This window comes from Coptis chinensis, chromosome 2, assembly GCF_015680905.1.
Source record: "Coptis chinensis isolate HL-2020 chromosome 2, ASM1568090v1, whole genome shotgun sequence".
NCBI lineage: Eukaryota > Viridiplantae > Streptophyta > Magnoliopsida > Ranunculales > Ranunculaceae > Coptis > Coptis chinensis.
In genome coordinates, this window is record NC_141457.1 from 53,987,703 (window position 1) to 54,048,650 (window position 60,948).

The 60,948-nt window shown below is 38.4% G+C and overlaps 18 non-coding genes and 1 pseudogene across 18 annotated transcripts; all 19 read right to left on the bottom strand.

Moving 5' to 3' along the window:
- Positions 1-33,573: 33,573 nt before the first annotated feature.
- Positions 33,574-33,769, bottom strand: LOC147516612 (U2 spliceosomal RNA). Its single transcript, XR_015214514.1, has one exon. It is a non-coding gene; the product is annotated as a U2 spliceosomal RNA (small nuclear RNA).
- Positions 33,770-34,537: 768 nt separating this feature from the next.
- On the bottom strand, positions 34,538-34,733 carry LOC147516613 (U2 spliceosomal RNA). The gene has a single exon (XR_015214511.1). It is a non-coding gene; the product is annotated as a U2 spliceosomal RNA (small nuclear RNA).
- Positions 34,734-35,507: 774 nt separating this feature from the next.
- On the bottom strand, positions 35,508-35,703 carry LOC147516614 (U2 spliceosomal RNA). The gene has a single exon (XR_015214518.1). It is a non-coding gene; the product is annotated as a U2 spliceosomal RNA (small nuclear RNA).
- A 759-nt stretch (positions 35,704-36,462) lies between these two features.
- On the bottom strand, positions 36,463-36,658 carry LOC147516615 (U2 spliceosomal RNA). Its single transcript, XR_015214510.1, has one exon. It is a non-coding gene; the product is annotated as a U2 spliceosomal RNA (small nuclear RNA).
- A 757-nt stretch (positions 36,659-37,415) lies between these two features.
- On the bottom strand, positions 37,416-37,611 carry LOC147516616 (U2 spliceosomal RNA). Its single transcript, XR_015214513.1, has one exon. It is a non-coding gene; the product is annotated as a U2 spliceosomal RNA (small nuclear RNA).
- Positions 37,612-38,382: 771 nt separating this feature from the next.
- On the bottom strand, positions 38,383-38,578 carry LOC147516617 (U2 spliceosomal RNA). The gene has a single exon (XR_015214516.1). It is a non-coding gene; the product is annotated as a U2 spliceosomal RNA (small nuclear RNA).
- A 688-nt stretch (positions 38,579-39,266) lies between these two features.
- LOC147516618 (U2 spliceosomal RNA) lies at positions 39,267-39,462 on the bottom strand. Its single transcript, XR_015214527.1, has one exon. It is a non-coding gene; the product is annotated as a U2 spliceosomal RNA (small nuclear RNA).
- A 663-nt stretch (positions 39,463-40,125) lies between these two features.
- On the bottom strand, positions 40,126-40,234 carry LOC147516619 (U2 spliceosomal RNA; annotated as a pseudogene).
- Positions 40,235-41,000: 766 nt separating this feature from the next.
- On the bottom strand, positions 41,001-41,196 carry LOC147516620 (U2 spliceosomal RNA). The gene has a single exon (XR_015214520.1). It is a non-coding gene; the product is annotated as a U2 spliceosomal RNA (small nuclear RNA).
- A 766-nt stretch (positions 41,197-41,962) lies between these two features.
- On the bottom strand, positions 41,963-42,158 carry LOC147516621 (U2 spliceosomal RNA). Its single transcript, XR_015214526.1, has one exon. It is a non-coding gene; the product is annotated as a U2 spliceosomal RNA (small nuclear RNA).
- A 751-nt stretch (positions 42,159-42,909) lies between these two features.
- LOC147516622 (U2 spliceosomal RNA) lies at positions 42,910-43,105 on the bottom strand. The gene has a single exon (XR_015214533.1). It is a non-coding gene; the product is annotated as a U2 spliceosomal RNA (small nuclear RNA).
- Positions 43,106-43,878: 773 nt separating this feature from the next.
- LOC147516623 (U2 spliceosomal RNA) lies at positions 43,879-44,073 on the bottom strand. Its single transcript, XR_015214534.1, has one exon. It is a non-coding gene; the product is annotated as a U2 spliceosomal RNA (small nuclear RNA).
- Positions 44,074-44,840: 767 nt separating this feature from the next.
- On the bottom strand, positions 44,841-45,036 carry LOC147516624 (U2 spliceosomal RNA). Its single transcript, XR_015214508.1, has one exon. It is a non-coding gene; the product is annotated as a U2 spliceosomal RNA (small nuclear RNA).
- A 763-nt stretch (positions 45,037-45,799) lies between these two features.
- LOC147516625 (U2 spliceosomal RNA) lies at positions 45,800-45,995 on the bottom strand. Its single transcript, XR_015214528.1, has one exon. It is a non-coding gene; the product is annotated as a U2 spliceosomal RNA (small nuclear RNA).
- A 766-nt stretch (positions 45,996-46,761) lies between these two features.
- On the bottom strand, positions 46,762-46,957 carry LOC147516626 (U2 spliceosomal RNA). Its single transcript, XR_015214506.1, has one exon. It is a non-coding gene; the product is annotated as a U2 spliceosomal RNA (small nuclear RNA).
- A 766-nt stretch (positions 46,958-47,723) lies between these two features.
- On the bottom strand, positions 47,724-47,919 carry LOC147516627 (U2 spliceosomal RNA). The gene has a single exon (XR_015214537.1). It is a non-coding gene; the product is annotated as a U2 spliceosomal RNA (small nuclear RNA).
- A 741-nt stretch (positions 47,920-48,660) lies between these two features.
- On the bottom strand, positions 48,661-48,856 carry LOC147516628 (U2 spliceosomal RNA). Its single transcript, XR_015214538.1, has one exon. It is a non-coding gene; the product is annotated as a U2 spliceosomal RNA (small nuclear RNA).
- Positions 48,857-49,626: 770 nt separating this feature from the next.
- Positions 49,627-49,822, bottom strand: LOC147516629 (U2 spliceosomal RNA). The gene has a single exon (XR_015214535.1). It is a non-coding gene; the product is annotated as a U2 spliceosomal RNA (small nuclear RNA).
- Positions 49,823-52,150: 2,328 nt separating this feature from the next.
- On the bottom strand, positions 52,151-52,310 carry LOC147516630 (U1 spliceosomal RNA). The gene has a single exon (XR_015214554.1). It is a non-coding gene; the product is annotated as a U1 spliceosomal RNA (small nuclear RNA).
- Positions 52,311-60,948: the final 8,638 nt, after the last annotated feature.

The following is a 60,948-nucleotide window of genomic DNA, read 5'->3' on the forward strand; positions in this document are numbered from 1 at the left end:
TTCACCGCCACGTTAGTGTTATAATTGAGGCTTTTGATGGCCCATAGAGCCACGGTGCTCAAGTTCAACCGCAGATGATAAGGTTTTCCAAAACGAAGGCGATACGAAGACATCCCTATAGGTGTCTTAAAAGCTGTTCTATATGCCCACAAGGCATCAGATAATCGTAGAGACCAGTCTTTCCTAGATGGATTGACTGTTTTTTCCAAAATGGATTTGATTTTCGATTAGAGACTTCTACTTGACCATCGGGTTTTGAGGATGATACGGAGTTGCCACTTTGTGCGTAACTCCATATTTCTTTACTAATGATTCAAAAATTTTATTGCAAAAAATGTTTTCCCCCGTCACTAATTATAGCTTTTGGAACACCAAATCGAGAGAAAATATTTTCTTTTACTTAACAAAAGCGACCGTTTTATGATCGTTAACCACGACATGCCAATGCCTCAATCCATTTTGACACATAGTCAACTGCTACAAGTATGTATAGGAAGCCATGAGAATTTGGAAATGGACCCATGAAGTCGATGCCCCATACATCAAAGATTTCCACAATTAGAATGGGATTTAAGGACATCATATTGCGTTGAGTAATGCGACCTAACTGCTGGCAGCGATTGCATGCTTTGCAATGCTCATGTGCATCTCTAAACAGTGTTGGCTAATAAAAACCACATTGTAGAACCTTGGCCGTAGTTTTCTTACCACTAAAATGACCATCACAAGATTGTTCATGGCAGAAGGATAACACATCGTTGTGTTCCCAGTCGGGAATGCAACGGCGGATTAGTTGGTCTGAACAATACTTGAAGAGGTAGGGATCATCGAAATAGAATTTCACAGTGGATAAAACTTTTTCCGGTCATTCTGAGACCAAGATAAAGGGACTTCCTCGGTAACTAAGTAATTTACTATGTCTGCGTACCAAGGGGACGAAAAATAGAATACAAGTGTTCATCCGGAAAGGAATCACAGATAGGTTCGGTATCGATATCAACATCATCGACAAGTCTTGATAAAATGGTCGCAACCACATTTTCGCTACCTTTTTATCTCTAATTTCAAGAGTAAACTCTTGCAAAAGGAGAATCCATCGATCAACCTTTGTTTTGCATCTTTTTTCGCTAATAGATAACGAAGCGCGCGATAGTCGGTGTAGACAATAGTTGGAGAACCCACTAGGTAAGGATCCGAAACTTATCCAACGATATACAACGGCGAAACTCTTTCTCGGTGGTGGTATAGTTACGTTGAGCTTCATTAAGGGTTTTACTCGCGATAGTAAATGACAAACCGGCTTATCTTCTGCGTTGCCCTCTAGTACGACTCCTATAGCATAAATTTCGCGTCACACATTAATTCAAAAGGTTTAGACCAATCGGTGGTTGAATTATGGGAGCGGTAGTTAATCGCGGTTTTAATATCTCAAAGGCTTGTTTGCAACCGAAAACTGAAATAAAAATGGCATCTTTAAGCAGGAGATTGGTTAAAGGTCTAGCAACCTTTGAGAAATCTTGAATAAATCTCCTATAGAAACCTACGTGTCCTAAGAATGCGTGAATGTCTCGAACTGTTTTTGGTATAGGAAGTGAAGCAATTTTTTCTATCTTAGCTTTGTCGACTTCGATTCCGTCCTTTGAAACGATGTGTCCTAAAACTATTCTTTTAGTAACCATGAAATGACATTTTTCCCAATTAAGAACAAGGTTTTTCTCTTCACAACGTGTAAAGACCTTTTCAAGATTTGATAGACAGCTATCGAAAGAATCTCCATAAATTGAGAAGTCGTCCATGAATACTTCCATAAACCGTTCAACCATATCGAAAAATATGAAGCATGCGGCGTTGGAAAGTACTGTGCATTGCAAAGGCCGAAAAGGCATTCGCGTCTATATGCAAATGTACCAAATGGGCGGTGTGAGCGTTGTCTTTTCTTGATCACAGGTCTATGACTATCTGAAAATAACCTGAATAACCATCAAGAAAGCAGTAATAGGCATGACCGGCTAAACGTTCGAGCATCTATCTGATCGATGAATGGAAGTGGAAAGTGATCCTTACGAGTGATGGCATTAAGTTTGTGATAGTCAATGCATATTCGCCATTTTACTGGGATACGAGCGGAAATGCATTCATCTTTATCATTTCGCACAACTGTAATACCAGATTTCTTTGGAACCACGTGTACAGGACTCACCCAAACACTATCAGAGATAGGGTAAATAATACCCGCATCTAGTAATTTTAACACTTCCTCTCGGACCACATCTTTCATGGTAGGGTTTAGGCGACGCGTGGTTCACGCTGACGCCTTAGCATTTTCTTTCAGTGTATGCGATGGGTGCACACATTAGGTTCAATGCCTTTAATGTCATCGAGGGACCATCCAATAGCATAACGATGCTGTTGAATGACATTAATTAAACGAGCTTCCTGATCGTCAGTCAATTGTGAAGAAATAATAACTAGGTGACGACCATCTGCATCAAGCTATACGTATTTTAATTTCGAAGGAAGAGGTTTTAAATCAGGGGTGGGCGGAGTGGGTATTAAAGATTCTTGAGGAAGGTCATCATCCATGCAGTAAACAGATTGATGATCATCCAAGTTACTTGACATCACTGTTGTAGGGTCGAATAATGGTACTGACTCTAATAACTCATTTACTTCTTGTGTATAATCATCGTTCTCAAACTCAGATTCGCTAAAGGAAAGAAATTGGTACACTTCATCTTCAGGAAAAGAGTTTGTGAAATACTCTTGCGGAATGCTGTCAACCTTGTTGACCTCACCATCAATGTCGCTCGAAGTTGTTTCATCAACTTGAACACATTCACCTCGACCGAAAGATTTCGAAGGACATGGTCATGGAACCATCTCTACGCTTAATAAGAGCATTAGCGATTGGCGAGGAACGGACGCCCTAAGATGATAGGAATGGAATCACATGCAACTTCTGTATCCAAAATAACAAAGTCTACAGGATAGAAGAAATCTTGGACTTTTACAAGGATGTTTTCCACAATTCCTTTTGGATACTTTATGGAACGATCGGCTAACTGTAGAGTCATGGTGGTAGGTTTGAGCTCATGAAGACCTAGTTGTTTAAATAAATAATATGAAAGTAAGTTCACACTAGCTCCTAGGTTTAGTAGTGCAGTAGCCGTGTATTTGTCACTTAAGGTGCATGGAACCGTTGGTCTACCAGGGGTCCTTGTATTTTACTATACCATTGTGTTAGGTGATGGGAGGAAACCGTTCAAATGAGGAACGCTTTGTTGAGGAACATTAGTTCTCCTTTTGTGGTGCACATATCTTCGTGAAATTTTGCATGTTTTGGTAATAGTTTTAAGGCATCGAGAAAAGGTAAGTTGATTGTTAAATTTTGAAAAGTCTCGAATTTCAAGCAAAATTCTCATCGGTTTATTCTTTGCCTGCGTGTAGGAAACGGTGCCTTTAGTATGAATTTGGCAAAGGGGTCTACTTGCTTGTTTCCTACATCGAGGAGGTGTTAACTTTGTTGGATATGGGGAATCTTCCGTGAGGTTCATTATTAGAAATAGATTCCTTGGAACCTTCTTTTTTTCCTTTGGTTGATCATCCGCATCGTATTTGATTGTCTCAGCTTTTTCCGGATCGTAGAGTAGTGATTGCATGCACCTCACCTTGGTTGGGGGTGCTTGTACCGAGGGCATTGGTGAGTTCAAAGGTCGTGTTTGCTTTGGTTTAGGGTTTGGAACCGCTTGTGCAGAAACACGCTTTTCGACTTTTTCTTGCGCCCAATTCTTTGAAGTGATTGTTGGATAGACGTTAAAATTTGAGACTGTTGGTTCATGTAAGCTAAGAAAGTCTCGTTTGTCCTATCTGAAACGGGTTTGCGCAGCAGTTGTGCAAAGGTAGTAGTTCATTCATTATTATTCTTTGAGAAGTTGTTGATTATAGTTGGGATCCGGATTAAAATTTGGAACAAGGTTGCGGTTGGTTTGATAGTTTGCATTGGAATTATTTTGAAATTGACCTTGTTGGTATTGTTGATTATTTCCTTGGCGGTATGGAATAAAATTGTTAGTAGGCGAGCAGGTGGATTAGCAAAACCCGGAGGAACCCCATTTGTTGGTTATTTTTGGCAAGCGTTTAAATTCGGATGTTGTCTCCACGGTGCATGGGAATGTTGAATGCACATGCCTCCTCCGATTGTTGAGTAGGGGAAGCATATAACAAGGGACAATATGCATCGGGATGGTCGGGACTAAGACAAAGGACACAAGGAGGCGGTGTCAACGTTCATGACCGGTTTTGGTAGTTGATCGTTTACTTGAACCGCAAGGGCATCTACTTTTTAGTTAGGGATTCTATCAAATTTTTATTTAGGGATCGGGTTTTACCTCAAAAATAGATGTGGCTTTTGTAACATTGTCCTTTGATGACCGAGAGGCGACTTCGGTGTTACCCCAAAGTGTACCTTTTTCGCTTGTTTTTCAAGAAAAGTATAAGCTTCGTAGCTCCTTTGTCCATGAAGCAACCGCCGTTCATTATATCAAGAGTTTCTTTTTGATGATCGAAAGACCATTAAAGAATGAACGAACAAGGACGACTTTGTCCAGTTGGTGATGAGGACATTCTAACGTAAGATCAAGAAAACGACTCCATGCTACGTCAAAAGGATTCATGAGGATTTTGACAAAAGAATTAAATTTTTCAAGCATTTCGGTTGTTTTTCTTCGAGTGTAAAATTGAAGCATGAAAGCTTGAACTAGTTTATTCCATGTGTCTATGGATCGTGGTCGTTGTCCCGCTAGCCAAGTTGACGCTTTTTCGCTAAAGTGAATGGAAACAATCAAAGCAAGAGTTGTTCCTTAGAGATCTTTGGATGGTGAAATGTTGTTGCCACTTGTTGAAGCTTACGAAGATGATTGTAAGGTTTTTCGTGCTCCAAACCATGATATATAGGTAACAAACTGAAAACGTTTGGTGGGATAATGAAAATCACCGACAATGTCCTCAAGTTTGATGCGGGAAGAAGGTCCTCCCCTGTAATGCAAGATAGAAGTCCGAGAGGGGCTTCTCTGCTGGTGGAGGATCGTCGGCCATAATGACAGAAGTTGATGGCGACGAAGGATTGTGATGAAGGTAATTAGCAGTAGAAGAACAATTTTTAGGTGAGAACTTACGCAATTGCTTATCATTATTTTTTCGACGATAGGTATGTTCAATTTCTTTAGTGGAACCGGACCTTAATCTCATGCAAGCATAAAATTAGATCTAACTTTACGTAAGGAATTTAGTAGGACTCGAATTTTGTTATTATCTTAAGCATTAGAGTTTAACAACATATGCCTAAGCTGCTGCTAACGTAGCAGTAAAGCTAGGAATACGTGTGCATAAACCAACAGCCAGGTCACAAGAGAGATATGAGGGAGGCTTTCCGTGCAAGCACGGTTCTAATTAAGTAACCTCAATCTTTCAAGTTTCCTAGACACCATTGGAATATGATTAAAATTTATGGAATTAAAATTTATGCAAAGGCGGTATTAGTTTTAATTTAATTTAATTTAATTAATTAATTTTTTTTAAAAAAAAATTTATGCAAGGGTTAAAATACAAACTACTCATACAATACTAGGTGCAGTAGCATGTGAAGATACTCTAATCATACGTATAGCTATACGAATAGGCAAACTTGTGTCATCGATAAATATTTCCATACGTACAGGCAAATATACATCAGTAATACGTATATGTACGCTAATTTGTAAATCGATATTACGTAAACGTATATCAACAGTAACAGGCAAATTTGAATCACTCATATGTATCTAAATACATAAGCATGCGGATATAGTATACATACGCAGATAAATACGACAAAACTAAACATGCAAGGTATTATACATAAACTAAAATACGACTCTTATATTGCATAATAATTCGATTTTGACAATACTCATTGAGATTGCGAATGTCATATAGAGAGCAGCTTTACCCCGTAGGGTTTAGAAACAACTTACCCAACTCAGATTTTAACCCTCGTTGGAATGTTCTCCTCTTTCTTGACAAAATCGACTTATTAGACAATACCGTGTACGTATACGTAGAGAAATATTAAACATGTAACAAGAAACATTTATACGTAGAAAGACATATACCCATGCAAAACAGTACCATTAATAAGTAAATATACATTAATATGCAATTCATGTCCGTGTAATCGTATATAAAATTTACCGATTAACTTAACTTGATTCATGCATAATTCTAGGCTAAAACGTAAATAATAATCCATAAATTTTTCTTAATACTATATACATGGCATACATACAGAAAAAACATAAAAAAATACAATAATACTGAAAATTTGGAATTGTAGCTTCCCGCTATTCCGCCCTTGAAATGAAACAAACGTTTCAATTGGCCGACGCGATTAATCTCAAAGGATTATCGAATTTTTCAGTCTGAGGGCGGATATTTAGGCTGGAAATGGATCAAGGTAGATCGGGGAGATATTGGTGGTTGAGCAGGGGGCAGCAAACAAGCAATTTGACTCATCGCTAACGCTGGTCACACACAAGACGCTGACTACACACGCCACGCGGCGTGTCAAGTAATCCCGGTGAGTTCAATTTTTATGGAAGTCTTATAATCTCCTCAGAGTGTATGCGTTCCCAGTCCTAACTTTTGGTACCTGGAAGTGCAATGAAAAATCCGTGAGCTTACAGGTCTATTGCGAGGCAAAAATCCGAAAATTTAACAAAAACGTAAGAACGAAAGAAAAGGAAAGAAAAGAAGAGAATGGGGGTTCCCCCTTTTTGCAACTTCCGATCTGTAGAACATGTTCTATGGCTTTAGAACAGCAGTGGCGCCATTTGATATATGCTTCTTTACTACTACTTAGAGGTTTGAACTCTCTAAATTGATGCAAAAGCAACTCAAGGTCCTTACTCACGATTTTCGATTTCGTAGAGTTATAATAAGGATTCGAACCAACCTAAAGTCTAGGACAACTACAAATTGGTTGTTACAATAAAGGGAACTAAAGAGTAAAGTTATAATACTAATGCTAGGTTTTCTTTCCTACACAACATTAAGAAAAACATTAAAGTTTGAATCATGCACTTAATACAAAAGACAATTTACTAAAGAAAGAAAAGTGGAGAGCTAATCCTCCTCATGTGATACTAACATTTAGTTGTTGATTTGAAAAGTTTATTTATTCTTCCTAGACCCATAGACAAGCCCCTAATGGAAGAAAACTTGATCCCTAGCATGTATGGCTCACTTAAGAGCTCATACATGCTAGCAAGTGGAACCAAGTAATGACTTATCTCTAAGCTCATTGCTTTGATTCCTAACTAGACTCTACACCAACTATCATTTTGGGATAGGATGTAGAGTTACTTGTTTTTCCTAAAAACCTACCAAACCAACAACAATTGTTTTTCCCTCACATGAGTTGGATTAACTCCCCAAAAGGGAAGTTAGCTCATGATCCTTGAGACAAGGAATTTAAACTAGAGAAACAAAGAAAGAGAGAAAAAGGAAGAAGATAAACAATCAAACTCACTTCTATTTATTTTCTAGAAGAAAACAAGTATTTCCTCCATTAAAACTATTACAAGCTTTCTAATAAAAACTAAAAACTAACTTATGATTTTTTTTTCACTAAGGAACTAAAATAATGCCATGTAAGGAAAATAAGTCAAGGGAGTAAATGGAGTGTCCCCCACCCTTGTCTAATTTCTTCTCCATTTGAGAGAAATCTCATTTCCTCCCACGTGAATCATCAAACCACATTAATTCATTTTTATCCACCACATTAAAACAAAGTGACACCTTGCCTTTTTTTCACTATTAACACCTAATCTAATTTATTACATGCAAGGTGTCAACTTTACACCAATAATTTGTTATTTTTGTCTTGACATGCTCCATGATTGATGACTCATCCAATCTTGTGGCCCCGTATAATGGGTCCATATGCGATCCGATGGCGATCCGGTATTTTGGGCGCTTTTACAACTTCCGCCTATCGCGTAGAGTTCATCGCCCCCGATTTGTCAGGCAGCTCTCTCTTATCGCATTCGGAGTCCTGGTTCGAGAGGTAGGAGCTTTGGAAGTTTGATGCTTCTGTGCGGATTTGGAAGAATTCATATATACGCCGTTCCTTGTGCTTTATCGCAGGTTTAACCAATATTTCCATGTTTACTGCAAATACCTGCAAAAGTATGAAAACATATTTATTTCATGATTATTAAACACATAATTAACTAAATTTATATGTCTCAATGGGGTTTCATAATATACTTTTGGGTGCTTATCACCTGCCTTAAAGCATTTTCGTTCAGAGATAGTAGACGATTTGGGGTTATTCAGCACACGGCAGGTCAAAATATGCAAGCTGAGATGCTATTAAACTATTATGCAGAAAGGGGATGGAATAATTGAATCAAGCATATCAAACATCAATTTTTCATCATGACTACTGGCTTGCTGCATATATAACAGAATAGAATAGTACTTGCAATCATATGTGTTGCATCTCTATGTAATAAAATGACGTTACATAAAAAAAACATATGCAAGCCAAAATATAACAACTTGTTGAAAATATTTAATATTTCATTAGAACGGTACAGAAAGTTAGGAGAAGCCAACCCTTCTATGTATCGTAGTATGGCCAATGATTGGTTGGTTTGCCTCATTTTCATGATCTGGAAGAAGCCTCAAGTCGGTTAAGAAAAGGGTCCGAAGGACCCTCTGGGGAACATCGGCCACCTTACACGGCCAAATATATCGGTATATTCAGTTTTATCTAGTTCAACCAACTTCCTCTTGGATGTTGGATGGGCATAACTTTCCTCGATTCGCGACAAATCTGTAAATAACGGAACAAATTCTAAGGTAAGATCATATCTTTTCTCGCACACCACCGGTTTAAAGACCGCATGTCTATGTTGGAACACGGACATCGGGTCGCGACGATAGCTTCTTAAAAGCAAAAACCGACGTAGTTTAAATGATAAGTGTGTAAATAAAAAAATGAAATCGAACACGGCTATGAAACCTAAGTGGCGTTCTATACATAGTTTTGGAACGAGGACTTTTATCACTCTAACTTTTTACTATAAACATCTCCTTCACGGTTAGAACAACTTTCATTACAAGATTGTTGTTACCTTAGCTTTCGTGAAAAGAACCATTATACCGCTCACCTAGTGACAAGTCCGATGCCCCGAGCCCCAAGGGCCAAAGCAAAGAACATAACCAAGCCCATCCACAATACCACTGCGGCAATGATGGGTATATCTTGACCAAAGAATGAGATCAACTACTTTTGGCAATAGCGACGTCAATCCATCCCGAAAAACAATTAGAATCAATGCTAAAGAGGTGAATAATTTTCCTACATACATCCGTAAATTAAAAACATCAAAAGTTAAACACATTGTGTCACTTAGTATCCATGAATCATGATAATTTTCTGTAACATGGCAAACATATTGTTAAACCTCTTACAAAGGGCAAGTAATAATTTTCTGATATTAATTAACATCATACAAGAGAAAAATAATAACTTGCAACACTTGATAATATAAGTCTCAACTATTATTTCAACCAGGGTTCAAGTAAATGATATACCTCCTTGCATCATGAGGAAGAGCAGTTCGTACATTTTTTGCCATAGGATGTCATAATCCTTCCATCCATAGAAATCCAAAGCTAGTGTGTTGAAGGCCTCAAAGATAAGCTTTGTGTCTTTGTGTGTATTTGTGTTTAGGTTATAAGTTCAATATTATCTTCGTTAGATTGGATAGTACCAAGAAAAGGAAAATGCAAGAAAAACCTATTTGTCAATGAGTAAAGAGAGACGGAGGAGAGAGTTATCGAAAATAGAGACTGGGGAGAGGAGTCTGAGCACGAGTTTCTTGTTATAGAATAATGGGAAACCTAAACAAAATTTCATCCAGTTTTATGCCGGTTTCACCCTTAGTACATTTTCTCATCTTTATACTAGAAGATGACGGATGTGTGGTCTAGATCTGTGCTCATTGGGATGCATTTAAAGGTATGCGCATTGTAGATTTACTATATTTTTATATTGTTTTTTAAAAATGTTAGAAGCACAAATTTAAAGATTTGAAAAAAACGGATGCATAGTACGGTTCGCATTATTGTTACTAGTTTTGAACACGTGGCTACGCCACTCTCTGCCACAATTTGCACCGACCAATGTTTTCAAAAAAATTCTCAATACATTTTAACCCCTAAAACATAACAAATATTAAAATAATATAAAAACAATTATCTTGTAATTGAAGATGCAAAATAGGGACAAAATCGTCCAATAGTTTGTATTGACGTAGACAACTCAATTAAGAAAGTTAGCTTACGCCATCAATAAAGTAAGTTTCTTTTTTACTTTTTAGCCCCTAAATAAAACAACTATTACATTTGTATTTAGCTGACTCTTTTGTATTTTAAAATAGAAACTGGGGGTACAATCGTCTGTATTGGTGCGAACGGAATTTTCCACGGCAAACGGCTCACTTGCATGCGCCTCATTACAGGGTAGAATAGATGAAAATAATGAGGGGAAATTCCCACCATATCTTTCTCTCTCCAACCCATCGGCCTCATTCACTCGAAAATAAATCTCAATCTTGTTCCTCAAAACCCATACGTCAACAGTCAACACTCAAAACTAGCCACAGGAGTTCTCTCATGACCAACACTGCCAATTTCATAAATCTCTTTTTTCTCTTTATCTCCCATTCTGGATCTCTCTCTCCATCTCAAGTTCTCAACCAAAAACACCCAGCTTGTAATAAATTTTTTTTGAGAATAACGGCGCGGCATCACTTTTTTTGGTGGTTGGGGCTGGTTACTAACCTTCTACTTAATAAATATCAATAACGCCATTCTATATACACACAATTTTGAAGCAAAGATAAAGTTCAACAACTTCAATACCCAATTCTTCGTGTTTCTCAAAATCAACCACAACCAAGGCAAGTAAGTGGGTTTTGTCTCGACCCGTTATTTGGCCGAACTTAAGATGAGTAAAATGAAAGATCAACGGTAGGATGTTGTAAGATCACAATAACCAAATCACGGATGGACACGTGGCAAACCAAACACTGAACTTAATTAGTTCTCTTTATTCCTCGAGATTCTAATTGTCAAATATCAAAGGACAGATATTTTATAGGGGTATTCTGGCCATATTTAAAAGGCACACAGATTGACCACAGTCAACTGAGTTGATTGCAGTTGACTGATGGTCAAATAGCATAAATATAATAAAAAACTAATATTTTAATATTTCTGGATCAAAGTCTAATTATCATAATAATAGTAAGTCCAATGTCTTAAAAACTCTAAATTGAAGTGTCTCATTGCATTTCCGATACATTACAGTTATAAGTTTTATCACAAACTTTTTTCTCTCCAAATGATATTATATGGCACTAGAGGCTGATTATACATCGAAAGCATTTATTTATTTTCAAAACACACAAGCTTTGTCGAAACCCTAAACCTTTTCTATGAAAAAAATTTCAGCTCTAAAACTAATGGAAGATTTACATTGAAATGGTTTGGAAGTGTTAAGTTTCGAGCTTGACAGGCATATGCTATCATTCTTAACCTATGAGGTCCTCCTAAAGAACCAAGTGGGACAATTGTTTTTAGCTAAGAATTACAATTAAAATTTCAGGAATCTCTCCTGATAATTGACACAGTTCCTTGTATTTAGGGTTTGCAAAGTGGCACTAGTACTTTTCCCACTTTGGATGTTTTTTTTAGAGTGAATGAACAATGAAAGTATGGCTAACTTTTAAATTCCCTAGTATAGTGATAGTCCCATATTGCTTAAGTAACAAAGCACAAAGTTCAGTATTAGTATATAGTAAGCTACTCTTTCTCTTCAAAACCAAGCAGCTACGCAGTGAGCACAAAGCGAACTATTCTTTCGCCTTTTACTAAAGAATACGTTTTGTAAGTGTTCCTGGTTATTTTCGTTGGGTTTTGAGGCACAACTATCATCTTTTGTTGTTTGACACACCGGCCTCCCTAGACCCTTCGGGATTAAAAACTTCTTTCTGTTAAAATTTTAAAATCCAATTTTAAAGAGAGAGAGTGAGGTCTATCAACTGATCGAGTTGACAAGCAGATTACAATGAATACCGAGAGCATTGCTTTGCTGTGAATTGTCTTACATATTCACCTGATTCACAGCTGCCTACTAGAGCTGATGTCTTGCATTGCATAGTTGCATGTTTGAGCTTGCAATTTAATATGCTATATTGGCTCTATTGATCTAATTTATTTAATTGCATTCAGATGAGGAAGGCAGTCAAGACTCAAGAGAGCGCACATGTTAACCAAAAGTACTACGCATATTACTTACGATTTATCTGTTCTACACAAGCCTAGAAAAGCACCCATTACAGTTTTTAAGAGCCAAACCCCAACTTAACCCAAAAAAAAAATAATAACTCAACCAAAATGACTTCCAACCCCACTTCTTTGCTTTTTAGGCCGCCCCCCTTAAACTCGCAGCATGGCCGAATCAACTAGGGTTGACTGTGATCCTTCCATCCAAATCACATGAAATGTCCTAAGTACCCTTTGGAGCATGAAATTACACAAATACCCCTTGACTCTTTCAAAACCAAAAGAGAGTTAATGACACGTGTCAAGATATCAAACACTTAAATCAACGGCTACGATATAATAAAATAAAATCAAAATGTCTATTAGTATCTGTTTTGCGCCATTCGAGATCAATCCTACGGCTGACTCATCTTCTTCTCTATCTTGCCAAAAAAATTCATCTTTGAAACTTCTTATTTTGATTTCCCAATTCAATTTCATTTTCCATTTTCAATGTGCATCAATAACTTAATCAACAATGAACTAACCAATCACCATTAATATTCTATTTAGTTTTTATGGGATTTGATCCAACTTAGGAAGGTTTTTTTTTTTTTTAATAATCTAGAGGTTATGGCTGACCTCAACCTGTATTAGAAGAAAAACGGGGATACATAGTGCCTATTCTATCTTCCTCTATGATATGGTGTAACTTTTCATCTAAAGGAAGAGAAAATAAAACAACACCTTCTTCTGGCAATCTATACATTTTTTAAAGGTAGTCAGCTGCCCGATTTCCTTCTCGAAAGATATGACTAAAAGAGCATTTAACAAATGTGCGAGTAATACTTCTAATATAGGCAGCCATATTAGAACAATACCATGGGCAGCGCGTTCACTCCCTTTCAAAATGTTTATGGCTCCCGGAGAGAGTCCGAATTGACTTCCAGATTTTCTATACCCATCTCTTGGGCCTGCTTAAGCCCAACTGCGATGGCTTGAATTTCCTAATGTATGACTGAGCTCCTTGTCGAGCAACTAGCATAAGCGCAAACAACATTCCCCAAGCCATCTCGTATAGTCCCTCCATACCCACTTCCATTTTGCTGGACCGAACCATCATTATTGAGCATGTAAGCTCCCCGTTCACTGACTTCCACCTACACCAAAGAACTTCCCCGAGGTTTGAAGTTCATTTGCATCCCAACCTATCGGCAAAGAGCTCGAAGCGCGAAAAGAGTCTTTGACCTCGACAGATTTTTCTGAATGTACAGCTTCATTGTGGCCATAATTCTTGAGGTTAGCTGTTGGGTCGTCAACAAGATGTTCTTCTTCTTCCGTCTGTTTCTTTCGCACCAGAGTTCGTGGACAGTGGCTCTAATAAAAGCTTTAAAGATATCGACACAGGTGGTGTTTTGCCGACATAACCTGAAAATACTATACCATTCAGAAGAGGAGTCTTTGACAAGCTCCCCTAGTCCAAGATTGTTTTTCACAGAGGCTCAAACCTGTTTAGAGTAGTGACAGTCGAAGAATAAATGCTTTGAGTGTTCAAGATATATCCGCAGAGATCGTGATTCAGAGAATTGCAAGGTCTTCTTCTGTATCAAGCGATCTTGAGTGGGAAGACAATTTGAGAGCAATTGCCACAATGTAAACGAGAATTTTGGGATAGAGAGCTTTCCCAAGACCACTCTGTACCATTTTACCTTTGGTCTTTCTTTTCGCAGAACTGCATACGCTGATTTTACTGAGAAATCTCCCGAGCTACTCGGTGACCAAGTAACCTCGTCTTTGTCTAGATAACAATTCACTTCCGTACCCAAGATGAGATTTTTCAAGGAACTGTCCGAGATAGATGTCACCAGAGAGGACCAGTTACCTTGATTCAAAATATCACTCACCTTTGCATCCTTTGGTAGCGCAAATGAGTTTCTCGCAACTGTTGATTCCCAAAGCGGTTGACTTGAGCACCATGGGTCATGCCAGAAGAGGGTGTTAGTCCCGTCTGCTATAACATATCTGACATATTTCCGAAAGCAATGTTCTCGATGCTTGGTATCCCCTCCATACCCAAGAGTAGCTTGCTGGTGTTTTCATAGTCCAAAAGTAGGACTGCTTTATCTGTTGGCTCCATGTCCAGTTTGACCACAGTGATCCATCCTTCTCAGCTAATCTGAAAATCAGGCCGCAGTAAGCCGCCTTGTTCCATGTTTTGGCATCTATCATACCCAGTCCACCTTGCTCCTTAGCATACCTCAATACTTCATGGCTGGCATGATGCATCTTCCTTGTCATATTGGGACCAGACCATAAAAAATGGTTGCAAATCTTAGATACATTGTCCAGAACTTTCTTTGGTAAAAACAGTTCCTTGTCATATTTGTCATATTAGGAAGGTTATTATGCTTTAATTTGAAGATTGGTTTTTTCTAGCAGTACCTACAAAACTTAGTTTTTACTCCAAACCTAATTAGAGGCAGTAGTGATGTTGGAAACTCTTAAAAAATTAGTTCTTGAGAATGGTGTGGAAGTGGAGGGGATATTACTAATTTTTGTAGATACAGGGGGGTGGGGTAATACTAATAACACTTTTCTGTGGTTTTTCGATATCAACTTAGATTAAGTTTGTAAAATAGTGGCACGTGTTCTGTGTTTTGACTTGATTAAATTGTAGCCGTTGATTTAGGTGTTTGAGATCTTGACACGTGTCATTAACTCTATTTTGGTTTTGAGAGAGTAAAGGGGTATTTGTGTAATTTCATGTTCTAAACGGTACTTAGGACATTTCATGTGGTTTGGATAGAAGGATCACGGTCAACAATAGTTAACTCGTTCCTACTGTGAGTTTAGGGGGGAGTCTTAAAACCTGCACCAATTATGGTCGAATGTTATTGGACTACACCATCAAATGACATGACAAATATCAATACTACGGTTCCTCCTTGGGGAACTCGGGACATTCAGGTTAGGGTGGAGTATTCAGAGACAATAGTGAGAAACTGAAACATCATAAGTGTATATTGGTGGCTTGGGTGTTGAGAACAGTTATGTTGCGGAAACACAAGTCATAGTGCAATGTATTGCAAAAGCAGTTGGTTTGGGCATGACTAAGTTAATGATCAACTCTGACTCGGGCAACTATTGTTCAAGCAGTCGGAGGAAGCAAATTTCAGTGCCCCAGAGTGATAAACTATTAAGATGTGTCTCAATGGAGGGAGCAGCAGACCAACCTTTCTTACTAGAATTGAGTATTTTTCTTTTTCCTTTCATCCAATAGGTTAGACGCTTTTGTAAATCATGGCTATTGCGTATGCTGATAAACACGCATTTATTCGAACGTTTATTGGTTTTCTTGATTAATTAAGTCCGAGGTCCACAGTCCGAAGTCCAAAGTCCAAAGACCAAAGTCCAAAGTCCAAAGTCCGTATAGTCGTACATTTTAGTCAAGTTACCTTACTCACGTGGGTTTGGTAGGATAGGTCGAGTAAGGGATTGTCCAAACCTTAGGGCTCGGAAAAGGCTCACAACTGGAATTACAACTTTTGGTGAGTAGGATTTTAGGTTTTTTAGTTGGTTTTAATTAAATTAACAGTAATGCAAATAATGTAAATTACTACGGTGATTTATATGTAGATAAACAAAGATAGGGAACAGGGAGAGAGTTAATCATACTCATGCAAGAATTATTTTTTCAACAGTTTATATTACCACATCACTAAATCTCTAATTCGCCTCGTGTTTGGAGACGACGCCGAAAGTATTGATCCCTAGCGATGCCCACATCTCGAGCCGCGATCGCGACTAGCATAAGGAGTTGAACTAATATTTCATCTTTGGAATATCATTTTCTCTGGCTCGATTCCACATCAGCTAGACAAATTGGAGAGTCATTCGACACCATAAAGTCGCTAGCGAGACATTTTGGTTGCGCCTAAGACTGTTCGGAGCATCAAGATCTCCAAATTTTATGCGCAGTCTCGATCATTTTAGGACCGAATGTCTAATCTATGCCTAATTCCTAAGTAGTGATTCTAGAATATTAAAGAGTCAATCCGATTCTCACACGAAGCAAAGATAACCCTCCCCACGGGGATTAGCTCATGGTCATTGAAGGAATAAGAAAACTTACGGTATACATTAAGTAAATAAATGCAGTCGTCGAATTAAACTAGAAAAGAAATGAAATGTTGTTATTAAGGGTAAAATGACTTACAATATTTTTGCTGAAATAAAAAGGTGGAATGTAAGTCTTTGGATTGAAAACTAACTAAGGCATAAGCTAAAAACATAATTGAAGGAAGGAAAAATAATGAAGGCTACCCCTCATATATATAGGCGGAAGACCCTTCACGTGAAATCCCAACATTTAATCAGTTTGTATGTTAGCTAATTGAACGTTCAAAACTTTTGAGAATCAAAGTTTTGTTTTAATTCGCTTTTAAATTTTGTCATTTAGCTTTATAAGGTTTTGTCTTTATATGTTTTAGTTTCGTCTTTTAGCCCAATTCAATTCAAACATTGAATTGGTACGTGTTTTTCTCATTGCAAGGTGGCACAAATTTGTGACCATTACTTGCCACCTGCCTATGCTGACTCATCATGCCTTTTGGGCCTACAAAGTGGGTCCACTTAGTGTGTCTAGTGGCGGCGCCGATTTTGGCGTTTTTGCAACTTTTTGTCTTTGCGTAGAGTTTGTCGCCCTGGTCGCTCTGGCAGTTCACTAGCCAACGTCGGCAACCCGATTTATCAGATTTGAGCTTCGGAAGTTTGCTGCTTCTTTATATGTGGACCCGCTCGCGACCGGTTTTGTTCTTTTTGGAAACTTTGGCTCTAGTCGCTCATTGGGGCTTCACCGGGGTTGAGTGGGAAACTTCAAATATTCCAAGATTCCCGTGCCGATGCATGTTTTATCATTATATTCATTTTAAATGCGGAAACCTGCAAAAGTACGAAAATATAATTATTACATGATTATTAAACACATAATCGACCAAAATGCTATGTCTCTCGGGGTTTAATATTACAGTTTTGGGTGCTTATCATACCACCCCCAAACAGCATTTTGCTTGTCCTCAAGCAAATAGGAGACATTAAAATGATAAGTGGTCAAAAAATTTGTTGTCCTAAGCTAAATCTCATTTCGCAGAGTGCGGTTGCATTGACCGTATGTAACAAGGCCTTGAACCACTAGGAATTCCCTAGTGGACGAGTTATAGCCTCGTGAGAGTTTTCCAGAGAAAATACTCACAAACTTCATTTATACTACAATGACTCAGTAACAAAGGCTTGTTTCCTTAATTATTCTCAGGTATCTAGACATCTCACTAGCAGGGGAAAACAAGGATTTTATTCTTTCGAAATTCAAGTTAATATACATACAATAATCGAAACATCTACGTATGAGTATACATGCAATGATCTAATAATGAAATGTACGAGCAGGGCCGTTTCTGGATCCTTTGGATAGCGTCCTTAAGTAGGTTCTCACAGGTATGTGTTGAAACACAATTTCTCTCTTATTTTTCCACTCAAGTTCTGCTATCTCCAGTGTGCAGTGGGCACACGTTTCCTTACATACTTAATGACAATCAGGGGAGCCGAGGTCGAGAAGTCACAACTACTACTTATTATCACACTATCCTACTCTTAATTGAGCTAGAGGTCTTTATTAGGTGTTATGGGGCTTAGGTGGTAGTGTAGAAGAAAATGGAATGGAAAATTCAAAAGTGATAAGTATGAGAGAATAAGGTCTTCGAGATATTTATACTAGAGAATCCTTATTTTCTTTCCTGCTTCTAACATGGGTTTCCATACTTGGATTTTTCAAGCTTTTGTATTCCCTTTTGATTTGATTTTTAGGGGAGAATTCTAACCTTGATATTTCTTTTGATTTTTGGAAACATATTTCTATTTTTTTCTTTTTCTTTTCTTCTGAAATAGGTAACTGATTTTTATTTGTGACAATGTTTTTCTCTTCATTTTTCTGCATTTCATCCTATTTCTCATACTCATCATCTAGGTAGGCTTATTTATTTGTGGTTAATAGATGGGTAATGATTTTTTTTGGTAAAGTAGAAAGGATTAATGAAAGGTTCAGTGGAGCGATTAGCGGTAAATTTTTTTTACAGGTGTGAATTTTTGGCTATATCGATCCAAAGAAGGCCTAAATTCTCGCCTAGGATTTGGGTAGTGATCAAGTATATAGACATGTGAACTTCTCTTATTCGGAAGAACTACTCCTCTGTGTCATTACTCATATATCACACATTTTGAGGCTTTTGGATAAATTCTTACAGGATATGGAAACTAAGTTGTCTAATCGTGGGTCCCATAAACTTACTGCTGTGTACATTTAATGGTAGTCAGTGCATGAATGCTCATGAAAATATGTAAAAACTATTGCATACGTATTAAATTAAGTTTCTAAGAACAAGTCCTAATTCTGATGCTAGGGTGAGATTTCTAAATATTTTTCATCATAGAAAGGGAAACGAGAATTTGTCACTAAATACGTTTATTTAGACATTAAGTAAACTATATACAACTATGCATGCCTAATTTTTGCAAAAGGTTCTCACCACCCCCCCAAACAAATGGACACCTTTGGTCCTCAAAGTGTTAAGAGGAAGAAAGAGTATACCCGAGAGGCTTTGAGCAAAAATATAGTGATATCTTCCACGTAAATTTATTGTAACACACTATATATTATACATCATAAAAATAGAAGCACACCGTTAGGGTAGCACATCGTTAGGTTATTTATTTATTTCACATCAAAACGTAAAACAAATATGTACATGCATCAACTCACATTGCCCCAACCTTGGCGGGAGATAGTCCATCCTTGCCTCGTCTCTCAGAGAAATGTCATTCCTTTGCATCCCCCAATCCATCATAGCTTTCGGACTTCGCTCCACTTCCTCTTTTTGCATTGTCTAGGTGAGCTATCATTTTATCATAATTAGGAAAGAACGAACTTTCTTTAGATACCTTTGCAGGCCGCCCGCCATGTCCTAAATCGCAAAGAACGAATTATCTTGTTTGTTGGACACATAGAGTCGACCTTTACCCCGATCGAAAGGTGGCCGCGAAATCTGTGGGAAGTACGTCCTCACTATCCCCGCATCAGAATGGCGGCGGTGGTGGTATAGTCTTTGCCGAAAAGACCGAGCCTTCTTAAGATTCTCAATTACTAGGTCAGAATGTCAAAGGCGGTATGTTCTTCGGGCCAATGCATGGAATGTCTTACATGTCGACTTTGATGTAGTGGAAAAATGCCAATCCCCATGATGTTGAAGAATAAATAACATGGCGGTTCCAACATTCATGGTCATAATCGGCTAGTGGAATAGTGAAGTCTCGCCATCGTCCACCTTCGCACGTTCTCTGACGTGGGCAATGCCATCGCCATACCGGGCAGCAAAATCTTCCCTAGAATAGTCATTAAAGTCATTTTCTATCATGTATTGAATGGGGAGGTCTGGCTGAAGAGGAGGAAGGTCTAGGGCCATAGCAACAGTTGGCTCGTAAAAAGAGTGTCGAGTGTTACCAATACGGAGTGTAAAGCCATTCAAAGGGAAACCCCCGATACCGGTGGTAGATCTTCCATGTGATCATAAAAATAAGTTGCCAAACCTGGGGAGTATGTCTGCTCCGGGTGTAGAATAAGAGAGTTCCAACCAACTTGAGTGATGTAGTCTCTGAAAATATGTCCATATGTCGGAGAATTTAGCAACGAATGGAAAGATTGTTCTGGAATCATCTTTGGAGCTTCCATTGTAGAAGGTGTGAAAAAAATGTGACCTGTTTAGACAAGGATAAACAAATATTAGAGTATGATGAGAATAATTAAGTAAAAACAATTTACCATTGGAAAATTAAAAACTAAAAAGAAAATGACAAATAATATAAAATTGCAAAATTTAAATGGTTTCATGGGTCCAAGTAACGGCGAGGATCCTTTTGTGGGAGGGATCCATTTATAAGATTTTCTATGCCGTCAATCCGTGCAACTGCCCATTGCAACATTTCGCTTTCTGTCTGGTAAATCTCGGCGTGGTTCTCCATTATGAGAGTGTGATTTGCCAAGAACTGGTTGTGGCTGTGCAAGAATTGTGCTTGTTCCTCTTCGTTTATTGTCCGTAGGTCCTGGAATTCAAGAAGACTGGTGATGATAATGTTCTGATGTTTGAATAATTTCATCAGTCCTTGTTGCATTAAACGAAGACCTTCCATGGGATTAAATACGTTGCATAATGCATTTTCAGTGAAGATGTTGTCGGCGGAACAATCTTCGTCGGTTTTTGCACCCACATGGTTCTTTGCAACGTCGGGGTTCGTAATCCATTCCTACATACCGAAAGTGAATGGTAAGAATGTTAGCTGTTCGAAGAGGTGTATGAGGAGAAGTACTAGAAAAACCCCAGCGTATCATGATAAATGTCACAATGGTTGGTAAAGGAGCTGCCTTTTTCCTGGCACGTGCGATTGCGTTCCAGAGAAATTTAATAATGCAAAAATCATTGCAGTTACTCTGTAAGACCCAGAGTAGATGGAGGAGGGGTTTGGTTATTTCAGAAGTCTTAGACATGCCGAGCACATTATGAGCTACCCATTGGATCACAGATAATTGGTTCTTTTGCAAAGATCGCTGATAAACAATACGGTTTTTCCGGTTGTATTCGCCGTGAAGGATAGTTGCAAACATCAGATGCCTGATATTGTCGAAAGGTGAATCCTGAAGGTGTACTCCTTGGTTTGTAATAGGAATTTGAAGTACCTCAGAGATGATTTCCATAGTCAATTCACGCTCGCATCCGTTAGCACGGACAAAGAATTGCCCATTTTGGAAATAACCGCTTTTATAGAACAATAAGACCAATTCTCTGGAATAAAAAGCTTGCTTATGATGTAAAAGAGGGTGTCATCCTTGACGTGATATTTCTACGAAAAAAAAGGGATGAAAAAGACCATTTTGGAAATTTTCCATAAAATTTTGCTCGGGCACGAAACTTCGAGTGAGGGCCATTAAAGATGGAGTGGTGAAGAAAAATATTTTTGGAAAAAGGGAAGTTAGATTTTTAAGGTGTCTATCCTTATTATAAGTAAGCACCAATCCGAAAATGTAAAAGATACGGATCGAGGTGTCACAGGGTAGTTAGACCACGTGTATCTTCTAAGATATGTGCAAAAGTGGATGTAGTGTGGATGAGAAGAATGGGGCATGTGACAAGGCCCTTTTTTTTTTTTTTTAAATAGCGTTAGTAGAAGGACAAGAAAAATGTAGATATACTATCATAATAAGATGTAAGAACGTACACCGGTATGGAAACACAACCTAATGATATGGAAAATGAAATACAAACCTAAATATTAGATAAACTATATGCCACATTAACAACATTACTATAATTAAACAAACAAGCATGAAGACTTGATTAGCATATTCAATTTGCCGCTGCTCAAACTTTTCTAGTGCATCCATGAAGCTTGAAATTTGGAGCGGACTAAAAACGATTTTTTAGAATAAGAAGTGTAGAGGGAAAAATATGAAATGAGTGAATGTGGAGGAAGTGTTGAACTTATTTATAGAAAGAACTTGGCCGTTTTCTGACCGTTTTTTTTTTGGTGCGTTTTCATGACCGATTTGTGACCGTTTTTTGTGCGTTTTCATGACCGTTTTCTGACCGTTTTTTTGTGCGTTTTCATGATCGTTTAATAAAACGTTAGTTTACGGTAAATTTTGCTGTTAAGTGTGACATCTAAAATATATATCTATATATATTTATATATATCTATATAAATTATTATTACTAATATTATTATATATGTTCCTACCTATATAATATAATATTAGACATAAGTAATATATCCAGGTAGAAATGTTTAGGAAATAACCTACTATTAAGCTGGAAATGCAAACACGTAAATCAAATATCTGACATAAATATTATACAAGACTGGAAAAATAAACTAGCTACTGATGATCCTCAGGGGTTGCAGAAGAAGAACCAGGAGTCCTGCGACGTCGTGCAGTACGAGCTCCCGTGGATGCTAACTGCTCCTGGATATCACCAAGAGTATCCATCACCTGAGCCTAAAACTGATGTTGGCTCGCCATGAACATTCGCTGGAACAGGTTCTGGCGAGTAAGCATATGGTCTTGAAATGCAGTCATGGAAGCTCTCATTTCCTGCTGGAATTCGCCCATGCTGTCTGTCATCGACTCGTGGCGAGTGGTCATATCTGTCCTTAACTCTCCCAAGGTACGTCTCATTGATACCTGGCGGGTGTACATGTCTCTCAGACCACTGTTCACAGCCCGTAAGGCCTCTATGGGGTGGGTGATCTTACTCATGGCAGTCTCATCAAAGTAGGGTGGGTGAGAGGAGCCTACGCTAGCATGCTCGGCAGCCCTAGGTGATGTGGGTTCCCAAGGGTCCTGTATGCATTTCTTGAATACAAGCATATTCTCATATTGTGGTATAAGGAGTAGTGGGGTGGTGGACAGAAAACCCAAGGTAATCATAACTTTTGTTACTAGAACAGCAAGAGGGGCTGATCTAAGAGTGGCATGTGTAATAATATCAAAAAGAAAGGTAACGATGCAGAAGTTACCCTTTCGCTCCTGGAGGATCCAGAGAAGGTGAAGGAAGGTCTTGTTGATGTCTGAGGGCTTCAAGGTGCCAATGACGTTCGGCCCCAAACCATTGAGTCACAGCCCACCGGTTCCGTCGCGACCGAAAGCCGATACGCCGCGATTTCCGCCTATGTTGTACTCTCCCTCGATTAAGCGGTCGAGTATTAGGTTGTAAGTCCGGGGGTACGGACGGATCGCTGCTGAAGTCAAGACATTGGTCGACTAGAGGAATGCCCGTGATCCCGAGAGAAAACAGGTGTGACTTCGCGGGCGACACCCTCGACGGTAACTCCAAAATGGTCGCCATTAAAGCTCCCATTGTCGTAGAATTTCATCACCAAATCCTTGGAATAAAGCCCTCCATTAGCATATAACAAGTACTCCCATCCTCTAGAGTGAATTTCATTATCAAAGAATGGAGCAAACATCCCGTTTTCAAATAAATTTCCAAAATTTTTCTCCACACAAATACGTCTATTACCGGCCATTACTGGTCTTAGGGAGAGGCTGAATATGGATTAATGATGAGGGGAAGAAATGGGACTTGCTGACGGAAGGGAATTGTGGTCGGAGTTGTAACAGTCTTGCGCGAGACCTGGATTTAGTGTGGGCCTATCTCGTGCGAGACTTAAACGAGAGGGGGCAAGATCCGGTTTTTTGGGAAGAAGAAGAATGTAAGGGTGACGCGTGTTTTCGGGTTTTTCGTGTTTAAATGGACCGAGAATTTGATATTTTGGTTGGGCCAAAAAAATTTCCCAAGCCCAAATCAAGCCTAAAGCCCGATTTAAGCCTAAAAAAAATTCAAATGCTTACCCACGACTCGTTCGGACTCCGAATTGGACGAATGAGATATCGAAATGATCGGCAGGAAAAATGCTATCCAATTGTATGAGTCATCCTCAAAGGTCATAATAGTTTTTGAAAAGAAGGAGAGTGTTTTATTTATAAACAAAGGTTTTATTTATATACAAGGGAGATATACGTGAAAAACACTGGATGTTCAGAAAAGTCACCATCTTAAATCATAGACAACTGTCATGTCGGCTCTAGAGCGAACCCAATCTAGCCAAACTGTGGCTTTACCTCTATGTATTATGGGGTCCATGCGCGCTACGGTCTAATAAAATTTGCCCTTATTACATACGGCTATCCTCAAACCGCCCCAAGGGAACTCAAAGTAACCAATTCTAGGGTTGGTCTGGTAGAATCCATTGCCCGTTTGTGTTCCAAGTATGCGTCATATGAGGTTGGACACGAATCTCATGTGCAAAACTTAATGCAAAGGGAAAAGGCAACAATATAAACATATCTACAAGGTGAGTCTTTTAACGTCAGATCCTCAAGATGAGTCGAGTCTTTTAACGTCAGATTCTCAAGACGAATCAAGTCTTTTAACGTCAGATTCTCAAGACAAATCCCAACCTGTGGGAGGAACGGCGCGGCGACGAAGATTATCCTGCGTAGCTGGTGTCAGACAAAAGTATATCTTAAACTGGCTAGTATCGGATAGGAAGTCAAGACCTAGACAGAAGGGTGTTTGACAATGCATACACCACGGCCCATCCTTCGCAAGAGACGCCGCTTACGAGCAAAAGTACTACGACCATTCCCTATTCGTGATGAGTGAGACTTACACTAAATGATTAGCTGAAGTTCACGAGGTAGAGAGTAGAAAAGGGAAGAGAAGGAAGGAGGTGAAATTTTAGGTACCCATCGTTTACCAAAAAGCACGTTTGCTCGTGTTGCAGAAGACATTTATACTCAGTTCTTAAATAGAGTTTTGGTGGACTAAGGTTCCGGCGCTTGCAACCACACACTTCAAAGAACTATGGAGATCATAAGATAGAAGATGGCCCGGCTACCAAAATGGCGTACCCTCTATAGAAACAAGATTGAGTACGCCAAACGAAACATCTAGTCTGTGTAGACCGGATCCTGAAGAAGAGTTTGTTCAATATCTGGTGAGCGTAATTCGTGGTAATGTTTTAGGCGTTGTCCATTGACTTGAAATTCGCTGTTATCTTGTGGATTAAGCAAAGAGATTGCCCCATAATGTTTCACAGCTGACACAATGAAAGGACCAGACCATCGTGTTTTCAATTTACGGGTGAAAAATGTGTAACTGGAGTTGACAAAGTAAACCTTTTGGCCAATTTTAAAATCCTTACATAAAATGTGCTTGTCGTGCACTCTTTTTATATTAGCTTTGTAGGATTTCGAGATCATAAGCATCACTCGAATCGCCTCAAGCTCATTTAATTGTAGTTTTCGCTTCTGCTTTTGCCTCGATGATATTGTAATTGTGAGGCTTTTGATGGCCTAAAGCGGCACGATGCTCAAGTTCAACCGCGGATGACAAGGTTTTCAAAAATAATGTGGTAAGGAGACATCCCTATAGGTGTCTTAAATGTCGCTCGGTATGCCCACAAGGCATCCGATAAAGCGGAGAGACCGATTCTTTCTTGATGGGTTGATGGTTTTCTCGTAATAGACTTTATCTCTCATTGGAGACTTCCACTTGGCCACTCGTTTGTGGGTGATATGGAGTAGCAACCTTGTGAGTAACTCCATATTTTTTCATTAAAACCCAAAAATTTTATTACAAAAATGTGTACCCCCCATCATCGATGATAGCTTTGGGGACACCAAAACGAGAAAATGTTTTCTTTAACAAATTTCACGACAGTCTTATGGTCATTTGAGCGACACGCGAAAGTGCCTCAATCCATTTGGACACATAGTCTACAAATGACTAAAATGTATAGAAAACCTTGAGAAATAGGGAAAGGTCCCATAAAATCAATGCCCCAAACATCAAAAATTTCCACAATCAAGATAGGATTTAGGGGCACCATATTTCGATTTGGTAATTGACCTAGGTGCCGACGATTTAATGCAAGCTATGCAATGTTCGTGGTGCATCGCGAAAAAGGGTAGGCCAAGTAAAACCACATTGTAATACCTTGGCCGCAGTTTTCTTTCCACCTAAAATGACCTCCGCAAGATTGTTCATGGCAAAGGATAATACGCCGGTATGCTCCGGTCGGAATGCAAATGACGAATGAGTTGGTCCGAACAATACTTAAAGAGGTAGGGTCATCCCAAAATAATATTTTACAGTGGATAAGAACTTTTTATGATCGGGGACGTGACCAAGAGGATGGAACTTCCTCAAGAACTAGGTAGTTAACGATATCCCGCACCATGGAGATGAGAAAATAGAGTACAAATATTCGTCTGGGAAGGAATCACAGATGGCTTCAGAATCACTATCAATGTCACCAACCAGCCTTGATAAATGGTCGGCCACGACATTTTCGGTTCCTTTATTGTCTTTGATTTCCAGGGTGAATTCTTGCAAGAGAAGGATCCATCGGAACAATCGTTGTTTTGCGTCCTTTTTCGCGAGTAAATACCGAAGTGTGGCATGGTCAGTATATACGATAATGGATGTTCCAACTAGGTAAGGGCGAAACTTATCCAAGGCATAGACAACATCTAGGAACTCTTTCTCAGTTGTTGTGTAATTACGTTGAGCGTCATTAAGAGTTTTACTAGCGTAGTAAATGACAACGGGTTTGTCATCACATCGTTGGCCTAGTACGGCGCTAATAGCAAAGTCGCTAGCGTCACACATTAGTTCGAATGGTTGAGACCAATCAGGGGGTTGAATGATAGGAGCGGTAGTCAGAGTGGTTTTTAGAGTATCAAAAGCTTTTTTGCAATTGAAATTGAAGTCTAATATCGCATCCTTAAGCGGAGGAGATTGGTTAAAGGTCGAGCAACTTTAGAAAATCCTGAATGAATCTCCCTCAAAACCCAAGCCAGTGGCCTAAAAAAGGCACGGATATCACTTAATTAATGCGTGGGAAAGGTAGCGGAAGCAATTTTAACAATTTTAGCTTTATCAACCTCTATGCGTCTTTCAAAACAATATGACTTATAACAAGTCCTTTGGTAACCATGAAATGACACTTCTCCCAATTGAGTACCAGATTTTTCTCTTCGAACGCTGTTAATACTTTAGAAAGGTTGGATAGGCAGTCGTCAAAGGAATTTCCATAGATGGAAAAAATCGTCCATGAAGACTTCCATATAATGTTCCACCATATCATCGAAAAATGAAGCATGCACGGCGTTGGAAAGTGCCGGGGCATTACAAAGACCAAAAGGCATTCGATGCAGATGCAAAGGTTCCAAAGGGACACGCGAAAGTTGTCTTTTCTTGATCGGTGGGATCGATGACAATTTGGAAATATCGGGAATAGCCATCAAGAAAACAAGTAGTAAGCATGACCGCTAAACATTCTAGCATCCGGGTCAATGAATGGGAGGGAAGTGATCTTACGCGTTTCGCATTAAGTTTGCGATAGTCAATGCAAATTCTCCATTTTAATGGAATGCGAGTGGAGATGCACCTCACCATTTTCATTTTGTACAACTTGAATGCCGGACTTTTTGGGAACAACGTGGACAGGACTAACCCAATCACTATCAGAGATAGGGCATATGATGCCCGCATCAAGTAAACGTAAAACTTCCTCTCTCACCACTTCCTTCATGGCGGGATTAAGGAGGCGTTATGGTTCTCACGATGTCTTTGTGCCGTCATCAAGATGTATGCGATGCGTGCATATGCTAGGGTATATTCCCTTGATATCATCTAAGGACCATCCGATAGCGGAGTGGTGTTCACGAATGACATGAATCAAGTGTGCCTCTTCGTCGATAGTCAAGTGAGCAGAAATTATTATAGGGTGACTACCATCGAGATCGAGATCCACGTACTTCAAATCAGAGGGTAGAGGTTTTAAATCCGGAGTTGGAGGATTGGGGATCAAGGATTCGTGAGGGATCATCTCTTCAATGGAAAAGAGTGAATCTGGTTATTCTGAATCAGTTTGCAATGCAGCAGTAGGATCAAATAGTGGTACCAACTCTAATAATGTATGGACATCCTTTATGTACGAGTCATCATCAAACTCAGGATTATCAAAAGAAAGAAATTGGTGTATCTCGTCTGGGGGAAAAGAGTTTGTGAAATAATCATGTTCCAGTCTATCAACCAAACTAATCTCGCCCTCCATTATAGGATTGGAAAATTGTTTCATTAATTTGAATACGTTGAGTTCGACAGAAAGGTTCCCGAAAGACAATGTCATTGAACCGTCCCGATAATTAATGAGAGCGTTAGCAGTTGCAAGAAAAGGATGTCCCAAGATGATAGGTATGGAGTCACAGGCCACTTCAGCATCTAAAATGACAAAATAAACTGGGTAGTAAAAATCTTGGACCTTGACTATGATATTCTCTACTATGCCCTTTGGGTACTTGATGGAGCGATCCGCGAGTTGCAGAGTCATATTGGTAGGTTTTAATTCATGAAGACCTAACTGTTTAAATAAGTAGTAGGGATGTAGGTTAACACTGGAACCTAGGTCTAAAAGTGCAGTAGCGGTATACTTGTCGCCCAACGTGCATGGTACAGTTGGTCGACCTAGGTCCTTGTACTTTACCACACCATTGGTAGTGGTAATCGAGGGAAACTGCTCAGTGAGGAACACTTGTTAAGGAACATTCGTACGTCGTTTGGTGGTGCACATGTCTTTCAAAAACTTGGCATGCTTCGGTAAATGCTTAAGCACATCTAGGAAAGGTAAGTTTATGGTCAAATTTTTGAAGGTTTCACGGATCTCATCGAAATGTTCGTCGCGTTTGTTCTTTACCAAACGGGCAGGGAATGGAGCTTTTGGGACGTGGGTGTAGAATTGGAAGGTACAACTTCGTCCGTTACAGGTTGCAAAGTAGGAGTTAGAAGGACGTCAGCCGTGGTTTCCGTCGATTCCTCGTCTGGCATACGTATTTTATTGTCGATGGTTCGGCCAGAACGAAGAGTGGTAATGGCATTTACCTCACCCTGGCTTGGATTACTAGATCCTGGTGCATTTTTGAGTTCAAAGGCAGTGTTTGTAGGCTTAGGGTTTGGAACTGCTTGGCCAGGGAACACACCCTTTTGACTTTTATCCTGAGCTAACAGCTGAAGAGACTGTTGGATAGAAGCTAGGATTTGATTCTATTGATTCATGTATGTCGAAAAGTTTCAATTTGTTTTATCTACGTGGATTGTACTAGCGAACAAGCGAGAACCAGTTCCACGGTTATTATTTACGGGTTGATTTTGGTAGCCATATCCTTGATTAGCGGGAACAAGGTTGCGGTTGTTTTGGTACCCTATATTTGCGTTGTTGGGAAAATTACTTTGCCCTTGCTGGAATTGCGGAGGATTTCCTTGACGATAGGAATTGTAGTTCGCGGGTGGTGGTACAGGAACGTTGTTGACACCCGGAGGAGCTTGTTGTTGGGCAGGGGGTGCCCAACCTAAATTCGGATGTTGTCGCCAAGGTGCATTAGGGATGTTGAAAGCACAAGCCTCTTCAGATGGTTGGGGAGGGCACTCGTATACCAAAGGACAATAAGAATCGGCGTGCTCCGGACTTAAGCAAAGAGGACATGGGGAAGCGTTGGCAGCCATGACCTGTTTGGTTTTTGATCATTTACTTGTACCGAAAAGAGCATCGACCTTTTGTTTAGGGACTCGATCGAGTTTTTAATTCCGGATCGGGTTTGACCTCGAACATAGACGCGTAACTTTAGTAGGAGTGTCTTTAGAAGATCTAGAAGAATCGTGTTTCCCCAATGGGTGCTTCGCGGAAATCTGTTTCTCAAGAAAAGTGTATGCTTCAAGATGGCGCCTTTGTCCATGAAACAACCGCCGCTCATGATATCTAAGGTTTCCTTTTGATAGTCGAGAGACCATTAAAGAATGAACGGACTAATAAAAGCAGTGTCGAAGTTGATGATGGGGACATTCGAGAAGCAGATCAATAAATCCGCTCCATGCTCCGAAAATGACTCTTGGGTGCCGGGCGAAAAGAATTGAATCTTTTGAAGCATTTCGTGTTTTTCTCGAGTATAGAACTTTATCATGAATGCTTGTACGAAGTTTGGCCCATGTGTCAATGGATTGCGGCGCTCACTGCGGAGCCAAACCGAAGCTTTATCGCCTAAGGTGAAGGGAAACAACCTAAGCAAGACTTGTTCGTTGGTAAAGTTGGATGGCGGAAAGTGGTGACTACTTGTTGTATCCGACGATTTAAGGTGATTATATCGGGTTTTCATGGCCTAGACCATGGTAAACAGGTAACAAACCGAAAATGTTTGGCGGAATTCGAAAAATCACCTACAATAGCATCGAAGTTTAATGTAAGAAAGTGTCCTTCTTGTAAGGCAAGATAGAAATCTGAAAGGGTTTCTCAACCGTGGGATTTTCTGGGCCATAATTACGGGAGATGACAAAGAACAGAGACGTTTGACGAGGTTGGTTTACTTGAGGAGGAACTACGCCTAGGATATAGCATAAGCGCTTGTTTATTGTATTTCGATAATCGATATGTAAGTTCTAATTCCTTATGTTTACCAGACCGTAGTCTCATACAAATATAAATTTTAATTTAAGGTTCATAAGGAACGAGTTATGACTGGAGGTTTTAGAATTAAGGAAAGAGGTAGGTGAAGCACGTCTTCCTGAGCTGTTGCTAACTTGAGCAAGTAAGCTAGGATAACGTGTGAATATTCCAGCAGCCAGGTCACCTGAGAGAATTGAGGGAGGTTGTTCGTGCTAGCACGTTCCTTAATTAGGCAACCTCAATTTTTTTCAAGTTTCCTAGGCACTGATGGAATAGGATGATGATTTATGATGGTGTATTATGCGGTGTGTTATTAAGATGATTTAGATGAAATTTTTAATTACTATGATTTTTTTATTTTTTTTATTTTTTTATTTTATTATTATTATTATTATTATTTTAGTTTACGTAATTAATGTATTATGGAGACGTGATTACGAAATATGCAATTAAAAATGATAGATGCCAAAATAGAAACTAACTAACATATACTAGTTTACGCAGAAAATCTACACATGCAAATCTATATTACTTATACATGCGACTATATGTAAGTTATATGTGAGCTAGGGGAATGTCGAGAACTAACTCATACAAATGAATCTGCGACATTGAATTGATGTAACATACACATACAAAAATATTCTAAGCAGGTGGTTTGAAACTACACATACATCCAAATATATTCGAATCATATTGATCGTGTTAACGTGAATATGTAATGACGAACCACATTTATATGCAAAGAGTTCTTCTGCCACACACAAACATGCAAGATAAAACAGGTTATAGTAACAACCAAATAATATCCTCGACAAAGTTTGAGGAGTTTAAGGATTTGAAACTTGGTGTCCCGCGATTCCTCGTACATGATCGAACTAACTCCCGAGCTTGTGCACTTACTTGCTAAACTGGACAAGAGAGTCCAAAAGAGTACTGAAAAGGAAAGTGGCTCAGACTGAAAACCGGAGTGTTGATACTCCGGGTTAGTCTTTTGCGATTACTAATTTAGTCTCGTCCGGAGACTTTTGTCGGATTCAAGATTTCCAAGTTCCTACGGAATACTTAAACTGTGCTAATAAAAATAAACAAGATCTGGTTCACAGATATCTGTTAGTAGAAAAAGTTGGGGCAAACAGTTACGTAACACGTTAGTATCTTAAAAGAAATGGAAATTAAAAAAATGAAGAGGTAGGGGAGGGGGTTTTACGTGATGTGTTCCAGTTATTACGTTAAGTCCAGAGTCCTTCGGCGTGCAATGTCGCCATTTGATAAACACGCATTTATTCGAATGTTTATTGGTTTTCTTGATTAATTAAGTTCGAGGTCCACAGTCCGAAGTCCGAAGTCCAAAGACCAAAGTCCAAAGTCCAAAGTCCGTATAGTCGTACGTTTTAGTCAAGTTACCTTACTCACGTAGGTTTGGTAGGATAGGTCAAGTAAGGGATCGTCCAAACCTTAGGGCTCGGAAAAGGCTCACAACTGGAATTACAACTTTTGGCGAGTAGGATTTTAGGTTTTTTAGTTGGTTTTAATTAAATTAACAGTAATGCAAATAATGTAAATTACTACGGTGATTTATATGTAGATAAACAAAGATAGGGAACAGGGAGAGAGTTAATCATACTCATGCAAGAATCATTTTTTTCAACAGTTTATATTACCATATCACTACATCTCTAATTCGCCTCGCGGTTTGGAGACGACGCCGAAAGTATTGATCCCCTAAGCGATGCCCACATCTCGAGCCGCGATCGCGACTAGCATAAGGAGTTGAACTAATATTTCATCTCCGGAATATCATTTCAGCTCGGCTCGATTCCACATCATTTGGACAAATTGGAGAGTCAGTTCGACACCATAGAGTCGCCAAGACGACATTTTGGGTCGCACCGAGATCGTTTCTAGAGCATCAAAGATTCCAAATTTGTACTTCTCGTCATTTTGGGACCGGATGTCTAATCTATGCCTAATTCTGGCACCGATTCTAGAATATTAAAGAGTCAATCCGATTCTCACACGAAGCAAAGATAACCCTCCCCGAGGGGATTAGCTCATGGTCATTGAAGGAATAATAAAACTTGTTGTATACATTAAGTAAATAAATGCAGGACAGGAATTAAACTAGAAAAGAAATGACTGTTATTAAGGGTAAAATGACTTACAGTATTTAAGCTGCTAAAATAAAAAGGGCGGAATGTAAGTGCTGGAATGAAAACTAACTAAGGCATAAGCTAAAGCATAATTGCTGAAGGAAAAATAATGAAGGCTACCCCCCTCATATATATAGGCGGAAGACCCTTCACGTGAAATCCCAACATTTAATCAGGTTTGTATGTTAGCTAATTGAAACGTTCAAAACTTTGAGAATCAAAGTTTTGTTTTACCTGTTTTAAATTTTGTCATTTAGCTTTATAAGGTTTTGTCTTTATATGTTTTAGTTTCGTCTTTTAGCCCAATTCAATTCAAACATTGAATTGGTACGTGTCTTTCTCTTTGCAAGGTGGCACAAATTTGTGACCATTACTTGCCACCTGCCTATGCTGACTCATCATGCCTTTTGGGCCCGCAGAGTGGGTCCACTAAGTGTGTCCAGTGGCGGCGCCGATTTTGGCATTTTTGCAACTTTCTGTCTTTGCGTAGAGTTTGTCGCCCTAGTCACTCTGGCAGTTCACTAGCCAACGTCGTCACCCCGATTTATCAGATTTGAGCTTCGGAAGTTTGCTACTTCTTTATATGTGGACCCGTTCTGCACTGGTTTTGTTCTTTTGGAAACTTTGGCTCTAGTCGCTCATTGGCTTCATCGGGGTTGAGTGGGAAACTTCAAATATTCCAAAGATTCCCGCATTCTCGATGCATGTTTTATCATTATATTCATTTTAAATGCGGAAACCTGCAAAAGTACAAAAATTAATTATTACATGATTATTAAACACATAATCGACCAAAATGCTATGTCTCTCGGGGTTTAATATTACAGTTTTGGGTGCTTATCATATGCCTTCACCCTATTTATTTATTCAAACCCATAGTTCTTTTCTTTCGTTACGAGCAAGCAGCTTTTGCATGTTAATAATTTTCATTGATTTGGTAGGGTGAGCCAGGCCCAAGCAGTAGTGCAACGAATGGGCGACTCTTGAAGGACTCAATAGCAAGCTATTGTGGCAAACATCCCCCAATCAAAAATTAATTTAATATCGTGTGAGGCATTGCCTCACATATCAGATATTATACTTATAAGAACAGATACTACACTTGATCTTAGCCAAAAGGCCAAGAAAGGTATGAATTGCTTAATTTTCAATGTCTGCTTTTGTACCTTATAGCTCTTCAAATATACTTTTTACGTAGCCGATGTGGGAGTAAACACACATAGCTTGTGTACTAGTCACAACACGCCCTTAGACGTAAGAATGATATTCTAACATAAACGAACATAACATAAATCCTGGAAAAACTCACAATCCACAAGGTTAAGAATGTGAACGGATCGTATATGCACACAGACATAAAGAGAGAATGAAGTGTCAAGATAATTATGCTTTTATTTAAACAGTCAAGAGATGTATATTTAGGTTGGGAACTCGGGCAATTTAGGTTGGGGTGGTGTATTTAGAGACAACAATGAGAGACTGAGAACATCATAGGTGTATATTGGTGGCTTGGGTGTTGAGAACAATTACGTTGCAGAAACACAAGTCATAGTGCAATGTATTGCAAAAGCAGATGATTTGGGCATGACAAAGTTATAGATCGAATCTGACTCGGGCAACTGTTGTTCAAGCTAGTTGGAGGGAAGCAAATTTCAGTTCCCCAGAGTGATAAACTATTAAGACGTGTCTCAATGGAGGGAGCAGCAGACCAACCTTTCTTACTAGAATTGCGTATTTTTCTTTTTCCTTTCATCCAATAGGTTAGACACTTTTGTAAATCACGCTTTTGAAAATCATGGCCATTGCGTACGCCTTCGCCCTATTTATTTATTCAAACCCATAGTTCTTTTCTTTCGTTATGAGCAAGCAGCTTTTGCATGTTAATAATTTTCATTGATTTGGTAGGGCAAGCCAGGCCCAAGCAGTAGTGCAACGAATGGGCGACTCTTGAAGGACTCAATAGCAAGCTATTGTGGCCAACGTCCCCCAGTCAAAAATTAATTTAATATCGTGTGAGGCAATGCCTCACATATCAGATATTAAACTGATAAGAACAGATACTACACTTGATCTTAGCCAAAAGGCCGAGAAAGGTATGAATTACTTATTGTTCAATGTCAGCTTTTGTATCCTATTGCTCTGCAAATATATTTTGTACGTAGCCTATGTGGGAGTAAACACATAGTTTGTGTACAAGTCACAGCACGCCCTTGGACGTAAGAATGATATTCTAACATAAACGAACATAACATAAATCCTGGAAAAAGTTGTAATCCACAAGGTGAATAATGTGAACGGATCATAAATGCACACAGATAGAAAGAGAGAATGAAGTCCCAAGATAATTATGCTCTGATTTAAATAGTCAAGAGATGCATATTTAGGTAGGGAAGTCAGGCAATTCAGGTTGGGGTGGTGTATTCAAAGACAACAGTGAGAAACATAGAACATCATAGGTGTATATTGGTGGCTCGGGTGTTGAGAACAGTTATGTTGCAGAAACACAAGTCATAGTGCAATGTATTGCAAAAGCAGTTGATTTGGGCATGACTAAGTTATAGATCGAATCTGACTCGGGCAACTGTTGTTCAAGCTAGTTGGAGGGAAGCAAATTTTATTACCCCAGAGTGATCAGCTATTAAGACGTGTCTCAATGGTGGGAGCAGCAGACCAACCTTTCTTAATTACTAGAATTGCGTATTTTTCTCTTTCCTTTCATCCAATAGGTTAGACGCTTTTATAAATCACGCTTTTGTAAAACATGCCTATTAATTGCGTATGCCTTCATCCTATTTAATTATTCAAACCCATAGTTCTTTTCTTTCTTTATGAGCAAGCAACTTTTGCATACTAATAATTTTCATTGATTTGGTAGGGCGAGCCAGGCCCAAGCAGTAGTGCAACGAATGGGCGACTCTTGAAAGGATCAATAGCAAGCTATTGTGGCAAACCTCCCCCAATCAAAAATTAATTTAATATCGTGTGAGGCATTGCCTCACATATCATATATTAAACTGATAAGAACATATACTACACTTGATCTTAGCCAAAAGGCCGAGAAAGGTATGAATTGCTTATTGTTCAATGTCTGCTTTTGTATCGCGCGTATTGCTCTTCAAATACATTTTGTACGTAGCAGATGTGGGAGTAAACACACATAGTTTGTGTACAAGTCACAACACGCCCTTGGACGTAAGAATGATATTCTAACATAAACGACAAGACATAAATCCTGGAAAAAGTTGTAATGAACAAGGTTAAGAATGTGAACGGATCGTATATGCACAAAGAAAGAAAGAGTGAATGAAATCTAAAGATAATTATGTTTTGATTTAAACAGTCAAGAGATGCATATTTAGGTTGGGGAACTCGGGCAATTAAGGTTGGGGTGGTGTATTTAGAGACAACAGTGAGAAACTGAGAACATCATAGGTGTATATCGGTGGCTTGGGTGTTAAGAATAGTTCTATTGCAGAAACACAAGTCATAGTGCAATCTATTGCAAAAGCTGTTAATTTGGGCATGACTAAGTTATTGATCGAATCTAACACGGGGAACTGTTGTTCAAGGTAGTTGGAGGGAAGCAAATTTTAGTTCCCCAAAGTGATCAACTATTAAGACGTGTCTCAAAGGTGGGTGCAGCAAACCAACCTTTCTTAACAACTAGAATTACGTATTTCTCTTTTTCTTTTCATCCAATAAGTTAGACGCTTTGGCTATTCCGTATACCTTCGCCCTATTTATTTATTAAAAGTTTCAAACCCATAGTACTTTTCTTTCATTTTGAGAAAGCAGCTTTTGCATGTTATCAATTTTCTTTGATTTGGTAGGGCAAGCCTGGCCCAAGCAGTAGTGCAACGAATGGGCGACTCTTGAAGGACTCAATAGCAAGCTATTGTGGCAAACCTCACCCAATCAAAAATTAATTTAATATCGTGTGAGGCAATGCCTCACATATCAGATATTAAACTGATAAGAACAGATACTACACTTGATCTTAGCCAAAAGGCCGAGAAAGGTATGAATTGCTTATTGTTCAATGTCAGCTTTTGTATCCTATTGCTCTGCAAATATATTTTGTAAGTAGCCAATGTGGGAGTAAACACATAGTTTGGGTACAAGTCACAGCACGCCCTTGGATGTAAGAATGTTATTCTAACATAAACGAACATAACATAAATCCTGGAAAAAGTTGTAATCCACAAGGTGAAGAATGTGAACGGATCGTAAATGCACACAGACAGAAAGAGAGAATGAAGTCTGAAGATAATTATGCTTTGATTTAAATAGTCAAGAGAAGCATATTTAGGTTGGGAAGTCGGGCAATTCAGGTTGGGGTGGTGTATTCAGAGACAACAGTGAGAAACATAGAACATCATAGGTGTATATTGGTGCCAAGGGTGTTGAGAACAGTTATGATGCAGAAACGCAAGTCATAGTGCAATGCATTGCAAAAGCAGTTGATTTAGGAATGACTAAGTTATTGATCGAATCTGACTCGGGCAACTGTTGTTCAAGCTAGTTGGAGGGAAGCATATTTCCTTACCCCAGAGTGATCAGCTATTAAGACGTGTCTCAATGGTGGGAACAGCAGACCAACCTTTCTTAATTACTAGAATTGCATATTTTTCTCTTTCCTTTCATCCAATAGGTTACGCTTTTGTAAATCATGGCTAATACTTGCGTATGCCTTCGTCCTATTTAATTATTCAAACCCATTGTTCTTTTCTTTCTTTATGAGCAAGCAACTATTGCATACAAATAATTTTCATTGATTTGGTAGGGCGAGCCAGGCCCAAGTAGTAATGCAACGAATGGGCGACTCTTGAAGGGCTCAATAGCAAGCTAATGAGGCAAACCTCCCCCAACCAAAAATTAATTTAATATCATGTGAGGCATTGCCTCACATATCAGATATTAAAATGATAAGAACAGATACTACACTTGATCTTAGCCAAAAGGCCGAGAAAGGTATGAATTGCTTATTGTTCAATGTCTGCTTTTGTATCGTATTGCTCTCCAAATATATTTTGTACGTATCCGATGTGGGAGTAAACAGACATAGTTTGTGTACAAGTCACAGCACGCCCTTGGACGTAAGAATGATATTCTAACATAAATGAACATGACATAAATCCTAGAAAAAGTTGTAATCAACAAGTTTAATAATGTGAACGGATCGTATATGCACACAGAAAGAAAGAGAGAATGAAGTCTCAAGATAATTATGCTTTGATTTAAACTGTCAAGAGATGCGTATTTAGGTTGGGGAACTCGGACAATTCAGTTTGGGGTGGTGTATTTTGAGACAACAATGAGAAACTGAGAACATCATAGGTGTATATTGGTGGCTTGGGTGTTGAGCACTGTATTGTTGCAAAAACACAAGTCATAGTGCAATCTATTGCAAAAGCTGTTGATTTCGGCATGACTAAGTTATTGATCGAATCTGACACGGGCAACTGTTGTTCAAGGTAGTTTGAGGGAAGCAAATTTCAGTTCCCCAGAGTGATCAACTATTAAGACGTGTCTCAAGGGTGGGAGCAGCAGACCAACCTTTCTTAACAACTTGAATTGCATATTTCTCTTTTTCCTTTCATCCAATAAGTTAGACGCCTTTGTAAATCATGGCTATTCCGTATACCTTTGCCCTATTTTTTTATTCAAAGTTTCAAACCCATAGTACTTTTCTTTCGTTAAGTTTTGAGCATGTAGCTTTTGCATGTTAATAATTTTCATTGATTTGGTAGGGCGAGCCAGGCCCAAGGACTAGTGCAATGAATGGGCGACTCTTGAAGGACTCAATAGCAAGCTATTATGGCAAACCTACCCCAATCGAAAATTAATTTAATACCGTGTGAGGCATTGCCTCACATATCAGATATTAAACTGATAAAAACAGATACTACACTTGATCTTAGCCAAAAGGCCGAGAAAGGTATGAATTGCTTATTGTTCCATATCTGCTTTTGTATCCTATTGCTTTGCAAATATATTTTCTATGTAGCCGATGTGGGAGTAAACACACAGTTTGTGTACAAGTCATAGCACGCCCTTGGACGTAAGAATAATATTCTAACATAAACAAACATCACATATATCCTGGAAAAAGTTGTAATCCACAAGGTTAAGAATATGAACAGACCGCATATGCACGCAGATAGAAAGGGAGAATGAAGTGTCAAGATAATTATGCTTTGATTTAAATAGTCAAGAGATGCATATTTAGGCTGGGAACTCGGCAATTCAGGTTGGGGTGGTGTATTCAGAGACAACAGTGAGAGACTGAGAACATCATAGGTGTATATTGGTGGCTTTGGTGTTGAGAACAGTTATATATGTTGCAGAAACACAAGTCATAGTGCAATGTATTGCAAAAGCAGTTGATTTGGGCATGACAAAGTTATTGATTGAATCTCAATGGAGGGAGCATTAGACCAACCGTTCTTACTAGAATTGCGTATTTTTCTTTTTCCTTTCATCCAATAGGTTAGACGCTTTTCTAAATCACGCTTTTGTAAATCATGGTCATTGCGTATGCCTTCGCCAGATTTATTTATTCAAACCCATAGTTCTTTTCTTTCGTTATGAGCAAGCAGCTTTTGCATGTTAATAATTTTCATTGATTTGGTAGGGCAAGCCAAGCCCAAGCAGTTGTGCAACGAATGGGCGACTCTTGAAGGACTCAATAGCAAGCTATTGTGGTAGACCTCCCCCAGTCAAAAATGAATTTAATATCATGTGAGGCAATGCCTCACATATAAGATATTAAACTGATAAGAACATATACTACACTTGATCTTAGGCAAAAGGCCAAGAAAGGTATGAATTGCTTATTGTTCAATGTCAGCTTTTGTATCCTATTGCTCTGGAAATAATTTTTGTACGTAGCCGATGTAGGAGTAAACACATAGTTTGTGTACAAGTCACAGCATTCCCTTGGACATAAGAATAATATTCTAACATAAACGAACATAACATAAATCATGGAAAAAGTTGTAATCCACATGGTTAAGAATGTGAACGGATCGTACATGCACACAGACAGAAAGAGAGAATGAAGTCTCAAGATAATTATGTTGTAATTTAAACAGTCAGGAGATGCATATTTAGGTTGGGGAATTCGGGCAATTCAGGTTGGGGTGGTGTATTTAGAGACAACAGTGAGAAACTGAGAACATCATAGGTGTATATTGGTGGCTTGGGTGTTGAGAACATTTATGTTGCAGAAACACAAGTTATATTGCAATGTATTGCAAAACCTGTTGATTTGGGCATGACTAAGTTATTGATTGAATCTGACACGGGCAACTGTTGTTCAAGGTAGTTGGAGGGAAGCAAATTTCAGTTCCCCAGAGTGATCAACTATTAAGACGTGTCTCAATGGTGGGAGCAGCAGACCAACCTTTCTTAACAACTAGAATTGCGTATTTTTCCTTTTCCTTTCATCGAATAAGTTAGACGCTTTTGTAAATCATGGCTATTCCTTATACCTTTGCCCTATTAATACCGTGTGAGTCATTGCCTCACATATCAGATATTAAATTGATAAGAACAGATACTACACTTGATCTTAGCCAAAAGGCCGAGAAAGATATGAATTGCTTATTGTTCCTTGTCTGCTTTTGTATCCTATTGCTTTGCAAATATATTTTGTACAGAGCCGATGTGGGAGTAAACACATAGTTTGTGTACAAGTTACAACACTTTCTTGGACGTAAGAATAATATTCTAACGTAAACAAACATTACATAAATCCTGGAAAAAGTTGTAATCCACAAGGTTAAGAATGTGAACAGATCGTATATGCACACAGACAGAAAGAGAGAATGAAGTGTCAAGATAATTATGCTTCGATTTAAACAGTCAAGAGATGCATATTTAGGATGGGAACTCGGGCAATTCAGGTTGGGGTGGTGTATTCAGAGACAACAGTGAGAAGTTGAGAACATCATAGGTGTATATTGGTGGCTTGGGTGTTGAGAACAATTATATTGCAGAAACACAAGTCATAGTGCAATGTATTGCAAATGCAGTTGATTTGGGCATGACTAAGTTATTGATCGAATCTGACTTGGGCAACTGTTGTTCAAGGTAGTTGGAGGGAAGCAAATTTTAGTGCCCCAGAGTAATAAACTATTAAGACGTGTCTCAATGGGGGGAGAAGTAGACCAACCTTTCTTACTAGAATTGCGTATTTTTATTTTTCCTTTCATCCAATAGGTTAGACGCTTTTGTAAATCACGCTTTCGTAAATCATGGCTATTGCGTATGCCTTCGCCCTATTTATTTCTTTAAACCCATAGTTCTTTTCTTCCGTTATGAGCAAGCAGCTTTTGCATGTTAATAATTTTCATTGATTTGGTAGGGCGAGCTAGGCCCAAGCTGTAGTGCAACGAATGGGAGACTCTTGAAGGACTCAATAGCAAGCTATTGTGGCAAACCTCTCCCAATCAAAAATTAATTTCATTTCGTGTGAGGCATTGCCTCACATATCAGATATTAAACTGATAAGAACAGATACTACACTTGATCTTAGCCAAAAGGCCGAGAAAGGTATGAATTGCTTATTATTCAATGTCTTCTTTTGTGTCCTATTGCTCTTCAAATATATCTTGTACGTAGCCGATGTGGGAGTAAACACACATAGTTTGTGTACAAGTCACATCACGCCCTTGGACGTAAGAATGATATTTTAACATAAACGAACATAACATGAATTCTGGAAAAAGTTGTAATCCACAAGGTTAAGAATGTGAGCGGATCGTATATGCACACAGACAGAAAAAGAGAATGAAGTGTCAAGAAAATTATGCTTTGATTTAAACAGTCAAGATATGCATATTTAGGTTGGGGAACTCAGGCAATTCAGGTTGGGGTGGTGTATTCAGAGACAACAATGAGAAACAGAGAACATCGTAGGTTTATATTGGTGGCTTGGGTGTTGAGAACAGTTATGCTGCAGAAACACAAGTCATAGTGCAATGTATTGCTATAGTAGTTGATTTGAGCATGACTAAGTTATTGATGAAATCTTACTCGGGCAACTGTTGTTCAAGGTAGTTGGAGGGAAGCAAATTTCAGTACCCCAGAGTGGTCAACTATTAAGACGTGTCTCATTGGTGGGAGCAGCAGACCAACCTTTCTAAACAACTAGAATTGCATATTTTTCTTTTTCCTTTAATCCAGTAAGTTATACGCTTTTGTAAATCATGGCTATTCCGTATACCTTCGCCCTATTTATTTATTCAAAATTTCACATCCATTGTTCTTTTCTTTCATTTTGAGCAAGCAGCTTCTGCATGTTAATCATTTTCAATTATTTGGAAGGGCGAGCCAAGCCCAAGGAGTAGTGCAACGAATGGGCGACTCTTGAAGGACTCAATAGCAATTTATTATGGCAAACCTCCCCCAATCAAAAATTAATTTAATACCGTGTGAGGCATTGCCTCACATATCAGATATTAAACTGAGAAGAACAGATACTACACTTGATCTTAGCCAAAAGGCCGAGAAAGGTATGAATTGCTTATTGTTTAATGTCAGGTTTTGTATCGTATTGCTCTGCAAATATATTTTGTATGTAGCCGATGTGGGAGTAAACACATAGTTTGTTTACAAGTCACAGCAAGCCCTTGGATGTAAGAATTATATTCTAACATAAACGAACATAACATAAATCCTAGTCCACAAGGTTAAGAATGTGAACGGATCGTAAATGCACACAGACAGAAAGAGAGAATGAAGTTTCAAGATAATTATGCTTTGATTTAAATAGTCAAGAGATGCATATTTAGGTTGGGAACTCGGGCAATTCAGGTTGGGGTGGTGTATTCTGAGACAACAGTGAGAAACAGAGAACATTATAGGTGTATATTGGTGGCTTGGGGGTTGAGAACAGTTATGTTGCAGACACAAAAGTCATAGTGCAATGTATTACAAAAGCAGTTGATTTGGGAATAACTAATTTATTGATCGAATCTGACTCGGGCAACTGTTGTTCAAGGTAGTTGGAGGGAAGCAAATTTCAGTGCCCCAGAGTGATCAATTATTAAGATGTGTCTAAATGGTGGGAGCAGTAGACCAACCTTTCTAAACAACTAGAATTGCGTATTTTTCTTTTTCCTTTCTTCCAATAAGTTAGATGCTTTTGTAAATCAAGGCTATTCCGTATACCTTCGCCCTACTTATTTATTCAAAGTTTCAAACCCATAGTTATTTTCTTTCATTTTGAGCAAGCAGCATTTGCATGTTAATAATTTTCATTGATTTAGTAGGGCGAGCCAGGCCCAAAGAGTAGTGCAACGAATGGGAGACTCTTGAAGGACTCAATAGCAAGCTATTATGGCAAACCTCCCCCAATCAAAAATTAATTTAATACCGTGTGAGGCATTGCCTCACATATAAGATATTAAACTGATAAATACAGATACTACACTTGATATTAGCTAAAAGGCCGAGAAAGGTATGAATTGTTTATTGTTCAATGTCTGCTTTTGTATCCTATTGCTCTTCAAATATATTTTGTACGTAGCCAATGTGAGAGTAAACACACATAGTCTTTGTACAAGTCGCAGCACTCCCTTGGACGTAAGAATGATATTCAAACATAAACTAACATAACATAAATCCAAGAAAAAGTTGTAATCCACAAGGTTAAGAATGTGAACGGATCGTATATGCACACAGACAGAAAGACAGAATAAAGTCTCAAGATAATTATGCTTCGAATTAAACAATCAAGAGATTCAGATTTAGGCTGGGGAAAGCGGGCAATTCAGGTTGGGGTGGTGTATTCAGAGACAACAGTGAGAAACTGAGAACATCATAGGTTTATATTGGTGGCTTGGGTGTTGAGAGCAGTTATGTTTTAGAAACACAAGTCATAGTGCAATGTATTACAAAAGCAGTTGATTTGGGCATGACTAAGTTATTGATCGAATCTGACTCGGGCAACTGTTGTTCAAAGTAGTTGGATTGAAGCAAATTTCAGTGCCCCAGTGTAATCAGCTATTAAGACGTGTCTTAATTTTGGGAGCAACAGACCAACCTTTCTTAATTACTAGAATTGCGTATTTTTCTCTTTCCTTTCATCCAATAGGTTATACGCTTTAGTAAATCACGCTTTTGTAATTCATGGCTATTGCGTATGCCTTCGCCCTATTTAATTATTCAAACCCATAGTTCTTTTCTTTCTTTATGAGCAGGCAGCTTTTGCGTACTAATAATTTTCATTGATTTGGTTGGGCGAGCAAGGCCCAAGCAGTAGTGCAACAAATGGGCGACCCTTGAAGGACTCAATAGCAATCTAATATGGCAAACCTCCCCCAATCAAAAATTAATTTAATATCGTGTGAGGCAATGCCTCACATATCAGATATTAAACTAATAAGAACAGATACAACACTTGATCTTAGCCAACCGGCCGAGAAAGGTTTGAATTGCTTATTGTTCAATATCTGCTTTTCTATCCTATTGCTCTGCAAATATATTTGGTACGTAACCGATGTGGGAGTAAACACATAGTTTGTGTACAAGTCACAGCACGTCCTTGGACGTAAGAATGATATTCTAACATAAATGAACATAACATAAATCCTGGAAAAAGTTGTAATCAACAAGGTTAAGAATGTTGACGGATCGTATATACACACAGACAGAAAGAGAGAATGAAGTCTCAAGATAATTATGCTTTGATTTAAACAGTCAAGAGATGCATATTTAGGTTGGGAACTCGGGCAATTCAGGTTGGGGTGGTGTATTCAGAGACAACATTGAGAGACATAGAACATCATAGGTGTATATTTCTGGCTTGGGTGTTGAGAACAATTACGTTGCAGAAACACAAGTCATAGTGCAATGTATTGCGAAAGCAGTTTATTTGGGCATGACAAAGTTAATGATCAAATCTAACTCTGGCAACTGTTGTTCAAGCTAGTTGGAGGGAAGCAAATTTCAGTGCCCCAGAGTGGTAAACTATTAAGATGTGTCTTAATGGAGGGAGCAGCAGACCAACCTTTCTTACTATAATTGCGTATTTTCCTTTTTCCTTTCATCCAATAGGTTAGACGCTTTTGTAAATCACGCTTTTGTAAATCATGGCTATTGCGTACGCCTTCGCCCTATTTATTTTTTAAAACCCATAGTTCTTTTCTTTCGTTATGAGCAAGCAGCTTTTGCATGTTAATTATTTTAATTGATTTGGTAGGGCAAGCCAGGCCCAAGCAGAAGTGCAACGAATGGGCGACTCTTGAAGGACTCAATAGCAAGCTATTGTTGAAAACCTCCCCAAGTCAAAAATTAATTTAATATCGTGTGAGGCAATGCCTCACATATCAGATATTAAACTGATAAGAACAGATACTACACTTGATCTTAGCCAAAAGACAGAGAAAGGTATGAATTGCTTATTGTTCAATGTCAGCTTTTGTATCCTATTGCTCTGCAAATATATTTTGTACGTAGCCGATGAGGGAGTAAACACATAGTTGGTGTACAAGTCACAGCACGCCCTTGGATGTAAGAATGATATTCTAACATAAACGAACATAACATAAATCCTGGAAAAAGTTGTAATCCACAAGGTGAAGAATGTGAACGGATCGAAAATGCACACAGACAGAAAGTGAGAATGAAGTCTCAAGATAATTATGCTTTGATTTAAAGAGTCAAGAGATGCATATTTAGGTTGGGAAGTCGGGCAATTCAGTTTGGGGTGGTGTATTCAGAGACAACAGTGAGAAACATAGAACATCATAGGTGTATATTGGTGGCATGGGTGTTGAGAACAGTTATGTTGCAGAAACACAAGTCATAGTGCAATGTATTGCAAAAGCAGTTGATTTGGGAATGACTAAGTTATTGATCGAATCTAACTCGGGCGACTGTTGTTCAAGCTAGTTGGAGGGAATCAAATTTCATTACCCCAGAGTGATCAGGTATTAAGACTTGTCTCAATGGTGGGAGCAGTAGACCAACCTTTCTTAACAACTAGAATTGCGTATTTTTCATTTTCCCTTCATCCAATAAGTTAGACGCTTTTGTAAATCATGGCTATTTCGTATACCTTCGCGTTATTTATTTATTCAAAGTTTCGAACCCATAGTACTTTTCTTTCGTTTTGAGCAAGCAGCTTTTCCATGTTAATAATTTTCATTGATTTGGTAGGGCGAGCCAGGCCCAAGGACTAGTGCAACGAATGGGCGACTCTTGAAGGACTCAAGAGCAAGCTATTATGGCAAACCTACCACAATCAAAAATTAATTTAATACCGTGTGAGGCATTGCCTCACATATCAAATATTAAACTGATAAGAACAAATAATACACTTGATCTTAGCCAAAAGGCTGAGAAAGGTATGAATTGCTTATTATTCCTTGTCTTCTTTTGTATCATATTACTTTGCAAATATATTTTGTACGTAGCCGATGTGGGAGTAAACACATAGTTTGTGTACAAGTCACAGCACTTTCTTGGACGTAGGAATAATATTCTAACATAAACAAACATAACATAAATCCTGGTAAAAGTTGTAATCCACAAGGTTAAGAATGTGAACTGATCGTATTTGCACACAGACAGAAAGAGGGAATGAAGTGTCAAGATAATTATGCTTTGATTTAAACACTCAAGAGATGGATATTTAGGTTGGGAACTTGGGCAATTCAGGTTAGGGTGGTGTATTCAGAGACAACAGTGAGAGACTGAGAATATCATAGGTGTATATTGGTGGCTTGGGTGTTGAGAACAATTATATTGTAGAAACACAAGTCATAGTGCAATGTATTGCAAATGCAGTTGATTTGGGCATGACTAAGTTATTGATCGAACCTGACTCGGGCAACTGTTGTTCAAGCTAGTTGGAGGGAAGCAAATTTTAGTGCCCCAGAGTGATAAACTATTAAGATGTGTCTCATTCGAGGGAGACGCAGACCAACCTTTCTTACTGGAATTGCGTATTTTTATTTTTCCTTTCATCCAATAGGTTAGACGCTTTTGTAAATCACGCTTTCGTAAATCATGGCTATTGCGTATGCCTTCGCCCTATTGATTTCTTTAAACCCATAGTTCTTTTCTTCCGTTATGAGCAAGCAGCATTTGCATGTTAATAATTTTCATTGACTTGGTTAGGCGAGCCAGGCCCAAGCTGTAGTGCAACGAATGGGCGACTCTTGAAGGACTCAATAGCAAGCTATTGTGGCAAACCTTTCCCAATCAAAAATTAATTTAATATCATGTGAGGCATTGCCTCACATATCAGATATTAAACTGATAAGAACAGATACTACACTTGATCTTAACCAAAAGGCCGAGAAAGGTATGAATTGCTTACTGTTCAACGTCTGCTTTTGTGTACTATTGCTCTTCAAATATATCTTGTACGTAGCCGATGTGGGAGTAAACACACATAGTTTGTGTACAAGTCACATCACGCCCTTGGACGTAAGAATAATATTCTAACATAAATGAACATAACATAAATTCTGGAAAAAGTTGTAATCCACAAGGTTAAGAATGTGAGCGGATCGTATATGCACACAGACAGAAAGAGAGAATGAAGTGTCAAGAAAATTATGCTTTGATTTAAACAGTCAAGATATGCATATTTAGGTTGGGGAACTCGGGCAATTCAGGTTGGGGTGGTGTATTCAGAGACAACAGTGAGAAACTGAGAACATCATAGGTGTATATTGCTGGCTTGGGTGTTGAGAACAGTTATGTTGCAGAAACACAAGTCATAGTGCAATGTATTGCGATTGCAGTTGATTTGGGCATGACTAAGTTATTGATCGAATCTGACTTGGGCAACTGTTGTTCAAGGTAGTTGGAGGGAAGCAAATTTCAGTACCCCAGAGTGATCAACTATTAAGACGTGTCTCAATAGTGGGAGCAGCAGACCAACCTTTCTAAACAACTAGAATTGCATATTTTTCTTTTTCCTTTAATGCAATAAGTTAGACGCTTTTGTAAATCATGGCTATTCCGTATACCTTCGCCCTATTTATTTATTCAAAATTTCACACCCATAGTTCTTTTCTTACGTTTTGAGCAAGCAGCTTTTGCATGTTAATAATTTTCAATTATTTGGAAAGGCGAGCCAGGCCCAAGGAGTACTGCAACGAATGGGCAACTCTTGAAGAACTCAATAGCAAGCTATTATGGCAAACCTCCCCCAATCAAAAATTAATTTAATACCGTGTGAGGCATTGCCTCACATATCAGATATTAAATTGATAAGAAAGGATACTACACTTTATCTTAGCCAAAAGGTCGAGAAAGGTATGAATTGCTTATTGTTTAATGTCAGCTTTTGTATCGTATTGCTCTGCAAATATATTTTGTACGTAGTCGATATGGGCATAAACACATAGTTTGTGTCCAAGTCACAGCACGCCCTTGGACGTAAGAATTATATTCTAACATAAACGAACATAACATAAATCCTAGTCCATAAGGTTAAAAATGTGAACAGATCGTAAATGCACACAGACAGAAGTAGAGAATGAAGTCTCAAGATAATTATGCTTTGCTTTATATAGTCAAGAGATGCATATTTAGGTTGGGAACTCGGGCAATTCAGGTTGGGGTGGTGTATTCAGAGACATGAGTGAGAAACTGAGAACATCATAGGTGTATATTGTTGGCTTGGGTGTTGAGAACAGTTATGTTGCAGACACACAAGTCATAGTGCAATGTATTACGAAAGTAGTTGATTTGGGAATAACTAAGTTATTGATCGAATCTGACTCGGGCAACTGTTGTTCAAGGTAGTTGGAGGGAAGCAAATTTCAGTGCCCCATAGTGATCAACTATTAAGACGTGTCTAAATGGTGAGAGCAGTAGACCAACCTTTCTAAACAACTAGAATTGCGTATTTTTTCATCCAATAAGTTAGACGCTTTTGTAAATCAAGGCTATTCCGTATACCTTCGCCCTATTTATTTATTCAAAGTTTCAAACCCATAGTTCTTTTCTTTCGTTTTGAGCAAACAGCTTTTGCATGTTAATAATTTGCATTGATTTGGTAGGGCGATCCAGGCCCAAAGAGTAGTGCAACGAATGGGCGACTCTTGAAGTACTCAGTAGCAAACTATTATGGCAAACTTCCTCCAATAAAAAATTAATTTAATACCGTGTGAGGCATTGCCTCACATATAAGATATTAAACTGATAAAAACAGATACTGCACTTGACCTTAGCCAAAAGGCAGAGAAAGGTATGAATTGCTTATTGTTCAATGTCTGCTTTTGTATCCTATTGCTTTTCAAATATATTTTGTACGTAGCCGATGTGGGAGTAAACACACAGTCTGTGTACAAGTTGCAGCACGCCCTTATATGTAAGAATGATATTCTAACATTAACTAACATAACATAAATCCAGGAAAAAGTTGTAATCCACAAGGTTAAGAATGTGAACGGATCATATATACACACAGACAGAAAGACAGAATAAAGTCTCAAGATAATTATGCTTTGAATTAAACAGTCAAGAGATTCAGATTTAGGTTGGGGAAAGCGGGCAATTCAGGTTGGGGTGGTGTATTCAGAGACAACAGTGAGAAACTAAGAACATCATAGGTGTATATTGGTGGCTTGGGTGTTGAGAACAGTTATGTTGTAGAAACACAAGTCATAGTGCAATGTATTGCAAAAGCAGTTGACTTAGGCATGACTAAGTTATTGATCGAATCTGACTCGGGCAACTGTTGTTCAAGGTAGTTGAGGGAAGCAAATTTCAGTGCCCCAGTGTAATCAGCTATTAAGACGTATCTTAATTGTGGGAGCAGCAAACCAACCTTTCTTAATTACTAGAATTACGTATTTTTCTCTTTCCTTTCATCCAATAGGTTATACACTTTAGTAAATCACCCTTTTGTAATTCATGGCTATTGCGTATGCCTTCGCCCTATTTAATTATTCAAACCCATTGTTCTTTTCTTTCTTTATGAGTAGGCAGCTTTTGCATACTAATAATATTCATTGATTTGGAAGGGCGAGCAAGGCCCAAGCAGTAGTGCGACGAATGGGCGACTCTTGAAGGACTCAATAGGAATCTAATATGGCAAACCTCCCCAAATCAAAAATTAATTTAATATCGTGTGAGGCAATGCCTCACATATGAGATATTAAACTAATAAGAATAGATACAACACTTGATCTTAGCCAAATGGCCGAGAAAGGTATGAATTGCTTATTGTTCAATATCTGCTTTTGTATCTGCAAATATATTTGGTACGTAACCGATGTGGGAGTAAACACATAGTTTGTGTACAAGTCACAGCATGCTCTTGGACGTAAGAATGATATTCTAACATAAACGAACATAACATAAATCCTGGAAAAAGTAGTAATCAACAAGGTTAAGAATGTGAACGGATTGTATATGCACACAGACAGAAAGAGAGAATGAAGTCTCAAAATAATTCTACTTTGATTTAAACAGTCAAGAGATGCATATTTAGGTTGGGAACTAGGGCAATTCAAGTTGGGGTGGTGTATTCAGAGACAACATTGAGAGACTGAGAACATCATAGGTGTATATTGGTGGCTTGGGTGTTGAGAACATTTATGTTGCAGAAACACAAGTCATAGTGCAATGTATTGCGAAAGCCGTTGATTTGGGCAGGACTAAGTTAATGGCCGAATCTGACTCGGGCAACTGTTGTTCAAGCTAGTCGAGCCTCTTCAACATTTATACCGTTGTTCTTTTTCTCATCTACTAGTGTATAACGCTCCTGAAAAACCACAAGCAAAGATACTGCGTACTCTCAAACTCTTATTAGTAGAATAAGGACAAAGTTTACTGCACATAACCAAGGGTGGGGTAATGTCTTTAGAGACGATCAAGGCAAAAGTTTTAGGTGTTGCAGCTGGAGGGCTTGGTATAGCACAGTGTCGGCTCGTCCATAAGGCGAGTTAGGCAATTGCCTAAGGCCTCGAGTGAAAAAAGGCCTCAAATTTCCACAAAAATCGTACTATGCAACATAAAATTCCTACTAAATAGCTAATAAATCTTACTAAAAGATTTTTGGATACTACAAAACATAATACATATCCCATACAAGTCTCCTAATAAAAGGTAATAATTCTCCTTCTCTTATGTTAAAAAGAATTTCCAAAAATATCTCAAATTTCAAATGGTTAAATTTTCAATTTTCCATCTCTATACTATATCTCCACAAATGATAAGTCTAACCAGACCTATGAGAAACAAATTAATCAAAATAAGCATAAATTTCAATTCTATTAGGCAAAGAAAACTTGCTATGTAGTGTAGAATTGTAAACAAAAAAATGGAGTAACTGACTTAAAATTTGGTTTGGAAAAAGGCCTCGAGTTCTGAGTTTCGCTTCAGGCCACACGAAGCTAGGGCCGGCCCTGGTATAGCAACAAACAATATGGCAGAGACAGCATCAGTCATGGAAGGGATCAAGAAAGCACTCGAGATGGGCTGGGCGTATATATGAGTTGAAAGTTGAAACAGACTCTACGGTAGTAGCTTAAGAATTTCAAAAGAATATGGTACACTGGTCATTGCGTGACACATGGGAACATCTAAAGAGGGAAACTAGATGGATCAATATCACGCATACATGGCAAGAAGCTAATTTAAAGCGCTGCAGACAACATGTCTAAGCATGGTGCGACACTAACTGTTGGAACCAAAATGTGGTGGAATGGAAGGCCAGACTTTCTAAGGATTGAAGATCCAAATCTTAGGTAATTTAGATATGTAACATGAAGTTACCATCTTACTTTTTTCTTGTAATCAAAGAATTGTAACTCTATTTTATTCATTAATCAATCACACCCTTTAAACCAAAAAATTGCTGAAATTCTTATGGCTGTTAGGCCGTGAATCTTGAGAACACGTTGTGAAAAAGACTTTGATGTCAAAGATTGCTCGGGAGAACATACCTTAAGGTTTCGTTCCTGCCCTTGCCCAAAGGGCTACATTTTAATTTCTAAACCATGTTTCAAATGAAGATAATATTACTTATGTATTTCCCTGGAAAATCAGTTTGTCACGATTGGAGTAACAAGTTCAACCCAAAGGGCTTGCTAAGTAACTTCGTATGAATGACACCATACCTAAACTTGAATTTCTTGTGAGGGGAGAAGCTCTATCTACCAAGTGTGAAGTGTAGTACACTTCTTTCTATTATTTGCACTAGCAAATACTAACAGTCAGTCCGGCTTCTGTAACAACTTAGGAAGTTGTAAGATCCTTTTCCACTTATAATTTAGATCTCTCCTTAGCAAGTTGTAAAATCCTTTTCCACTTATAATTTAGCTAAGATCTCTCCTCTCCTTACACACAACCAGGTGTGATTTCCACCAACCAACGCAGATCCACAGTTTGTGGTACTAGTAAAATCGAATCTCAAGACACGAGTTAGAAAAGAGGTATCGTATGTCTTTTCCAGTGCAACAATTAAAAGAAATCAGGATCAATCTATATATCTCTGATATCATTTGCTAGAGCACATAAAATTTAAACAATGACTTTGGGCAGGGGCCGCGCGAACGCGTTCCCCACTACAACAAATTATGACGCAGACTATCCCACTTGGAGATATCTTAAGCTAGCACCCCTCCTAAGTGCAATGGAAGTCACTAACCTAGGCCATGGACCTTCTTGATCGCCCATTGACCCCGTCCAGGTAAGTATGTTTTAACGTGCATCTCAGCATTGTTTTATACTGGTCTTTTCCCTATGCCCCTAGTGTAATTCGTCGATGTGGGACTAAAGCTCAAATGTTTTGTCAAAACCTTAAAAAGATTGATCTGCACAAGCCTAAGAACCCATAAAGAAGGGAGGTACTTTGGGACAACATCATTAAATTGAAGAATCACGGCGGGGTGGGGAAGCAAAGACTGTGATTGCTCATATCGGACTAGGCAAGCGCCTCGGCTCCTCACTACAACCTTTCATCTGCACATAGGATACACTTATCCTTACCTTCACTCCACAACTCCATTAGAGTTACAAGCCATAATGGTCTTATTTTCAATGGTTTGCACTTATCCTTACTCTAACATAGATAATGGTTTGCACTTTTAAGATGACAAGTTATCCAAGTCTGTAAGTTCTGTTGGTATAGATGATTACATAGGAATAGGATTCATATGTTTGATGGCTTGCGTTACATCACTGCCTTCACTGGTTCTCTTTCTTGCATTACCCGCATCATCATGTGCAGTGTGGAATCAATGTGGCTATTGTTATACATGTTAGAAAAATGATTTGCTCAAATCCATTTAAATATGAATGAGTAGTTTGTCTCCCAAGTTACCCCACTTAAGATGAAATGGGGTTTTTCTTGAAACAGTACGTAATGTGAGAAAAACCTTTTCAAAATGATGCATTTGTTTGAAGCGATTGCATTATGCGAAAAGGTCGCGACCTTCGAAATGTGCACCTTTGGTTTGAAACGGTGCATCATCTTTGAAAAGGTGCAACCTTTCGAAATAGGCACCGGTTGAAAGCGATGCTATATGCGAAATGGTGTGTCCTTCGAAACATGTGACTTTTCAAAGAGTTGCTTACTTTTTCCCAAGAGTCCTTTGTGTTGTTTTGAAAAGGCACCACTCACCTATAAATAGTGGATGAATTTGGAGAAAAAAAAAACCCGGATCACCACGAGTTCGATCTTTATCTTCTCCCTCTATTCTTAGTCAAATACTATGTTGTGTTCGCTGAGTCTATAGAATTGAAGTGCTAGCTTTCTATAGAAGGAAATCCGTTCTATCTTGGGAGATAGTTTCTCATCAACCTTCAAGCACCGTGAGGGGAAAAATCTGTCTTAAGGACATAGTGTATCTACACTAGGCCTCGGATTTAATTAAAAGTACAAGACACTTACAAGACAAAAGGTTTGTATAGTTTGGTAATTGGTAAAGAGTAAGTACAATTAAGTTGTATATTCCTAACAATATACTGGGATTGGCTCAGCAATGTGGAATCAATTGGGTAGCGGGGAGCCAGGGATGAAAGTATAGAACCTCTCTCTGAACATACTTTTCCTTTCCAACATACCCTTTTATACTTCCTTTCATGCTCACGCCATTGGCTCTAATCGCACATCAATACAAGATGCGAGTGTTGCAGAGAAAATCTTAGCTTCGTGTCAAAGATCGTTAGTGCCTTCCCATTTTCAAACCATCTCATCTTCTATCACTCTTTTTGTTGGATGAAAATTAAGCCATCCATTTATTCATCAAGGATAGTGCTACAAAATCGATGGGATAAAGGCAAAAGCTGCAGTTCAATGCTATATATATTTGGCTCATCGCTATTTGTAAGAATAGTTGTATGAACAAACAACTAAAAAGTAGAACGTATGAGGAGCGAGTAGCAATGAAGAAACAAGGACAAAGAAGAATCGGAAATAACCAAAGGCGCGGATTAGTCGTCCTTAAGGAAAGATTTAAGCCCCTTCCAATGGTGCGAAAGGCAACAGCGATGGGCGTCTTCCTCACAGGATTCAATGGTTAACGATGGCGACTTTGCACTAGAACGGACTACCCTCTAGAAACGACAATATAACTCTCTCGGCGCCGACGAAGAAAGAAGAAGAAAAAATTTGGTTTGAGTTTTACGTTTCTCGAGTTGAGTTTCGATCAAGTCTCTTCTCTCTATGGACTCCAAAGTCCTATTTATAGAGGTTAGGAGGAAGAGAGACCAACTCCTAATAGAACACCTGAAACTTCTTTGCTCAAGAAAAAAGGCAAAACAAGTTTAGGCTATTGGTCTAACCACTACCCACAACAATGAAGCCCAAGCCCAAGCCCGAACGCAGGTACCCGATGTGGTGGATAACCAATGTGGGACTATCTACTATGCACTAAAGTGGCGAGAACACCATTTGTTCATCTCCTCCACTTTGCACACACACACTAGTATTTAGAAATACGCAAGAGATTCCAACAATCCCCACTATTTCAAAATACTAATAGTCCCCACTATTTTGGAATAGGATATTACAAAAGAAATGGGTTAACGAAATGCCGGAGAGAATCGAAAAACAATGCATAAGATCTTCGGTGCTTTCTGGGCTTGAACCCGGTCATAGGGTAACATATCTTATAATACGTGAAAGTGGTGGATTAAAAAATCTTTGAACCAACATTCCCTTGTAGTAAAATAGAGGACATGCACCCACATTGCTCTTTCATTATATGCATGTTCTGCGGTGTTGCGCTTTTTGGCCCTTATTTGCTGTGTTATGTGAATGCTCTAGAGTACTTGCACGAATACTCATAAGAACCGACCCAGTTCTACATTCACGTAGGTGGATATCCATCAAGTGTACATAGCAGTTAAAATACACTATCTCATAAAAATAATGGACTATGGATTCCATTAAGAGTAAAATAACTCATCCTTTTCTCATTGCTATTCAAGTTATACAAAGTATACAATAATGCTATCTAGTCATAGGGTGGGACGTCTCAAAGAAAGACAATAGCATACCAAAGCGACGAGGTGACTTGTTTTTCCCTTTGAACCTAATTCATGGGATCTCCAATCACATAGGTGGGGTTGCCGTCAGTGTCGCCCTCTATCTAAGGCAAAAGTCCCATCCCCCTCGACGTATAACCACTTGCCTCCAAAGAAGTGGTGCGGTTAGACATGTGGCCAAACTAAGTCCAACCTAACATAATCTCTAGCAATTTTGCTTGATTAAGTTATATCTCAACTTACATGTATTCTTTTCCCATTGCACATAAGATAACATGTCTTAGCTATTCAATGAGGCGGTTACCAAAAGCATATACACATCGGGGAGGAACATTTTAGAGCCAATGGGAAGATTTGCCAAGAGGTTGCTAACCCACTCGGCATCATCACATGCCTTTTCTAAGGCGATTAGCTTGTATGATATCCAAGACACTCAATTTCCACCAAAGGTAAACACATAAACATTCTTTGGATCCGGTTTATAACATATTACCCTTCTAACAATGATGGAAATCTACTAAATATCGATCCATAATCAATGGCTCTGCTATAGTACTTGGATAATCGACAATATACATCAAAGTTCCTTATAAGGACCACAATGGGTTATCATTTCGGTATGCCATTAATGTAGGCAATGTCATGTCTCACATACATTATCCATCAAGTACAATTGGCTACCAATGATATTGACATATTTAGTATGAGAAAACACAAGGAGATTATTTTTCATAAGATGGATATTTGCCACAAAATGTGTTAACACATGCTTACTATCATAATATCCATACTTTTCAATGAAAAATATTTCTACTAAGTGCTATAACAATATAATGAGACCAACATGAGTTTTAATTCCTATATTCACCGGTCATTCAATTTCAGTAGTGCCGAAATTCCCTATACCATCCGGCGGTGCGGTTTAAAGATGTTGTTGTGGCCTTCAACCATATTCAAACGTCAACATCTTGACAACTGAATATAGCGATTCTGAGAAATGAGTTTAACAACATAATAAACTATCATTTTCAATGGCGGTTTATGATGTGTTTCAAATAGAATTTCTCTGTCTCATACACATTCTCAATGCTAGCACTCATGATATTAAATCATCTAAACAAAGAGAGATTAACACATATGTCTTGCTTTGCTCTAAAGAAAGTACACATTTTTTTTTTATCAACAACGGTGCTTTGACATCCATATGACACTAATAGGTTGTTGAATTGCTCATGCCATTTATAGGCGCTTGAATCAACTCATACAAAGATTTAACTAAATTGTATACCTTCAGCTCATCACCTGGTACTACTTGGTATTGTAGTTCCGCACAACTACTCAACTAGAGTCTTTAGAATTTTGTAGAAGAAATTCTAGTTATATGAGCAAGGTTTCAAAATAGTATAAATCTTGTCTCTGATTGAAACCCCTTGGCTATTATTATTAGCATTGTATGTTGCAATACAACTATCACGTTTTAGTTTTCTTTTGAAGATCCAATTCAACCTATAGATCCCCCAATAAATCAAGAGTCCAGTTTAGAGGAGTTGTATCCTTCAAAAGGACACTTCTCATAGGCGGAACAACTTCCTTATAGGTTAATGAATCTTTCTCAAGAAACATATAAACATCATCGCGTGAATGGTGGAAATACTCATTGATAGTCTTCCAAATTTCTTGTGCGAGAAATAATGGGATTATCTTATGTAGTTCATTATGAACATTCAACCACTCTATGCCAATTTCTCGAGAAAGCACAACCTCAAATAAAATTAGCATATAAGACATTCAATAATAGTGTGGTATCTACAAAATTGTTATCACTCATGACAACTGAAAACAAACATCACTATTATGAGTTTCACCAATGAACATCTACTTGATAATTCTAGGTCTCAAAAAGACTTCTTTTAGATTCATTCACAATAGCCTTGGCAAGACACCCCCCACATTTTGAAGCATTTTTGGATAGGCCCAAGACCTTTCCATACTTTGTAGTTCAGTGTCTTTCCAATTATCTTGTGAGATGAACTATGGTAAAACAGTATTATGCATATGGGTCACCACCCCCCACAGTTCAATGGTTACTCAACCTAATCAAACTTACATGCAAAACACATTATACCGCTACAAACACTAAAAGAAACAACAACAATAAAATGTACTCTTATGACAAGAATATACTTTACTCAAGTCTATGATCCTGGATCATATTAAACATAGTCATATTATGTTCATGTTATCTATATGAAAGGAAATCCACAAGTGATTCAAATGACTTTTAAAGAATAGAAGAATTAGATGAAAAAGGTTTTACCCGAGATAATATCATTATCATTCTTCTTTTCATCATTCAACATTCCAACTGTCATAGGGAGACAATCCACGCACTTGTACATCACCTTGGCTATTTATCCATAGTCATAGGAGGATAATGCCTAATAAGACAATCTACAAGCGTTACATCTCCTTGTCTAAAATAGTCAATGGAGGATATTGTCTAAGAAGACAAACCATTACCTTACATCTCCTTGACTAAATTAGGTTTAAGAGGATATTGATTGTTTCCCATATTGTTTCCTCTCGTAGACAACGATGCTCATTACTTAATAATATATGACATGGTTAAACTTCATGTCAATGTTAAATAATGCATTCATGCCAAACATGGTAAATATCATATCATAGGTTTAGGAAAAGTAAACTTTAACTGTACCCCTCACAACAAAAAAGTATACAATATTTAAGCAAATCTAGCCACTGAATATGCAAAACAACTGAGGACTCCACCTCCTCTTTTTACATGAGCTCAAGTAAGATAGAATACCCTATCAACAAGACCTCAAGTACTACCACAACATCTAATGGCTCAACCCATTAATGTCTTCAACTAGAAAAAAAAATTACTAATAAACTATCATCAAGTTCAAAGCAAACCCACGATGATTAATATCCAAAACTAGCATGCTACACAACTTTAACATATGCTATATTAGATATAAGCTACAAGTTACTTCATCTAACATGTATTTTCACAACAGTACAATTATAACCATCGTCTAACAACACGTTCACTCAATAAAGGTAAGCAATTATGCATTGAATACATTATAATTACTATCCAAGATTTGAGTGTGGTTGATATTAACTATCTTAAGGTCTCTCTTAGACCATCTACATACATCTACATATGTACAAAGAAAATTAATATCAAACTACTTCTAGTCAACCCAATTAATTCCTCGATTGATAAACGCATTATAATTTGTTGACTAGGTTATTAAAGAAGTTTAAGCTTAGGGATTTCCCTCCTAAGAGAAAACTAGCATGCAACTCAAGGCAAGAATATCACTATATAATCAAACCAAAAGAATTGCAAATAGTGAAAGAATACGATACCTAACCGATTGAAAAACCGGATTACCATATTTTCTTCCTTCCAGAAAAACAGTTCAAAAGAACTGTAACTCTGAACCAGCTCAGGACGAATTGGGTATCAAGCCTTATACCACTGGAAAGCTCTTTGAATCAGCTATCCAACACAAGAAGCGGATTGCAAAACCGAGCTCTGAGCTGAAAGTTATAGCAGTTTCGTAACGAGTGACGCAGCTGTCAAAAAGACGAACTTTGACGTGTTTCTTGATAGAAATCTCATATTTGACTCCCACAAACATAGGAGAAAAGTCTACAACCATATAGGGTCTGATAAACCACAAAAGATCAATAAATATTCAATCTTTAATTGGTTTCCCTATCAAAAACGAAATTATTAGAAAATTTCTAAAGTCATAACCCAATAACACAAACAATAACTCAAAGTAAAAGACTTATCTTTTGATTGTCATTATTAAAAGCACTCTCCTTTGTTCTACTACAAAAATCTTTCCTTAAGATTGTTAGAATAGTTGTATGAACACAGCAACTAAAGTAGAACAGAAGGAACAGTAGCAATGAAGAAACAAGGACAGCAGTAACTGGAAATAACCAAGGCGCGGATTAGAACGTCCTTAAGGAAAGATTAAGCCCCTTCCAATGGTGCGAGAAAGGCGGCGATGGCGTCTTCCTCCACAGGATTCAATGGTTAACAGTAGCGACTTTGCACTAGAACGGACTACCCTCTAGAACAAACAATATAACTCTCTACTCGGCGGCCGGGAAGAAAAGAAGAAAAAAAAATTTGGTTTTGAGTTTTACGTTTTCTCGAGTTGAGTTTCTGATCAAGTCTCTTCTCTCTATGGACTCACAGTCCTATTTATAGAGGTTAGGAGGAAGAGAGACCAACTCCTAATAGAACACTGAAACTTGCTGCTCAAGAAAAAGGCAAAACAAGTTTAGGCTATTGGTCTAACCACTACCCACAACAGTAAGCCCAAGCCCAAGCCCGAACCCTACCCGATGTGGTGGATAACCAATGTGGGACTATCTACTATGCACTAAAGTGGCGAGAACACCATTTGTTCATCTCCTCCACTTTGCACACACACACTAGTATTTAGAAATACGCAAGAGATTCCAACACTATTGACATTGGGGTTGCCTTGAGGCCATGAGCAGCACATCTATCCGTTGTAGCCCACTCTCTTTGGCACTAGGTTAAGCTCTTTATTAGGAGATTTGTTTCATCTCCAAAAATGGTTAGTGCATAATTGGACATTACATTTGAAATAAATCTTCAGTTCAAGTTTAAAAAAACAAAACTCTCAAAAGAACTTTGCTTTTTTAAGCTTTAAAAGCAACAAGGCGTTACCATGGCTATATCACGCTATGTTTGTTAAAGAGAGAACTACTCAACAGTCCCTTCAGTCTTCACTGCTGAACTGCAGGGAATTCGTGATAGCTCTAGATGTAACGATATGATAATATGTATAAAATGCTGGAAATATATCAGCGCCATAGTCAGGATCAACATAAAGCGTATTCAGAAAAATACGACAGCCCAAAGATGGTCAAGTGTTAGTCAGAAGCTCCAAAACCTAATAAATGATCTTTTGGTCGCGTCGCCTTCTCTTCTCTGTTGCCTTCTCAGCCTTGGACTTGTGGAAACTCTCCATCAGCAAATGTTTACCCTTGACTTTCAGGTACATGTGCTTCTCAAACAATTTTGATTCCCGGTACCTGATGCTGAGCAAGCGCCTGAGCACACCTATCCTCCTCATCCAGAGAACCTTTACGAAAAGCCTTGCCTTTCAGCTCGGTACCCTTGCGGAGAATTATGTTGTTCTCACGTTATCCTTGTAAAAGACTCCAGATATTCTCAGTAACAGTGCCGTCAGCCCCACTGCAGAATTTCAGGAAATTGGTGATATCACAAGATGTAACGAAATGATAGTATCATTAGTATGTAATGCTGGAAATAAATGATCGTCAGTTTTTTTTTTTTTGTTTTTGGACTAGTTATTTTATTGAATTGGTAAAATCTTTATATATATATATAATAGTAGTCTCTTTTCGGGCTCATTGGGGCTGTCCACATAAGCAGAGAGATTAAGAAAAAATAGGAGAAAAAAAAATAGTAAGTAAGGGTCTCAATTAATTATGTTTTCTTTATATACTAAATCTCTTTTCAAGAGTCCTAATTAATTATGTTTTCGGGCTTATTGGGGCTGTCCACGTAAGCAGGGGGATTAAGAAAAAATAGGAGAAAAAAAATAGTAAGTAAGACTCCCAATTAATTATGTTTTCTTTATATACTAAATATCTTTTCAAGAGTTCTAATTAATTATGTTTTTGGGCTCATTGGGACTGTCCACGTAAGCAGGGGATTAAGAAAAAATAAGAGAAAACTAGCCATGTTACCCATCCTATGGCCGGGCCTACTATTTTAAATATAGATTTTTGTTTGGAT